This window comes from Equus quagga, chromosome 11 (assembly GCF_021613505.1).
Source record: "Equus quagga isolate Etosha38 chromosome 11, UCLA_HA_Equagga_1.0, whole genome shotgun sequence".
In the NCBI taxonomy this organism is placed as follows: Eukaryota; Metazoa; Chordata; class Mammalia; order Perissodactyla; family Equidae; genus Equus; species Equus quagga.
This window is the reverse complement of record NC_060277.1, coordinates 18,700,349-18,761,296: the sequence shown is the minus strand read 5'-3', so window position 1 is coordinate 18,761,296 and position 60,948 is coordinate 18,700,349. Positions and strand designations below refer to the sequence as shown.

General features: G+C 38.5%; 2 protein-coding genes across 8 annotated transcripts; both read left to right on the top strand.

Moving 5' to 3' along the window:
* Positions 1–1,399: 1,399 nt before the first annotated feature.
* On the top strand, positions 1,400–6,138 carry CALHM4 (calcium homeostasis modulator family member 4). Its single transcript, XM_046675823.1, has 2 exons — positions 1,400–2,065; positions 5,522–6,138. The coding sequence occupies exons 1-2, from the start codon at positions 1,439–1,441 to the stop codon at positions 5,909–5,911; spliced, it is 1,017 nt and encodes a 338-aa protein (XP_046531779.1). The 5' UTR covers positions 1,400–1,438; the 3' UTR covers positions 5,912–6,138.
* A 10,437-nt stretch (positions 6,139–16,575) lies between these two features.
* Positions 16,576–35,148, top strand: RWDD1 (RWD domain containing 1). 7 transcript variants are annotated; one of them, XM_046677071.1, is made up of 11 exons: positions 16,697–16,834; positions 18,076–18,203; positions 19,269–19,382; positions 23,815–23,964; positions 24,632–24,697; positions 27,048–27,081; positions 27,173–27,303; positions 30,981–31,124; positions 31,823–31,955; positions 32,463–32,525; positions 34,855–35,148. In XM_046677071.1, exons 5-11 carry the CDS (start codon positions 24,689–24,691, stop codon positions 34,974–34,976), a joined length of 636 nt encoding a protein of 211 aa, XP_046533027.1. In that variant the 5' UTR covers positions 16,697–16,834; positions 18,076–18,203; positions 19,269–19,382; positions 23,815–23,964; positions 24,632–24,688; the 3' UTR covers positions 34,977–35,148. The 7 variants fall into 7 exon arrangements, with proteins under 7 accessions (XP_046533025.1, XP_046533031.1, XP_046533027.1 ...); XM_046677075.1 differs by lacking the exon at positions 18,076–18,203 and having other exon boundaries at positions 16,696–16,834; XM_046677074.1 differs by lacking the exon at positions 19,269–19,382.
* The last annotated feature ends 25,800 nt before the right edge of the window (positions 35,149–60,948 follow it).

The following is a 60,948-nucleotide window of genomic DNA, read 5'->3' as shown; positions in this document are numbered from 1 at the left end:
CCTCCTTGCTGAAATATATCGTTTAATAATCCTCTTACTAAAGTTCTGTGGGTGGTAAATTTCCTTAGTCTTTATGTATCTTTATTTTGCTGTCTTCAGTGGTAATTTAGCTGGTACTAAGCACTTGGAAGATACTGTCTTCTGCTCTCTATTGTTACTGATAAATCTCCTGTCAGTCTATTGTCATTCTTTGTAGGCTATGTGTCTCTTCTTTCTGGTAGCTTTTAGGAATCTCTCTTTATTTTTCACACTTTGAGGTTTTTCTATGATGTATCTATATGTGGATTTATCTTTATTTACACTGCTCAGAACATCTAACACTCTTCTGATGGGAGAATTTTCTTTGATTCTGCAAAATTCTCAGTTATTTCTCTTCCAGTGTTGCTTCTCTGCCTATCCCTTCATTTTTTTCTTCTGAAACTCCTATTACACAGATCATGGAGTTGCTAAATCTGTCTTCTATTCCCTTTAATTGGTTTTTAAAATATATTATTTTATTCCTTTCTCTTTTTGTACTGCATTTTGGGTGAATTCCTCAACATTATGTTTCAATATACTAATTATGTATTTAACTATGTCTAGTTGAGAGTTTATTTGAGAAGAGACATTTATATCTCATTTACTTTTTATAAGCCCAACCAAGACTAGTCCCTTGCATTTTATATAGAAGTTTGACAATAAATATCTACTGATTAAATAAATATAGAAAACACCTTACATGGTTGATCATTTTATTTCTTGTTCATAGATGTATAACCATTAACCACCCAAATATCACATTTTCATATAAAATATTTTATATGAAATATATTTTAATTTTCATACAAAAAGATCCATATAAACAAATTTGCAACTTAAAAAGCAACACATTATTATTTTAAACTCTGTCAATACAAACAGATTTTTATGCAAAGTTACCATGTTTTTGTTGTGGTTTGTCTTTAGGGGTACCCAAGGCTGCTTTTGTCTTTTGGGAAAGCTGGTGGAATCTTCTGGCAGGAGTCTTAGGTTACGAACGTTCAAGACAGCCCTAAATTTTGGATCCCTCCAGTATTTGATAATTTCTACTCTTTTCTGTCATAATTTTATGGTAACCAAATCCCGGTCTAGTACAAAGGTAAGAATGTTCTCCATTTCGCTTCCAGCGCTCCGTTTGCTGGTGATGAGCATTTTGTGTCACACAAAGCAGCACAAGAAAAAGATGGCAGAGTTGGCTTGCAAGCAGCCATCCTCTCTTTAGTGGGAAGACAGACTGAAGAAGTTTTCCCCTTCACTCATCCCAGGTGAATCTCTCCTCAATTTCTTCCAGCTGTGATCTGAACTGCGTTTATTAGCTCAGGATTCACAAAGTACACAAGGAAAGATGCTAGGATCCTTTAAACATATAAGGATGTTGGGTCGCTTGACACAACCAGTTAAACCAGTAAGATCTCATAAAATGGTTATAGCTGCTGGAGTCCAGTGGTCAGAAGGGCTACAGACTGATTTGTTTAAGAGCTTCCTAAGGATGAGCCTAACTCTCAACAGCATCGTATCTTCTCTGCAGAGGAGTGGAACATTTATCAATTCTTTAATTGCTGCTTTGACTATTGGTGGGCAACAACTGTTCTCCTCTTTCACGTTCAGGTGTCCCTGTCAGGTCGGGAAAAATTTCTATTATGGTTCTGCTTTTCTGGTCATTCCTGCCTTGATCCTTCTGGTGGCTGGCTATGCTCTGAGAAGCCAGACGTGGACCATTTCCAGTGAATACTGCTGCAGCTGTACCCCTCCACACCGGCAAATCAGACCCCTGGAGCGCAAGCTGGCTTGCCTGAGGTTCTTCAGCATCACCGGGAGGGCCCTCGTAGCTCCATTAACGTGGCTGGCGGTGACCCTGCTGACAGGCACCTACTATGAATGTGCAGCAAGCGAATTCGCATCCGTGGACCATTACCCAGTGTTTGACAATGTCAGTGCCAGCAAACGGGAAGAGATCCTAGCTGGGTTTCCATGTTGCAAATCTGCTCCATCTGATGTGATTCTCGTAAGAGATGAGGTTGCTCTTCTGCACAGATACCAGTCACAAGTAAGTTCTTGATTTTTTTCTCCTATGCTCTCCCATATTAACGACAGTCACTGGACACATTTCACATTCTTGCTGATTCTCATATTGTCTAATTATGGAACACAAACTAGATGCCATTCATCAAAGTGATTTCTGAAGAATGGCTATAAAAATATAGTTGGGATCTGGGGCCTTGGAGTCAGCAGACCTGGATGGGACTCTTGCTTTGCTACTTATTAACCTGCGAAAACTTATACAAGTTATATAACTTATCCATGCTTCACTTTTCTCAGCTGTAAAATGGGGATATGAATAGGATCTACCACCTAGGATTGGAGTGAGTAACAAATGAGCTAATACATCTGAAGTGCTCAGTATTGTGTCCAGAATCCATATTGAAAACAATGAATTTTAAATATTATTATTAAAATTATTACTATATTACTAAATTTCATCTTTCTGCACATACATATTCTTAAATATGAATTCTTATATATTAAAATCTCATCTAACATTAGAGGAAGCTTAATTATGATTAACAATAAACGTCAGTAATGGTTCTAAATTTAGTATCCTTGGGAGGTTTGTGTGAGGGGGTGGGGTGAAGTTGCAGGAAGACCTGAACCTACTGCACTTTTGGTTAAATTTAAAAAGTGTGAAAGTGCATTTTTATCAGTAGAGAAAGAGTCATTGACTTTCATCAGTTTCTCTAAGGGATTCGGGGAAAAACGCTTTTTTGATCCATGGCAATACAATAAAAAAGCATTATTCTTTAAACTACTTATTGTAAAGGCATACTTTTTCGGTGCAGAAGATTGGCCCTGAGTTAATATCTGTTGCCAATCTTCCTCTTTTTTCTTGAGGAAGATTGTCCCTGAGCTAATGTCTGTGCCAGTCTTCCTCTATTTTGTATGTGGGATGCTGCCACAGCCTGGCTTGATGAGTGCTGTATAGCTCTGCACTTGGGATCTGAATCCACGAACCCTGGGCTGCCAAAGTGGAGCATGCAAACTTAATCACTATGCCACAGGGCAGGCCGGGCATACACATTTTTTGACCCATCACTTTTCAGTTAGTAAAATTTAGAAGTGCTAATGCTATTTAGTTGGAGAAAATTACTATCAATACACAGCACACTGAAGTGTTGCAATATGGCCTAGTTTAAGCAAAATTGGAAATCCCATTAAGACAGGCTTTGTCTCAACCTTTTTATACTAGCCCTAAAGCTCAGGCAGAGGAGCTATGTGAAGATAGGTGAAAACTCAAATAATCAATGGGGCAATTTTAATTTTAAAAAGTGTTCTTGCTTAAGAAAAACTAAGATCTAATACACATCAGTAAGATTTTCTCAAAGTCAAAATAAAATGTCTTACTTGATGCATACACAGACTTCTGTGAAAAGAGTTTTACTGTTCCGAGTGCCATCAGCCAGTGGGTTTTTTGGTTTAGTGACAACAAACCTAATATTTATCGAGATGTTTATCATATACTGTAAAAATATTTTATATCAACTAAAATCCTCATAATATGAAGAGACAGGTATAATCAACCCCATTTTACAGATACGGAAACTGAAGCTCAAAGAGTTTATGTAACTTTCATAAGTTCATGGAGCTAATAAATGATTGATCAAGATACTCGAGGATCATGCTGTTTCCATTTCACCAGGCTGCCTTTTGCAACCATCTCAAACTTCAGTCTCATTTGAGGAATATATATTAGTCTTTTAGTTGATTATTCTGAGTTGACCACAAGATTACATTAAGTTCAAATCCCTTCTCCGCCCATACCTCGTTCTACAATATCTTCTTGACTGGTTCCACCCCATTTTAATCTACCTTCTGTACCCATGCCAAAATTATCTTTCTAAATGCAAATTGGATGGGGAACCACCCCCCTCCATATAAAGTCCTTCAATGATTTTCCCCCAGCCTAAGCACAAATCCAAACTCTTGATATGACATACAAGGGCCTTCAGTAGCTGACCCCGCCCGCTTTTCCGCATAATTCCCATGACTCTGTGAATCCAAACTTCTTGAGGTTCTCCTACTCTTCACACTTTATTTTTCTGCCTTCTTCCCTTATTTGAACTCTCCTCAACTTCTGGCATCCGGTGAACTCCTCTTCAATAATTTAAGTCTGAGCATCATCTCCGCTGGGAATTGTTTCCTGATACTCCTCTGCCTTAAGTGAGTTCATTTCTCTTCCGTTGTGCTTCCTCGGGCCCCGTGTTTACTCATATCAAAAACTAGCACATTTTACCACATTTCTTGGCTTGCTATTTTGTCTCTTTCTTTAGGTTTAAAGATTGTGGAAAGAATGAACATATCAAATTATTCACACTGAGTTCCCATAACCAAGCGTCACTTACAGCACCTGGTGGGAGGTCAACCTAGGGCTCAATAAACGACAGCTGATGATTTAATGGGCACCTGAGATGGCCTTTCCTCTGCCATGCTGGCCTCTATTAAGTTAAATCACGATGAGCATCACTTTGTAGCTTTTTAACCTCCACAGAGTGCAGCTACCCCAGCAGGCACACGCTGGTAATTCCAGTCCCGTCGGTGAATCACAAGCTGTGGAAGAACCTTGACCTCCCAGACAGTGGCTGCCTACTGCTGACTCTCCTAAATGTGTGGAACTTGTCTCTCTCACTTTACACAACCACCACTAAATATTAAAAACAGAGAATAATGAAAGGAAAAAAAAGGACACTAAGAGTAGAGAACAGCCATTTATGTCAACCTTTAAAAGTGGACACTAAATAGTTACAAATAAAATCTAGTTCATATTCCTTTCAGAGCATATTTCAAAAATGAATCATAACACTGGTCAGCAAATGAGTATTTGAAGGAGGAGGGAAATGAAAAGGAAAATAATAAAGTGCTACTCATTTAGGGACGTAAAAGTCTGCTCACTTTCTTTTTTGGTCACAAGAAATAAAAGAAAGAGTGACTTAGGAAGAAATATCAATGAATACTTGTTGGCACCTTAGGAAGCCATTGAAAACACCTTAGGAAGCTACCATTATTAGCTATCATATCATCATTTTCATCACCATCATTATCAAATATTTATCAAGTCCCCAAAGACTGCCTGAGCCTGTAGCTGATGGTTGAAAAATAAAGTTGAGCTAAAAGCAAAGAATGTAGCTTATGTACCTTATGCAAGGGTAATTGGTGGGTTATAGCGTCTGCCACTTCAAGGACAGTATTTAGAATCCATTCCAAGTTACCTGGTCAATATCCTTTGTAATCCAAAAACCAAGTTGAAATGGTTGGGCCTCTGCCCTCCATCACACCTATATACATTTCAAATGACCAGTGCCTTGTTAATATGTTAAAGACTAGAAAAACAAATTTCTTACCCACAGTTTAGTTCTCAGTTTTGTAGGAAATCCTTCTTACTATGGCTTCTTACTACAGAATATTTGATGTATTGATGTTTTATGTTTTTCTTTTAAATAATTACGTGAAGATGCTGGGCTGGATTTTGATCACCTTGGCAACTATCGCTGTCCTAGTCTCCTGCTGTTTGGCGAGATGCTGCTCTCCCCTCACCTCTCTGCAGCATTACTACTGGACCAACCAGCTCCATAATGAGAGGGAGCTCTTTGAACAAGCTGCAGAGCAGCACTCCCGGCTCCTCATCATGCAGCGCATAAAGAAAATATTTGGTTTCATTCCTGGAAAGGAAGATATCAAACACATCCGTATTCCTTCGTGTCAGGACTGGAGGGAGATTTCAGCACCCAGTCTTCTCTGCATGGGTGATGACTTGCAAGGTCATCACTATAGCTTCCTTGGAGACAGGGTGGATGAGGATAATGAGGAAAGCAAATCAAGAGGTATTGAATTACAACCTTGATTATAGTATCTTTCACAATTCAGGTTGCTGAACAGGTACTTTATTTTTGTGATGATGGAATTTCAATGTAATCTGTTCATCTTTTTCTCTCCCTTCTGATACTTGTTTACATAAGTCTAGCCAAAATCAATTGATCTGATAATTGTGCCAACCTCTTTTTGAAATTTCCCTAATGGTCTGGTAATGCCTATGTCGGTCTGAATAAAACAACATGGAATTTGAAGTCATATCAAAATTTGAATCTTGATTCTGTTATTTAGTAGCTGTGTGATAATTAATCTTTTTGAGTGTCAGTTTGTTATCTGCACGCAGTAGCTACATCACAGAGATGTGATGGAGATTACATGTGATAATATAAGCAAAGTGCTAGCATAGTGCCTTTTATAAAGTAAGTGCTGATACATGTTACTTTCTCCCTTTCTCTTTGCATTCCATGTCTTCTATTTCACCTGTCTCTAATTTCTGGTTTTCCTTTTTTCTACCTCTATATAACATCCAGGAATTTTTCACTGCTTCCTCCTCTTTATTCAAGCTTAAATATCTGAACTTTTGGGAATCAGGATATAAAGCCCTTTCTAAACTGGCAGTATGTAAAGGAGAAGCCCATGCAAGACAGTCTTGAGTCATCCTGTCACAACCAGGGGAAGACGATGCATTATTGTATCATCATTAGTATCATGAATGTTACTTGGAGCACCGCCACACCAGGAACATTTGTTTTAGCCATGACGTGTAAAGTTTATTCTAGAAAGTTTCCCCTTGATGCTCCAACACAGAGACACCATCTGTGTCTTTTCATTACCAAATTACACCTTTGCTCTCAAAAATCCATTTGAGGAAGCAAGACTGCACCCTCTGTTTGTCTATCCATTATCTAGAACTCCAAAAGGGGATGCCTGCCTGACTTTTCTCTGCATGACTTTGCACTTCTAATATCTGACAACTTTCTAATTTATCTTGATTATTTCTGATATATGTAGTATTAAGCAACTGGTTCATTGGCCAAAATAAGCAAAATGAGGGCTTTTATTTTCTAAACCCAAACAATGGCTGCTCACTGGGCAATGGACCAACTCCCAATAGTCAGGCTGACTTTCAAGATCTACTTTCAAGAAGACCAGAGAACATGACTGTCTAAAACACAATCAATTACTTGGTAATCTACTTTTATGCATCATAGAAGAAAGAGTCTATTTTTTGTGAAATTATGGGTCTTTCAAACTTAATAGGAACAAACAGAAAATCAATTTTAAGGAAGCCATTTTTTTTTTAACCAGTAACAGATGCATAGAGTAGTACTTTGGTGGGGCAGGATATCTGTTCCTCCATCACCATTACTTATTGGGCAAGTCAGTCAGTCTCTCTGGGACTCAACTATTTCATCTATAAAATAGGGATAATGATACCTTTCCTGCTGGAAGGAAAGGAACTGAACCAAATGAATTCTTGAGATCCCTTCTAAATCTCATAAGATTTTTATGTTCATGTTTATAGGTATACAGGTCAATATGTACAATCTGCTGGAATGGTGGTAGGTCTGGGTTGTGTCTATTGGAAGGAAAATATCACCAAGTTTGATTCTGAGCTTTCTCTAAAGACATTTGCTGGCATTCCACTTTTAAAAGAATGTTAATGTATGGATCTTTTTCAAGTGGCCAAGGAAAGCTATTCCACTTTGTCACCTAACTTTATATACAGTATTGGTATGACATTACCAGAGGGAACTTTAAAAAAATAGAACCAAATTTGGAAAGTAACTAGGGTCCTAGTTTGGCTCTGATATAAATGAGCCATGTAAATATGGAAGGTCACATCCACTTTGTTCTCTATCATCTCTTCCAGCTCAAAAATTCTATTGCTCTAAGTATCTGAGAATTTTTGAAATTCCTCTGTATTGGGACATCCTAGTTAAATCAACACTTTACACCATGCTCAGACTTATTTCATTAATTTTCTTGGAATATACCAGAGTAAATACTCTTCAATAAGATTTTCAGTTAACAGCAAAATCAAAGAGTATACGAAGTTAAAACATTACATAATCAGAAACAAGATAGTAGTTATTTATACACTAACACCAGGAAACTTTCTTTCCACTAGATTCTGGAAGCCCTTTCTACATAAAACTTTTTCAGAGTATGACATACACAGTTTATATTTTGGACCACTTAATCATGATCTTCCATTATAGCTTTCTAGCAAAGGATTATAAGTATTCTCTGGCTCTTCCACATGGCTTCAAAGGGTTTTACAGCATCTATGTGAACATGTAAAGGGTAGTACACATCCTTGAGATTTCATTGTATATTATCCATTTCAAACTAAATAAATTAAATTCCCAGTCTTTTTTTTTTTTTGTCCAGAGTATTCTTTTGTTCCACAGCCATACAAAACTTTCCCATTAAGAACATGTATTTCCTCCCCTTTATGCTTAATGGATTTATATAATTTTAAAACATATAATTAAAATCAATTATATGCTAATACAACCTTATATTTTGCTACCAAATGCTCTTGGCTACTATATCAAATGCTGTGGCTTGGCATATATACAGACTTTCTCATTTCTTAACTTCAAACTTGTCAGCTGCCACATTCCTCTGCCACAATCTAAGTTGCCTCCTTTCTAGGAGACAAGTACAATCCCAATGTTTGGATGTGTTTTACTCAGTGTTTTTTATGTTTACCAAAGCAGAATTATACTTACACTCGTCATCTTCTTTGTCTCCTTTCTCTGTTCTCCATCTCCAATTCATTTTTTTAAAATTCTATTTTTTTGATTATAATAAGAAACAACAATTGTTACTTTATAAAGTGTTTTCTTGCATTCTGTTTGTAGCACAAAGGGAAATCACATTAACCTTAAAACTTTGAAATACGACAGCCAACCAAAGGCCTTTGAAATGCGAGACTAGGTAGCTATTTGCTGCCTCAAATATAAAGTGTAAAGATACAATTTTAGCTTGTAAATAAGTCTGCTAAAATTTAGCACTGGTCACCAAAAAACAGATATAGGCAGGCTATCCTTAAAGCACACAGCTACACAACTAGATCCTTGAGCTGTGGGGCACAAATCTATAAGTGTGAACCCTGGGCCAAAGAGCAATGGTGGTATTTCCAGACAGGCAAATTACATTATTCCTGACCCGAATTACTCTTCCGTACTAACCACCAGGTACATTCGACTGCTCCAGTCTCAGTACGTCATAAAGAAATGGATTTCAAGTTTCCTCTGCTGCCCCCCAGTGGTCAAGACAGGTGTCTACACCAATCTGTAGTGGTGACAGTATCAGTAGAAGTAAAAATAATATGTACTGTGCACTATATGCATGTACTTTAAACAAATTATCCCATTTACTCACTACAAAAAACCTGATAAACAGAGTCACATATTATAAAATGACTTGCTAAAATGACATTAAACAGCATAGACAATGTGAAGGAATTTTTTGCAGTGTGAAGTCCTGTACAAATGAAATGCTTTCTCAATGATTTAATTATTTTATTAGATAACTGGTGAATCATGGGTCATAATTGGAAGCCAGGCCTATCTGACTCCAATAACATAGTTCCTCCATTCTACTGATAAGGAAGCTGAGATACAGAGAAATCAAGCAATTTGCCAGAAGTCACATACCTATAAGCGATAGAGCCAGAATCCAGCCCAGAAGTCTGCCTTTTGACCCTGCACTCCACAGCACCATGTGGACTACAGCAACGGGAGGCAGCTTATCCACCTTCCAGGGCCCTGTAGGTGTTAGGAGGATTTTCCTCCTATTCCTGTTGATAAATAACTAAAACATCCTGAGCTCCAACAGTAAGGTGCTATATCACCGCTGAGCCCCCTCTTTGCACTTCCACTGCACTGGCATATAGAAGGGCATCCCCTTCAAGGCACTGTGCTTCTTAGAAAAGTGACTTGTCCACTCTCACTGGGGCATGACTTTGGACCTGAGCTACCCAATAGCCAGTGGCACTGCTTCTATGAGCCACAGTCTAGCTTCAAGCTTACCCAGGAGTGTCAGGTGTTCTTTCTCTTACGCAGGGAATGGACACAACACCGCTATAACTGGTCGATTTGTTTCCAGTAGACCATAGGTACAAAGAGTGAAAATGAAGGTCAGGAAAACATGGTCTTTCGTTAGTCATATGGTCCTGTACAAGTCAACGTCTCTGGGACTTTAATGTTCCCTTATAGAAGACAGGAGAGGGTGATAAAATTGTGGGAGCGAGTGATTAAACTATTTTAAGTCACAGAGCCCCTTGAAAAGCCATTCTGGGGAAAGCTATTTTGAGGAAATATCCAGAAAAACTGTGCGTACACACAGACACAGGCTCACATATCTCAGAGTTTACACACTGTGGAAAGCTGAATAATGGCCTCCCCAAGGATGCTCTTCACTAATCGCTGGAACTTGTCAGTTTTACTTTATACCTTATATGGCAAAAGAAACTTTGCAAATGTGATCAAGCTAAGGATCTTGAGACGGGAGGATTATCCCAGATTATCCAGGTGGACTGGATGTAATCACAAGGGTCTTTATAAGAGAGTTGCAGGAGGAAGCAGAGTCAGAGAAAAGGTAAAGTGGCAATGGAAGAGAGTGTCAAAGAGTGTCAGAGTGATGCCTGAGAAGTTAGCCTTCACCTGCTTTGAAGATGGAGGGGTTCATAAGCCAAGGAACGCAGGCAGCTTCTAGAAGTTAGAAAGGGCAAGGAAATGGATTCTCCTCAAGAGCCTATGGAAGGAACACAGTCCTGATGACATGATGACACCTTGACTCTAGCCCTCTGAGACTTGTGTCTCACATGTCAGAACAGTAAGAAATATATACTTTTCTTATAGTTACAGAACTATAAGATAGTAAACTTGCATTGTTTTAAGCCACTAAATTTGTGGTAGTTTGTTACTGTGGTAACAGGAAACTAATACACAAACCAACACATTTCAGGAGTTTATGAACCCACAAGCCTGTCATGAATGACATCCCCTGGATTAAGACCTCTTCAAGGTAATTTCTAGCACAAGCATCCTAAGATTCTGTATGCGCTGCTGCTCTGCCATAGGTGACACTGTTGCTCCTGAAAAATAAATAACTATATCTATAATATTTTATAAATATACAAAATACAATGTGTTCTAATATTTAAGGTGTTCTAAATACAGAAAGAACAGCTGAATATACATTTTATATGTATTTGTAAATGTTTCAGCCTAAACTACAAATAAAAAATTTTAAAATATATTTTCCTTCTGTAGTTGTGTTAGTGACATCAACAGAACAATGTATTGTAAACTATTTCATAACGTGGACATATTTCAGCATTTGAAATGCAGAAAAACAAATGCCAAAGGAAAAAAAAAACTAATCTGGATCGATGTGGTGCTTTTGTGATTATATAAATTTTATAAATCAAGAGTAATTGGCTTATTATTTAGTTTATACCTGCCATTCTTTCTCTTTGAGACAACCAGAATTTTAGAAAGCTGCCTACAAAATAAGTATCTTTACTCCAATAATGATTTAATTGATCCTTTGAGGTCCTGTGAGAAAGGTCTATATTTTGTGGAATACATAAAGCTAAAACGAAAAAATGTCCAGGTTATAACAGGCAGAGCTAGAATAATATAATTTAGTATGCAATTCAGTACCGCCTGCCTCAGGGCGCCAGGCGCTTTGTGCTCATCCTCCGAAATGTTCTGGGACCCGCCTGTCTGGGGCGCCCTGAGCCGGACCCAGCAGCGTGGACCTTTATCCGAGCGCTCTCGACCCTGTTCCCTTCGCGTGGCGAGCCCGGGGTGTTCCGAGCAGAAATGCCATTTCCCGTCGCCAGCACCCAAGCCGGCGGGGTGGGCAGGTCCTCTAGTCAGCGTCCGCACCGCCGGCTCCCGGGCGGCCACGGTGCAGGCGGCGCGCCTCTGATCCGGCAGTGCGCTGGGGCGGCGCGTCAAGTTCTCCGAGGCTCACAGCTGGCCCTTCCGATCGCTGTCCTCTGTGGTCTCTGATGGTGGTGTCCCGTACCCTCCCCGGTTGGTCAAGCGCATTCCATGCACAAGAGGCTGACCGAACGTCTAGCTCCGCCCACAGGCATCTATCTCGCTTGTCCTCCCACCTGGTGGCCATGTAAGGAAAGTAGAAAGAAATCCTATTCTGGGGATGCAGTGATTATGGCCTAAAAAAATCCAGAAAATACATTGTTGGAAGACGTGTTGTAAATTTAACATGACTAGGAAACAAATGATCATTGACATTTTCCTGCAAACTTTGGGTAAGACTTGAACGCGTGGACATTATCGAGAGGGCGCATTCTTCAAGAAAATCATTGGGAGCAGTATTCAGGAGCAGCATGATGGACGATGGAGCTAAAGGAGTAGCGATGTGACCAGCTTTACTTAAATGGTATTAGGATATTGCAGAAGTAAGAAGAGCTATAATGTTACAAAAGAAATTACAAAGAGCCATGGCGTTGCAGTAGTAACAGCACTGCTCCCTTTTTCATGCATCACTGTGGGAGATAAGAAATTAGACAGGAACAGTGAATTTGACAACAAATAACACAAATAGGTGGTTCTTCAACCTGCACAGGAAGAGAGGCTGCATGGACACTCAGGAGAATCTTCAGGCACACTGATTAAACAATAAACAAATGCATAAGTGCCTTCTTTATTCTTCTAAATCTTCACCAGTAAATCAATGTATCTTAGGTGAGCCCATAAATTTTTAAAATATATCTTTTAATAAAATTGCTCAGATAGACAGGATCCCCACAAAAAATGTTTGCGCAGGACTGCATACCCTTAGAGGCATCCCTGACTCGACCCTTCACTATATTTTCTCTCAGGAGGCTAAAAAAGTGATTTGACTTAAATTTTACTATTCCATTTTAACTCTCCAGTTCATTTTCCTTTTTCCTCCTATACATTTTAAGTAATTCATATTGCATTTCACTAAGCCTACCTTCTTCCATACCTCTTTTGCTCTTTCGTTTCTCTCTTCCTTTTCCACCTAGTCTCTTTCAAATCCAAAGCAAAGGTGCTTGTGCGTGTGTGTGTGTGTGTGAGAGAGAGAGAGAGAAAGAGAGCGAGACAGGGAGAGAGAGAGGGGTGGGGAGGAGGAAGAGAAAGGAAAAGTCAAAGAGAAGATCAAAATGATCAAAATGGTCATTGCTAGGGGTGGAAGAAAAGGAGCGTGTACAAACGCTATTTTTTGTCTGCTCACCTTAGACTTTGTCCTTACATGCAAGGTAATTGGAAGTGTAGCCTGCTGAAAACTCATGTTGTCCCAACTTTGTTGTTCTCCAGAACTGAGGCCTCATCTTTTTATATGGTTCAAGAACATTAGCATCAAGGTTGTTAGGACAGTGACAACTCCACCCACAGATACCACTCTTCTGGCATGACACCTTGGGTCAGAGATGTTAACTGCTAGCTTTGAAGTCTGGTTCTACACAACTCTCTCCAAAATAAGCATGATCTTGAAGAATCATAGACTTTTACATCTGGAAAGCATCTTGAAGATCATTCTGCCCAACTTCCTCATTTTTTAGATGGGGAAGCTGAGACCCAGAAAGGGTGTGTCATGTCCAAATACATATGGCAAATCAATTATAAAGAAATGCTATAAACTAGTCTTAGAATGCCCTGCTCCAGTGCTTTTAGAACCACATCACGTCACCACTCCATTGGATTCATTCACTCACTCTGAAAATATATAATTTGAGTGCCTACTCTGTCAGGCACTGCCCTATGTGCCAACATACAACAGTAAATAAAATCTCTGCCCTTGTGGAACTTACTTTCTAGTAGGGAGCAGAAAGAAAATAAACATAATAAATAAATCTGGTGTAATTTTAAACTGCCATGGGAAAAATCAATAGGGTAAAGGGTATAGGTAGGACAGAGAAGGGAGTGGTTGTAATTTTAAGTAGGGTGATTGAGGTAGCCTCACTGAAAAAGTGACATTTGAGGAAGGACTTGAAGGAGGTGAGGGAGCAAGCCACGTGGGCACGGGAGGAAAAGCATCTCAGGCAGAGTCAACAGCAAGTGCAGACTTTAGGAGAACCTACCTTGCATGTCTGAGGCACAGCAAGGAGGCTAGTGTGGCTGGAGCAGAGAATAGGAGGCAGAGTAACAGCAGACAAGGTCAGAGAGGTAACAAGAGCTGCAGGTAAGGGTCAGGGAGTCAGATTCTATAAGGCCTACACTGCAAAGACAGGGGCCTTTAATCTGAGATGGCGGGCAGTTATGAGCAAAGGACTGATGAATTTACATTGTAGCAGGATCACTGGCTGCCGTGCTGCGTCAGAGTAGACTGTAGGAGATAAGGAGGGAAGCAGGCATGTCAGTCAGACCAGAAGTGATACTGGGATTCACTATCTTTCAAGAGGACTCCTTAGAGTCTAAGAATTAGAATTCTAAATGACTGTTTGCATTTGTGACTGGTGACAAGCCTTTGAGACACCTGACAAAATAAACATTAGCCCCAAGAACTGTTGGAGAACTAAGATTAACCTTTAAATAGATAATTCTCAATTCCTCACTTCTGAGACTAGTGAGATTGCCAGAAAACTCACAAGGCACAGAAAAGTAAAAATAAACATCAAAACAATTTTTAAAGAGTGACAGTATTGGGAAATAGCAACCGTGAGTTTGCATTACCTGCAGAAGAAACTTAGATGAATACAAACAAGATGAATCTCTTAGGGACATTCTTCTTTAGCAATAAAGATGAGCAGAGAACAGCAACAGAAAACATACGTGCTTCAGAGGATTTATCAACTTTCTTGACAAACTCATTGCCTTCCTTACCTGTCATTTTGTTAAAGAGCTTCATCATTCCAGTTGTTCTAGCCCCAAATCATCCTTGACTCCTCTCTTACAATGGACACCAAATCCTGACAGCCCTACCTTCAAAGTATATCCAGAATTTGATCACTGCCTCATTACTTTCACTCCTACAGCTCTGGTCATCATCATTGTCTTTTGCTTAGATTACTGCCATAGCCTCCTAACTGGTCTCCATACTTTCATAATTTGTCCCCCTTACATATATTTACTCAGTCGCCAGAGTGGTCTTACTAAAGTAATAGCGTCAGATTGTCACTCTTCCATCTAAACCGTCCAGTGATCCTACACGAACTGCAAACTCCCCTCCACCCGGCAACCAGTTCACTGTGCCCTGGCCACAGTGGCTTCCAAAATACCAAGTGGGCCTTTGGACCTTTGCACTGGCTGTTCCCTCTGCTCAGAAGCTTTGTGGCCTCCCCGATAACAAATCACTGATTTATTTGAACTGAGAATTCCCAGAAAAATAAGCACCTTATATTTCCAAATCTACTTCATGTATTTTGATTCTATCATCAGGAGAGCAGCCACTTTTTTCCTGAAAGTTTAAAAGAATGCCCCAAATCAACTTTTAATACTTAAGACCTGGAGTCAGTAGGAAAGTGTACCCGAATATGTTTATTTTAATGTACTCCTCTGCTCTCAGTAAGCAATACTTCCCAATAAAAAAGTCAAGATGCGTTCCAGTCCATAGGACATCATCAATTTTAACAAGAGAAAATTTCAGAGCCTTTGCCACTAGGCAGCTTCTTATTTAAATACTGTTTCCTTCACTACACAAGTGAAACCAGCTTTAATACAGAAAACAAAGGAAAATACGAAAACTGTGAAAACTTTTTAATATGTTGAGGTATCTTCTTACATTTTTGACGATTTGTTTTTGATTTAACTCAACCATGTTCTTTTATTATAAACATAGATAGTTCTTTAGTATTCTTATAAAAGTTGCCATGCTTATCTAGCCATTTTCTTAGCTTTTGCTATTATGGCTCCTCGAAAATTTTCTTTTTTAACTGCTGCCATGAACTTGGAGATGACAGATGTACATATTTCAAGTATTACTGCCTTAGTTTTATTCTCCCAAATCAACCGTTCTGAACATTTTTCGGAGTACTGATACTTTTACAACGATTATCAAAACTGTTACTGAAACCTACATCCCCTTCATCAATTCACAGAAACACGCAGTCACAGCCACCTTTAGATCTACGTCCCAGCCGCGTTCACTGTACAAATTCAAAAGTGAAGCCTAGAGAGCTGAATCGAGAAGCCACATCTCCGCACTTCCAGTCGATTTCTCCCCGGGATGCACTCCGACTGGCTACTCAGCAGTTGGCCGACCCTTCGGACCCGCTGACGAACGAGCAGAGCTTCTGCTCCTCTGCCCACTGGACTCCACGCTGGTCTCGGACCCCCGTCCAACTCCCGCGGGACGCCAAGGAACGTGGAGATTCCAGGTGTAGAAATCACCTGGAGCCCACCATCAGCCGACACTAACACGACCGTCTGTCCTCACAGCCGGGACCACAAGCTCGGAAACCGGAAACGACGAAGTTCGCCGACGCCCCCCGCGTCCGGCCACCAGCTACACTGTCCCGCCCCGGCACGCGAGGCAGGTCTTCAGCCCAGACACATCGAGCGTGGATGCCGCGCTGAGGGGCTTCTCAGGCCCTGCAAAGCCCTAGAACCGGCCCTAGGTGTCCGTGGCGAATGCCAGACAGAACTCTGTCACTATCCCAGCAAATCCCGAGCGGGCGTGGGACAGGCGGCTACTCAGTGCCCCCCGGCCAGGCCCAACGAGTCGAACGCGGAACTAGGGAGCAGGCGGAGGCCGGCGAGGGCTGATTGCTCAGCAGGCCCGGCCTGGCTTTGGGCCCCGGGCCTCGCAGCCCGTGACTCTGCGCCTGCGCCCGCCCGGCCGCTGCCCGCTCTCCAGGCGCGGCCGCGGTCCCGGCTGCAGCACGCCGCGGGGTGTCTGCGTGATCCATGGGCAGCGGCGAGGGTCACGATGACAGATTACGGTGAGGAGCAGCGCAACGAGCTGGAGGCTCTGGAGTCCATCTACCCCGACTCCTTCACAGGTGACTTCCGCGGCCGCAGGCCCGCAGCTACCCTGGGGTGGAGTGGGATCGGCCGGAGCCGCCGCGGCCCTCGGCATTCCGGGCTGAGATGGAGAAGGGGACAGCAAGGCCGCGTGGCCACCTCGCCCTCCACTTTCTCCTCCAGTTCTTCTCCCAAATGGTCAGGCACTTACCTGTAAGTCCGAGGCTGTTTCCCCTTCTCCTCTGTTCTCTAACATCCAAAAGTCTGGGCGAGGCTGGCGAGGTCCCTGGAGAGTGTCAGGCCTGGAATTCATTCGGGGGCACTTTGCTTTCTGTGTCACTTACAGCAACCCGAGGTTTAGTGAAATACACGAAAACAGATACTCCGAGTGAGAGTAGTCTTTCCAGAGTCGCAAAGGTGTCAGTTTTCACATTTTTACCTTTATTCAGATAGAAGCTGATTTTCGTACGATGATGTTTTAAAGTTTGTGGGATTCAGAGTGCTGTTCTCAAAGTACCCCAGAGTCAGTTTTGAGAGGAGTATTGTCCCTGAAGTTTGTCGCGTTTTTTTCCGTTTTCCTTCTTTGTTTTTATATTCTGGCATTCTGCAGAATGCCCAATAAATGGTGTGGCCCAAATTTCAGTTCCCTTGGACATTCGCAGGTTCTTAAATTAGAAGGGATATTAGACATCATCTATTCTAGCCTCCCCTTGCTCCCAAGCAAGGTAATGGAGGCTCAGGAAGGGTGAGTGGCTTGCTCTGAGTGGACCAGCAAGGTAGTAGCCGGACTCTAAGAGTTAGGTTTGGACCTCTTTCCTGTTCCTTTACCTTCCAGACATGTGGGACTTGAGACCTAGCTCCTGCTGGGATGAGGGGGAGCAGAAGATTACTTGGTAGGTTGGGCTAATATAAAATATTTTTGAGAAGTTCGTTAGGTATATTTTAAAGGAAGAGAATTCTATATTAAGCTGTGCTTCTGATGATTCTGAAAATGCTGCAAGATAACCACATCGGTATGGCTTCTGTCACATTACACTCAGTTTTTGAGAAGTGATCAAATAGAGCCACTGTGAGCGCGTAGATTTGTGGGGTTTACATTCCCCATCCCTTACTTTGAGTAGTGTTCATCATTGATTGTTAGAATTCAGAGTGTAAGGAAGGTTATTTTAACTTGCAAACTCCAATCTCTCTCCCTTTCATGGTTCAGCTTAGTTTTCTTAGCTCCACCTTTTGATCACTGCTCGCAATGGTAGCAAATTTTGTTCTGCTTTGCCAACAGGCAGATGTCTCTCAGCTATCCCTGTATAGCTCCAGTCCTGTTCATGTTCTCTCTCACCAGCAGTACGGCTGTGCTGTGAGGATGTTAAGGGGATGAGTGAAGAGGGGTTTGAGAGTGTCATTAACTGGGTGAGTGTGTATGGAGTCTGGCTCCCTTCTCTATCCTTGTTTGTATGTCAATATCTAAATAAAATAAAATATAGGGTCAGTTTTTGGTTATATTCTTATGACGTTTGGTCATTTCTAGTACATTACAAATGTAACAGGCATGAACACTGTGTAGGCGGAGTTAAGAAAGCATAAGATGTGTTATTCTTTTCATTTCTTTGGACATAAAGTATCCCTCATTAAGTACTGTGCATATAAGCCTTTATAAAAGTGATACATTTTTTTAACCCTCAAACAATTGTGTGGTTCTTTCAAATCGTGCTAGGCTCTGATGTAAGTCACTATGTGAAATTCTTGTCAGATGCAAAAGGGCTTGAGGATTCTGAGCCAGGGTAATAAAGATAATTTATGAATCTTTGATGCATTCAAGTATTCAGCACTATCAGCTGAGCCCAACTGTGTCTAATTCCTATCACCATTCCTACGTGCTTTGCAATAAATATATTAAAATGAGATGTCTTGATTTATAGTTCTTCAGGAACTTTGCCTTACTCATGATCATGTTCTTTATGAAACCTCTCAGGGAAAAGGCAGAGGACTTTGGAATAAAATGTTTCTGTGTTTGATCTTTTGAAATCTTGAGGATTTGCAGGGTTTACTGTTTTATAGCCTTCTTTTGTGTTGATGATTTCATACTTCATATTTTTGTACTAGGTTTAAGAAAGAGAGCTTGTTTGTGTCACTTTGTGGAGGAACACTAATTGGTAGTTTTCCAACTTGACTTTGAATCACATTTAATATTAGATTTAGTAAATACTCAGTGCTGTTGATGGAGGAAGTGGATATACTTTTTTTTAATAGATGGCCAAGTGCTTGACGGAGAAGCCTGTGTTCAGCACATCACGACCCCCCTTGTGGATGCTGAAGAGGCACCATCCAACCAGCCCATACTCCTAGCCACATAGACTTAGTCTAACTTCAGAATTGATTGCTTGACTATCTGCAGAGAACTTTTGGTCCACTGTTGCATTTCTTGTGAATTATAACAAATCATAATTTGTTTCTTCTTTTTTGCCTATTCTGTAGCTTGATTGCACACTGATCCAATCCTCCTAACAAGTAGTCTTCCGAAATATAAGCAGACTCTTCTGATACCGCCTTCTCCTTCCGTAGTGCTTCACTTAATGAGGTCCTGCTAAGGTAGTAGAATTTGGTTATTTGCATTTCTGTATCCAAATCTCTGACTGTGTGCGCTCTTTTTGGAACAAATTGGTTGGCTTCAGGCTAACCAAAAGTTAAGTTCTTAGTTCTGTTTGGTCTTATACAGAGGTGTCCGTAATCCTGTATGTGTTTGCGTCAGTACCTCTAAGTAGCAGCCATGAGCATTTAACAGTTAGAATTGCATCTTAGAGATGGGGCAGAAGTCATCTTGTGAAAGGAGCTTTTCTAAGACAGACACTCCCTAAGAACCAGAGGGACTTATTTTAATGTGAGCTGTCTGGTTCTTTGTGAAAACCTTAATGTCATTTGTGTGTCCCTTTAGTGTAACTTTCCGCTACTACCTCCGTTATCTCTCTTCTTGACAAACTCCTTAATTCTGTCCAGTTTACCATCATCCGCCCCTATATCACCTCATACTTCTGCCCCTCCACTAGTTCCTTTCCTATGCCCAACAACCTGACTCTTTTTCTCAAAAGTATTTTGATCCACTCACAATGTTGGAAATCTGGTGTCTTTACTGAAGGCTTATCTTTCCTCTGCTTACCTCAACTCACAGTAATGCTTTGCAGTGGCATTATTCCTTCATCACAACTCAGGAATTGTTCATCTTTGCAAATCCAGTTAAGTAACTTTTCCATCCGTAGTTTTCGGTCTTCTCCAAGCTTTGCAATGTTATCTCCCTTTCCATAGTTTTTCTTTTTTTTTGGATTACGTTCAGCTGTGACAGAAACCCCCGAATAACAGTGGTTTTAAAAAGATAAAAGTTTATTACTCTTGCACATAAAAGATAGTTGTGTAGCTCTAGTTCAAGAATTCCTCAGGGACCCAGGCTTTTTTTTAGTTCTCTGTCATCCCTAAGAGGTCGTCTCACCCTCATGGTCAAGTGGGTGGTATTCCTTTTCCAAGTGGTAGGGTAGATAAAGGAATGAAGGAAAAAAAGAAGTGAAAGATAGCTGTTTCTTCAGGAAATTTCCTGGAAACTGTGAAAGGACTTATTTGCTTCCATCTCATCAGATGGAACTTAGTCACTGGGAGAGACCTAGTTAGAAGGGACGCTGGGAAATGTAGTCTTCATTCTGGGTGGTCAGTATGCTCAGTTGAAACTGGTATAACTGGAAGAAGGGAGGAGTGGACATTGGGGGATATTAGCAGTGTTCTCTGATATCTTTTTTTTTTCTTGTACCTGGTTCATAGTTTTTTCTCTGTAATGGCAGCCTGGTGTGGTGGGTGTTAGCTATGTGACCTTGGAGAAATCATATAAACTTTCCAAGCCTCAATTTCCATGTCTGTTTGAGGAATAATGTAAGTGTAAATACTTTAGAACTGTTAAACAAATATGAGATACTCTTTCATAGAAATTTGCCAGCTTAGTTGCTGATTCTTCTAATAATATGGCTACATGACTCTTCTTTATCAACAGTTTTGATTTCCATTTCCTTCAAGTGCATGGGGCCTAGCTATATCTTGGGAATGCCATCTTTAAAATTTTGGTCTATGACATTCTTCTTTCTGTCTCTGAACTTTGCAGCCCTGCAGTGTTTTCATTCCCATGCTTACTAAACACGCCTCTCATGATTGCTCATAGATTGATAGTTTATCAACTTCTTTCTTGTCCATCTTGCCTCCCTATTCTATCTGGCTCCCAAGGTCAGGCAGTTCAGTGGTGTTCTTGCTAGCATCCCCGTGTCCTCTTTTACCAAATAGTTCCTCATTTACCAAATATTTACTGTATGCATCGTTAGAAGCTCAGTCTGTGGGGAGAAAACACCAAATGAGTAATTTACAACACAGTGTGATGATTCTTTCATGGTTTGTATAGGATACAGCCAGAGCATAGGGGGAGGGGAGGGTCTGAGTCGTTTTGGAGGACTGAGGGGTGATGAGAAGTTAACAAATGAATGAAACCAGGGGAAGGGGCACAGTATGTGCAGAAGCATGACTCTGTGAGGGAGCAAAATGTTTTCAAAAGACAAGTGGCTAGGTATTCCTAGAAAATAAAATGAGAAGTGAGAGTTATGGGAAATGAGACCTGACAAATAAGCAGAGACCAGATGACAAAGGGCCTTGTTGGAGATTTAGATATGATCTTATGGGCCAACAGTTCATCACCCATTTACCCCCCACATAGCTACACAGACATGTACCCTGCACCTTTAGACACTGCCACGTCAGACCTGGATCTCGATACTTGGGGTGGCTTCACAATAATATAGGCTTCTCTTGAGTTTGTTGTTACCTTTCATGGCTGCTGCTTTTCTTTTAATCTCTGGCACTTTTTCCTTCTCTTACTTTTTTTCCCCAAAGCTTAAGATTCCTTACAGAGCTGGTGTTGGCCCTTATTTCTCTCTCTGGTGATCTCATTTACTCTAATGACTTTAGCTCTCACCTCTCTGTGGATGATCCCAAATTCAGTTCAAGCCCACCTGTTTTTAACCTCCACTTGCCCATGTCTGATTGCATGCTCATTACTTCCAACCAAAAGTACTGTGTGTCCTTCAAATATATCATATCTGATTTTTCTTTTGTATTTCTTGTTTTTGTTAGTGGCACCACCATCCTCTGCCTGCAAATTCAGAACGTCATCTATCACTGTCTTAGATTCCTCCCTGTTCTCTGCTATTCCCATAGCTGCCAACCTAGTTCAGAACCTCATTAACTTTGCTGCGACGATTTCAGCAGCTGTCTAGTTTCATCCTGCCTCTGCTCTTGTTTGTGTCCTTCTGTTTTATGCATTCTTGCTAGATTTATCTTCCTATGTTTAAAAATAAAATTCTCACCATACTGCTGCTGCTAAAGAAACTTTCACTGTCCACAACTAAACTTCTAATTGTATTTTCAACTAGTTTTCTTCACCCACACATACGCCTGCCAAGTGGAATAATTTCTGATTCCCTGTATATTCCTTAAGCTCTCCCACCATTATGCCCTTACTGCCCTGTCCCTGTCACCTACGTTCTGTTTCTCCCTCTCTCCTTACCAATACACCTTCATTCACAGCCTAGCTCAAATGACTTCCCTGGAATTTCTCTACTGGAAAACAATTTTTCATTTTTCTTTTTCGAGGAAGATTAACCCTGAGCCAACATCTGCTGCTAATCCTCCTCTTTTTGCCGAGGAAGATTGGCCCTGAGCTAACATCTGTGCCTATCTTCCTCTACTTTATATGAGGGGTGCTGCCACAGCGTGGCTTGACAGGTGGTGCGTAAGTCCTCACCCGGGATCTGAACCGGCGAACCCCAGGCCACCAAAGCAGAACGTGCGAACTTAACTGCTGAGCCACCAGGCTGGCCCCACAATTTTTCTTTTTGAAAGAAACTTTATACAGTTTATTCAGTTCCTCCAGTTACTAGCTGTATAACCTTGGGCACATTATTTCAAAGCTCTTTTATCTCAGTTTCTATATCTATAAAATTGGGATAGTACTATATTTAATTGATTCTAAGGCATAGTTTTACATTTTAGCATCTCTGAAATATGAATTTGTCTTACAGTCAATTACTTATCATAGTTTAATCGGCAGCTTCTTTTTTCTTTCTTAGTGGCACATAAAGTAGGGTACATCTCATACTTGATGGCATCTTAAATTGGGTAAAATATGGTAATAGTATAAAATCGTGGTCTTGGTGTGAAAATTAAAGGACCTTCATGTAAATGCATAGCACAACACAGGCATAAAGTAATGCTCAATAAATGTAAGCTGTTGTTATTAAGTATTGACGACCCCTAACTTACAGCCTCACGGAGTCCTAGAAAATGGTCATAAGTTGGAATGTCATTAGGTTGAACCTTTATTTCTATAGTTGCAGTGTTTACATTTCGTGACATGTAAATGCTAAAGTTGGTCATGAAATAGGCACGAAATACATAAAATATATTTTATACACATTTCTTTAAAAAAAGATAAGGCCAATCATATTATAAAAGCTTTATTATAATTACCTTTCAGGGACTTTTTCAGCATGGACTGGACTTCCTGAGGCCTGTTAAAATATGAATCCAGTGTCCAGTGACTCTTATCCTCCTGACAAACCCCTTCCTAGTAATCATAGATATTCATCATTGCTTCACGTACTTTCAGGCATCAGTTAAAATGAAGGCATGTGTCTCGAAAATTTTATTGATAATGAATATTTGATGAAGGCCTCAGAAGTTCTTGAGTAGGGGAAGCTGAGTAGTCTCCGTGGTGACTCCTTCAGAGATCCCCTTGCTGTTTCATTTCAGAAAGAGGCTGCTAAGCTGCTGCGAGCCTCACAGGAGCCGCTGCCTCCCTGGCCGGAGTGCGGCACCAGCTTTTCTTGTGTTCGGTAGCAGTCACAGGTGGCTCAAATGTTTTTTGTTTATTTGTTTACTTTTCTGATGGTTCTGAATACAACTTTTCTTTGTTTTCATTTTTCTTCTTTCATTCCATTAGTTTAGTTCTTTCATCGAGCCAGAATTTGTTGAGTTTCGAGATGCTGCCAGGCCCCAATCTAGGTGCTCTCACAAAGTTTCATGGTATTCTTGTGGAAGAATAGACAATAAGCAGGTATCTAGTATCCGGTAGACGTCAGGCTGTAAAAAGGTATATAATGCTTTCTTATTTATATAACTGTTGATTTATGTGTCTTGGGTAACAAATTGTAAGCAATTTGATGTTTGAATTCATGACTAATTTTGTAATTCCGTGAAAGATGATAGAGGGTCAATAGTTTGTGAAAGAATAAGGTTCGGTTCTAGGGATGATGTGGGAGGAAGAGATAGCTAGAAGACAAACTCTAACAAATTAATATTTACTGTTTGTTTGTCATGGAGATTGAGTTATACTTCGGAATATCTAAGTATAAAAATTGGTGATGAGACTGAATATCATTGGGTAGTTTCTGATGAGAAATGTCAAAGTTTTTTTTTGCTGTTCCATTTGGGAATTTTTTAGGATGTAATTTTCCATGTATAGGTGGACATTTTGAATTAAAAGGTAAATTACTTAATGTTTTAATTGATTTGATAAAACTCCAAGAGGGTATCTGCTATATGTATTTCTTTCCAGATTGCAGACAACATTAGAATTAAATAGAAAACTGATGGACGTTTTATCATTTGAATCTTCTGTTCAGTCTGTATTTGTGAAAATGGAAATACAGTCTAGGGATCACTTTCTGGGACTGAATAGTGGTATTTTGCTAATAAGGAAAAGCATCTGCCTTAGGAAGCATCTTAATAACTTAACCTCTGTGGATATTTTCTTGCAGTATTATCAGAAAATCCACCCAGCTTTACCATTACTGTGACCTCTGAGGCTGGAGAAAATGATGAAAGTAAGTCTGGGCAAAAGTGCTTGTAGTTTTTCTAAGCTTCTCTCTTAGGAATTTTACTCACTGTGCTAGGCATTGCAGATATGGAGGTGCTAAGGTGCTGTTAAAAATCTAGTATACTAGACATACTCACATAGTGCTGGTGGGAGTGTAAACTGGTGCAGCCACTATGAAAAACAGTATGGAGATTCCTCAAAAAATTAATAATGGATCTACCATATGATCCAGCTATTCCACTGCTCGGCATTTATCCAAAGAACATGAAAACACAAATGTGTAAAGATGTATGCACCCCTACATTCATTGCAGCATTATTCACAATAGCCAAGACTTGGAAGCAACCTAGATGCCCATCAAAGGACGAATGGATAAAGAAGATGTGGTATATATACACAATGGAATACTATTCAGCCATAAAAAGGGATGAAATCTGGCCATTTGTGACAACATGGATGGACCTTGAGGGTATTATGCTAAGCGAAATAGGTCAGAGGGAGAAAGTCAAATAGTGTATGATCTCACTCATAGGTAGAAGATAAAAACAAGGACAAACAATCACAGAGAGACAAAGATTGGATTGGTGGTTACCAAAGGGCAATGAGGGAGGGAGGAGGACGAAAGGGGTGATTAAGCACGTGTCTACGGGGATGGATTGTAATTAGTCTTTGAGTGGTGAACATGATGTAATCTTCACACAAATCAAAATATGATGTACAGGTGACATTTATATAATGTTATAAACCAGTGTTACCTCAATGAAAAAAGAAAGAAATTCTCTTTTAATTGATGCGAGGAAAACTTCTGAGAGCGTATGTAAATCTTTGAAAATCCAATACATTTAAGCATTAAAGTCAAACCTTGATTGCATTGTAATATGCTACTTATTCCTGAAAATACCCCCAGTGTGAGATATAGGGAAAGGACAAAGTAGGCTGCTGCATATCCTTTTAGTTAGAAAGAGATTTGAAAATTTTGTTTTGTGTGATTAACACTTTTGTAACTGTTAGTGTTTAAGGGAATTAAATCTTAGAATAGTTTCCTATGTATGAGTTAAAAAAAAAAGAATCTAGTATAAATGTGTGTTTCTAGTCAGTATTTACTATGTAAACATGGCTTGTAGAGAAATAGAGAGGAAGTCAATGAGATATATTCTGACACAGTAAGCTTAGTTTTAAAAAGTGAAACAGAATCATTAACCATACAGCAGATGGAGAAAAGGTAGGGGATTTTTGTCCAACACAAGACTTCACATGCACACATACTTCAGTGGTTTGTGGTATTCCATTGAGTGACTGTTATTTTTCTTCTTTGAATGTTTAGGTGGTTTATTGGACATTTGCTGTTATAAATTGGGCTGAGTAAACACCTATCTGGATGTTTTTGTCTCTCTCTTTAGGATGGATATTCCATCATTAGTTAAATACGTATGTACATAAAATCAGATAAAAACTGCTATTATATAATTATAAGACTAAGACAAATGTAAAAATTGAAATAAAATAGCTGTAAAACTAATACATTAAAATTAAGTAAACAAATTTGGCAGATTTGGAGGCCAAGTGTCTGAAGTTCATTTCCACCTTTAGTCTTTGGTGGCAGATGTTATCTCAGGGCTAATCTTCCTCAAAAAGAAAAAAAGCGTATATAGAGAATATTAGAGGGTAGTAGTAAAACAAACAGACAAAATTTTTTGTTGACATCCAACACAAAAATTAAAACAAAATATCAAACCAGCATATTTTAAGGTGTTTTTTTTCTTCCATGGAGAGAAATCTAGATTTGAGTTATAATCATCAAACTCAGGAGGTTTTAATAATTAAAATGTGAGTTATAAGGTAAAATCTAAACAAAAGATTACTATGACTTATAAGTTTTAACAGAAAATGTTTGGCACAGGCCAAAAGTGAATGAGAAGGTAGAGATGAGTCAGGTTAAAAGTTTCTCAGACAACCTCTCAAACTGTGCAGTTGAAAACCATTTCACCTAGCAGCCGCTTGGCACTGCCCCGCTGGCATTGTACAGATGGAAGTAGACCCCAGGGCTACAGCCAGAATTGCTCTGGGAACTGGCTCTGGGAGAACCCTGTAAATGAGCCTAAGGTAGTACTTTGTCTATGTGTTGTATTCAGTGCCTTTTGTTCATCTTAAGGAAGGTTTTAGAAAGAGTGACTTTTATCCATCCTCTTTCTCAGACATGCAATCTGGTAAAATACTAATAAGTTGTAAGTGTTTTTAATGTGTTAGAAGTGATTTTAGGTATTCCCATGATTTGTTTTCACTTATCTTTGTGGTATGTGTTGTTTGTATTAATGAGTATCTATCTGGTCTCATAGTAATCTTGTTTTTCTATGCAGAAAAATCTGTTGAGCTACTTTTCATTGACACATTGTAAGTTAATTACTGATTCCACAAAGATGTTGACCTCTCCATACTTTACATTTTAAGGTATTCATATCAAACTTTTATCTTGTGTCTTTAGCTGTCCAGACTACCCTCAAGTTTACATACAGTGAAAAATACCCAGACGAAGCCCCCCTTTATGAAATATTCTCCCAGGAAAATCTAGAAGATAATGATGTCTCAGACATTTTAAAATTACTAGCATTACAGGTAAGGAAATAACATTTTATGTTTTGTAATGGCATTATTTTACTGGCCTTAAATATTATACATAAATTTCAGGAGTTAGAAAATGCTATTAAATGTGTGTAAGCATTGAACAAGCAGAATTCATGATTTATATATATATATCACAAAGCATCTTTTTGTTTCTCACTCTGTACCTTTAAAATTTGAGTAAGCCAAGTTCCTAGACCTTTGTTTGAAACTCAGTCAGCCCTGTCATTTTGGATGATAAAAGTCCGATAGGTACTTTAAGTTATAAACATGGTTTCGATTTATTTCTCAGAATGTCCAGTTCCATGTGCAGTTAAAAATTCCAACTTTAAACAAAATTTAAACTCCCAACTCCTCTGACGTGTTGCAGGCTAGTTGCCTACAATCTGGGAAGAGGACTGGTGATTTTTTTTTTAATCCTAGCTCTCCTTCTCCCTAAGCTTACAAATAGCAACAATGGCTGCTATTTTAGAGGGGAGATTGTGTGGAAGAAAAAATGGCTATTGGAAAGCTCTTCTTGCCTAGTTCTGTGATGGGATGGGCCATCCACGGTCTGAGCTTGGCACGTATTTAAAGCTCTCTTGCTTGGGTAGAAAGGTTTCATGGGTTCTTCAGAGTAGGGAGTAGGGAGAGCAAGTAAAGTCTTTACTCCACCATCTTGAAATTAGAAGTCCTAGTTTTGTTTTTTTCTAGAAGAATTGACAGAAAATATGTCTCCACTGTAAATGTGACTTGTATATTTCAAGGACTGTTGGTCCTCTGAATGCTGATATTTTAAAAATATTTGGAGCTATTATGAAATGAAGAGTGAAAGAAGATATATCAAGCATGAATTTATGCTGTTCCTGGGCCCCGTTCACTCCGCTACCCAGTATGAAATTCTCTTAATTCTGTTATCATTTGGCTTAACATGCTTCAATTTAAAACATGCAAAGAACTTGGGATAGTGTGCTGTATTCAGTTAGTCATATATTAATATAAATTATTTGATCTGAGTGATTTTTTTCCTATGTGTTTTATATTTTATTTATACTCAAACTCCTTCCTTTCAAAAAAGAAGTTTTGGTTTCTTTCTGATACTTACGTGAGATCAGATGTATTGAGGGAGTATTTGTACTTTTTCTCCAAAAATAGTTGTATTAATTTTCAATTATCAAAATAATAAGTTCATATTATGAAAAACTGAGAAAATCATGAAGAGGAAAATAAAGATTACTCTTAATCTCACCAGTGAGGTACAACTGCCTATTAACCTTTTGGTGTGATATAGTTCCAGACTTTTTTTCTTATGCTATTATAGTCCCCCTCTCTTGCCCCAAGTTAGATCATTCTATACATAATGTTTTATCACATCCTTTTTCTCACATAACAATATATGTGGGCATCTTTCCATTTTAGTAAACATGTATATGAATCATTGTTTTTGATAACTGCATAGAATTTCACTGTATGTATAGTTATACATATCCTTTTTGAAACAATTTAGAATTATTTCTCATTTTGCCTGATTTAATATGTAATTCTTTGAACATTCTTATATATCACTGTTTATAAATTCTTAGAGCAGAGTCTCCATTGAATCCCTAGTACCTGGCACATAGTAGACTCAAATATTTTTGAATAAACAAAAAGAATGAATTAACAATGAGAATACTAATCCAGTGTTTTCTAGAAGTAGGATTGCTGGATTAAAGGGTATGTGTACTTAAGAATTTCATACACACTGCCCAATTGACTGTCAGAATGGTCGTGCCAAGTTATGATCTCACTGCAGCCAGTGAGGTGTCTGCCCACATTTGCTAACACTAGATATTTTCATTTAGGAAGAAAAAAATGATAAGAAGATGAAAATAGTATGCAATCGTAATTTGTAATTCTTTAATTACTAGTGATATTGAAATCTTTTCATATGACTTCTCGTTGTCTAGTTTCCATATGAATTTTTTTTTTTTTTCTGTTGGAATACTTTTTAAAAAGAGATCCTACTGGGATTTGTTATTGAAATGTATCAAGCATTAAGTGACCAAGACAGACACCATCCCCTCTTGTAGATTTTATACTCAGTGAGGAATATGGACTAGCATTATTCTGTGTAAAAAATGCTATGATGGGTGAAGTGCAGGATTGTATGAGTGGATATAGACTTGAGCCATTGGAGAAGCTTCCAAGAGGAAGCTGAGACCTGAAGGAAGACTGCCAGGCAATAAAGGGAGTAGAAGAGTTTCAGGGTAGAGGAACCAGCTTGTTAAGGGGCGTGGAAGTGAGAAAGAGAGAAAAGATCGTTATTTCCTTCCCCAGCGTCCAGTCATACTAATACTCTAGCTTAGAATTTGAGGTTGGTGGTAATATATGATGGAAGTAAAGAGATTAATTCCCCAAAGGTCTTCTAAACTATTTTAAAAAGTATGGCCTTGCTCCCATTTGGTTTGGGAAACTCTTGAGGGATGTTAAACAAGAGATTGACTAGATCAGTTTGTGTGTGTATTGAGTGGTCAGAGAAGTTGATGTCAGGGGTGACAAGACCAGAGGTTTTAAGAAGATCATTTAGGAGTTTCTTCTAATATTCTGGGCTGAAGATGATGGTGTCCTAGGTTAGGATAATAACAGTGTTGATAGAGAACGATACATGGATTTAAATGTTACATAAGAATATATAAGAGGCAGTGATAGAGCTTATGATGGTATGGGAATGTTTAGGCTGGGTGGATGGTGGTGTGATTCTCTGAGATGGAGAGCTTAGAAATAGGTTTTGTGGAGAAGATGATGATTTCAGTGTTGAGATGCCTGTGGTACATCTGAGTCACTGTCCAGTGGACAGTTTTAATATGGGTTTGGCACTCAGGGGAGAGATTTGTGTAGAGTCAGATTTAGGATGGTTAGCGTGGAGACACCAATGGAGAAGCCCCATTGGAAAGGATTACAGAAGGTAGGTTGAAGCCTTGTCTTCATGGAGGGTCCAGGAGATGATACCCACTAAGTGCTGCTGAGGCCGGCCCTGTCAGGGAGTGCTTGGAAATGTCGTCTTCTTCTAGGAGTGAAATTCTGGCTTGTGTATTTGGGGATTTTTTTTTTTTTTTTTTGGCCTGCTTTCTTGGAATCCTATCTTGTTTCTGTGGATAAACAGATATTTTATTTTATTCTGCCTTCAAATGACCAAATTCCAAATATCTTTTGAATTATATCCCTTTCATGAGTTGGAGATGCTTTTATATTTGATTTTAAACCATTCCAAATTGAAAGAAAAAAAAGTAAAGATAAATCACCTTGGCTACAAAATTCAGTTCATTGTCACAGCTCTTAAAATACCCAAAAAGAACTGAAATAATAAAAACATGCTGGAGAACTGATGTTACTGTTACTAGGAACTGTTGGAAAAGGTTTTCTGAGTTCTACCTTCCTTTATGATTGTTAAACAGAATTTACTGAAATATCTATTTTATGTTGGATATAGCAAATTACATGAATTTTTACATTTAAGACATTTATGTGAATGTTCAATTCTTAAATGATCATTTGTCCAAGTGTCTGAACTTACAGTGTAACTGAATTAGTAATCATATTAGTAATGTATCGAGTTTAGTGATTACGCCAAAACACTTTTTCATTGGTTAGCTTTAAATTTTCTGAGAAGTGTGTTTCTCACTGCAACTTTTTTTTTTTTGGTTACATAGGCAAAAGAAAACCTTGGTATGGTGATGATTTTTACTTTAGTGACAGCTGTGCAAGAAAAATTAAATGAAATAGTAGATCAGATAAAAACCAGAAGAGAAGAAGAAAAGAAACAGAAAGAAAAAGAAGCAGAAGAAGCTGAAAAGGTATATTTAAGAGCCATGTTTTGTTTCATTATTCTTTAAATCTGGTTTTTTTGGTTGTTTGGTTTTTTGCTTTTGGAAATTTCAGTAATTTTTTTGGAAATCACAAAAATAAATAAAAGTAAATTTTAACAAAGTTTTACTAAGTAAAATTTTAGAAATCCCTCATTTAGTTGGTGACATAGCACGAGTAATGATTAATAATTAGTCAGTAAAGCTCATACAGGTAAAATCAAGAAATATAAATTATTTCACTTATTGTATAGAGTTTAGACTTATAAAGCTCTTACCAGAGTGATTTAAATATTTACTAAATGTAAAGAAAATATCAAATTCTGAAATTGAATAAAAAAAGATAAGCTGTGATGTTAGTATTGTAAATTGACGTGTATTCAAAACATACTACCGACAGTAACAACTTTCTTCTTAACAGTGAATAGCAGCGAGGGTACATTCATTGCATATTATCTTTGTTGTTTGTAATAAAAATAAAAAATGGACTTTTCCAGAATAAATTGCCCAAACCAATGAGAGTAGCCACTGCAGGCGGAAATCAGATTAAATATTTCAAAACTTGAAAGATTGTTTTTCTCTTTTTCTTATAAGTGGCTGTATTCATTCATCTAGAAGATCATTAGGCTTTATTTTTTAAACCACTGTCTCATTTGTCTGGTGATGATATGTCTTCTTTATTTTCTAAGCAATTATTTCATGGCACTCCTGTTACAATTGAGAATTTCTTAAGTTGGAAGGCCAAGTTTGATGCAGAACTCTTGGAAATTAAAAAGAAACGAATGAAAGAAGAAGAACAAGCAGGAAAAAATAAATTAAGTGGTATGACCCCCCTCCCTACTCCTGTTCCCTGCAAACTCCTTTATCACTTCTTATATAGAAAGAGGATCATTTGGACAATTTCTGTAAGAAAATAATATACTTGGGCATCTAGGACAAAAAGAGAAAACATTCTCTCTACATGATGATATTTCTTCACACATAATTATAATTAATTTTTATGGCTTATCTTTGATCTCGATATTGCAATGGATAGATCCCAAGATACAGCTACCATGATTTTCAAGATCACAAGTCTTAGAAGTTGTAGGGTCAAACCCATTGTTTTTCTAGGACTCTAAGGCAGACTAGGTTTTCACGTGTTCCATTTTAATGCAAATAACATTTCATATGTCTCTTAGCTGTTTGTTGGGTTCATAAATTTATTGAAATTCACAGAAAAACAGGTTTTCAGACTGGTTTTCTTAGATTATTATACTTTTTAAAGGGCTGTAAGGGAAGATAGAGGACCACTATGTTGTTTGAATTAAACATATTTATTTCTTTTAGGGAAACAGCTGTTTGAAACAGATCATAATCTTGACACATCAGATATCCAGTTCTTGGAGGATGGTAAGATAATACTAGGATTCCACATGTACATGATGTGTTGTTTTTAATATTAAACCCTGAAAATCAGAGTGATAACTTATTGTAAAATTTTCCTTCCAAGGCTGTAAGGAAATAACATTTTGAATAATAAATAGTAATATTTGATTAATTTATACATTGAACTATAGTATTTTTTAAAGTTTCCTGATAACTTAAGCAACGAAAGGATAGCAGTGGATAAGCAATTATGGTCATATTAGCATCTAACAACTAGTAAAATGGGCCACTGTGACTCAGGTGACCTATTCTCTTCAAATTTCTAGTATCATAAATCTATGGAAATTATATTCCATGGTCTGTCACGGAGCTTTATAAAAACCTCAGATCTGGAACTCCTGGCATGCTCTCCAACCAGAAATCTTACATTTCATACTACTCTTGCTGTCTTCGGAGCATGGAGTCCCTTACGCCTTCCTTCTTCTCCTTTTTGTCCTGACCCTTACCCTTTTTCAGTCTTCTGTCTGTCCATCGTCCATCCATCCACTAATATTTATTGAATCCCTACTATATGCCAAGCACTGTCCTGGCTGCTGAGAATACAGCAGAGAACAGTCTAGACAAATTCCCTGCCCTCATGGAGCTTATGGCCAGGTGTGTTTATTAAACTGCTCCATCTGTCACACCTCCAGTAGCACACTTCGTTAGCTGTCTGTCATGCCCATCTTGCCAGTTGGAGATCCATCTGGCCTTTCACTTTGTTTCCTGGACTGTCTGGGAGAGGGTTAAGAATCCTTGTTGATGTGGCCCATTGCTAAATCATACTTAACCTGAGCTGGGCCCTTACTGACGCTCAGCATTCTATCTATCTATCTATCTATCTATCTCTATCTATCTATCTATCTATCTTAACACATTCTTGCTCCAAGATTTTTATAGTCTTAAAAAAACCAAAAAACAACAAAGATGTCCTTATGCTCATCTATCCCCCTCTCACTTTAGGAGCGTCTTTGACCTACTTTGTTGAGAAATTCTAGATCCAAAAAGCTTTGTCTGTCCTCTCTTGCACTTTAGAAGTTCTATATCTTCACTAATTCCCAACTCCTTTCCCTAGCTGATGAATCAAATGTCTCCTCATATCCAATAACTTACCAAAAGCTGTCTGTTGATTCTGCCTCTGAAATGTCTTTTTAGCTCTTTCCTCCTGATTTGAAGTCTATATCATTTTTCACCTGTACTTTTGTAGTGAAAGATGTGATAGCTTTTGTGGTAGCTCCTTAAATTATCTCCATGCTTCCATCTCTTCTTCCTTCTAGGGCTCTTAACTATCCTATAGTTACTGCCTCTGAGATGGTATTTCTAAAACCCATGTTTAATCATGACGTTGTTCTCCTTGAAATCCTTTGATGGTTCTCTACTGCCTAGAGGAAAGGGTTGACCTACACAGTCCTTCAGACTGGCCTTCGTCTATGTTATCTCCAGATATTTTCCCTCAAGAATCTTGTATTCCAGTTAGAAGTAGTCAAGGTCTTATCTTTTCTCTCTGCCTTTTTTGTATACATCTACCTAGAATTTTTCTACTTGGTGGATTCAAATTTATCATGAAGATATTTCAGATGTCATCCACTCTCTGAAGCCTTCACTACCTCTCCGACAGAGTCGGTTATTCTTTGACCTGAAGTTAGCAAATTGTATTTTATTACTGAGCTACTCATAGGCATGAAGCAAAACTCATTCTCATTGAATTGAATGTCACTGGGCTAGAGTCTGAGAGGGAAGGAATAAACAAGTTTTGGTGATTTAAGAGTACTGTAATATCGTACCTTTATGTACTTCAGACAAATTGAAGAGTGAAGACGTTTAATGCAAAGCCTGGGTATTGCTTCCTGTAGGGCTTAGATATTGGAATCTTGGAAAGGCATACCAATGGTTACAAGGGGAACTGGATGAGAGTGAAGATCAACTTTATTAATTGAATAAGTTTAGTTGAGCTGTAATGTACATATCTGCCACTATTGGAAGAGTATGGTCAGTGTTCATCAACTCTGTATAACCAGGACATCATCATTGTCTTCATCTTGTAGTATGCTACATCATAAATAATTCATTCTAGGAAGGCTTTTTTTGTAACTAGATTTTTTAGTCTATGAACTGGAAGCATGAAGTTGCTCTTAAAATGTGTGTGTCTCTGCTGACCAATACAGATCATTGTTGTTGTGATTTGCGGTAATAGCTCAGGATTTCATCTTGAGCTTCACGTGCACGTTTAGAAGTTTCTGTTTCATATTGCCAGTGAATTGTATCTGTTATTCCTGAGTGTAATACTGAGGGTGAAAACTTTTGTCTTTTGCAGCTGGAAACAATGTGGAGGTAGATGAGTCTTTGTTCCAGGAAATGGATGACTTGGAGCTGGAAGATGATGAGGATGATCCAGACTACAATCCTGCCGACCCAGAGAGTGACTTGACTGACTAACGGACCATCCCCATCTGCAGAGGCTTGACTGCCACAGCATCTGTGGCTATGCTGAGAGGGTGTGGATTTTCCTTTCTTTTTTTCTAAGAAAAAATAATTTTCAGGAGAATATTCTTCTGATAGCTTTCATCATTGAACTAAATAAACTGACCTTAAAATTTTAAATATAAAATGTTCAATTCCTCTTTTTGGTGGGAAGAAGGTCACATATTTAAAATCATTTAGTGTTGGAGAGAGATCCTGCTTATAGCACTGAGACTTGAAGCTAGGCTGCTGATGTGCACAGTTGTGAGTATCTATACAGCAGAATTGGAATAAGTCAGAGTTTCTATGCTGGAGACAGTGGTGCCTTTTGGATTCTAAGTGTTGTCATTCATATAAAATATTAGAAGGCTGAGATGAATAGAACACTGACCCTTCTGAAGTCTCACCTTCAGGCATGATAAATTCAAGTCTTAAAACCAGAAGCCCATAATATAGTCAGGAATAAAATGAACTTTAGTCCTATAGTAGTATTTTAATGAGAATCCTTTGTGGAGTTATTAACAGTTGTGCACTCTAGGCCCTTCTCAGTTTACATTAATAAACACTGAGCCTCAATCTGAATTTTAAAATAGTGAAATCTCATGCAGTGACATATGCGATTCTGATGCACACTCCTGATTAAGAACACTCTCCTACAGTTATGGAGACTATATATTGTGATGTTCCCCTAATTTCCTAATTAACCAGTCTGAAGGGTTCTGAATTTGTGGGGCCGTACACACCATCTGCAAGAAAACCACACATCCACATCCACGCACATGTGACTGTCTTCATACTAATTTGGGATGATTGATTTGGGGACTCCAGGTAGGAGAGCCAGGCTTTATGCAAGTTATCCAGTCACTGCAGTTTCGGAGGATTGGATCTTAACTCCAATAGTAAATTACTTGTGCTATTGCAAATGGCTGCCTTCATTCAAAAATACATAGACCACATACCCACAAGCACAGCAATATCAACCTCACATTTGTCTTTGGAGTCAGAACTTATGATTAAAATCAAATTATTTCAGACAAAACTATCATTGAGGAGTTTGATGCTTCTCACCAGCCTTGATCCCAGACCACTAAAAGGGAATAGCAGCATTGTTCAGCATTTTCATGCAGAGAGTAGTCCAAAAGTCTGTGTGGTGTGAGATTTTGCTTTTCCTAAGGAGAGATCCTTTTTGAAATTGACCAGCTGATGCCTAAGAACCGGAAAGAGCAGTTCAGTTAAAGTTAAGAAAAGCAGTGGTGAGGAGTGATGTCCACATCATGGCAGAGTGAGTTCTTTTTGTCAGTCACCTATAAGTTGCAACCAGTAGGACATCCATAGTCCAACAAAGGGCTCTGCACAGCACATGGAATGCCTGAGAGACCCATACATCTATACATCTAAAGATGGGGGGGAATGGACCTTCTGGAGGTGGTGGAACCAGGGGAGCAGTGACAGAAAGTCCAGAGACCAGAGGCCCTGGGAACTCAGGTTACATCCATGAATGGAGGCCCCAGGAATCCAGGCAACCCATGCTCCCAGAGGCACCAGGAATCACTGCAGGGCCTGTGACCAGATGCTCTCAGAACTATGATGACTTGTGACCTATGCCTTCCCCCAGTGGTGGTACCTTCAACCCTGGTCCTCCCAGCAGTGAGGGCTGCATCCAAGACCCTGACACCCCTGGAAGTGGCAGTGGCGCCTGTGACCAGAGGTTCCAAGAATTGCACGGGTGCCAGACACCAGAGGGTGTAGGAACTGCAGTGGCACTTGCGAGCAGCCCCTCTCCCTCCCCCAGTGGTGGCAGGTGGCACCTGTGACTTGAGGCTTCAGGAATGCAGTGGTACTCGCAACCCAGCCCCCAGTGGTGGTACCTCCAACTCCAGACCCTGGCAGTAGTCGCATTGCCTGTGACCTGAGGTTACAGGAACCACACAGGTGCTGGAGAGCAGAGATTTGAGGAAACCTGGTGGTGCTTGCGACCTAGGTATCCCAACCCCTGTGGCAGTGATGGTGATACCCACAACCCATGACCCTAGCTCACCTGGCAGTGGTGGTGACACTCGCAAACACAGCACTCCTGGCAGCAGTGTTGCCAGCACTCCAAGATAACCTGGGAGCAGCAGGGTAGGAAGTGCATGTGGCAGCAGAACCTGAGCTTGTGGAGAGCCCACAGAGCCAGGTAACAGTGACAGTGGAGCCTACAACTCCGGTCTCCCTCAGCTGCAGGGGCGCCTGCAGCTTTGGCCCCCCTGCCCATAGCAGTGATGCCTGCAGAGCCGACAAACTTGGACATGCCAGAGGTTCCTGTGACCCCAGCTCCTGCCCCACTCTCCCCTTCCTCCCCATTGCAGTGGGGGAACATGTGACCCAGGCAACCCCAGAATTAGCAGAAGTGCTCTGACCCCAGTGGCAACACTCGTGACTGCAGCACTAGTGTGAGCAGCAAGGCACCAGCAATCTCAGAGGCACAAGCAGCACATGGGGCAGTGATGACACCTCTGGCAGAGGCAGTGGAGGCTGGAAAGTGCAGACTCTCAAATACAGTCAGAAGCAGCTCAGAATCAAAGTAACCAAAGCCTTACCCAAATGAGAATGGTGCTTGCTACCACAAATGTGCTGGCAGAGATAATTTAAGTACTATGATGTGCTACAGTAACAGTATCACACAAAGAAAATGATAACTCTCCAGACACCAAACTCAAAGTCATGGAGTATTGTGACCTAACTGACAGAGAATTCAAAATATCTTTAATGAAGAAACTCAGTGAGTTACAAGAAAACTCAGACACTTCAATGAGCTCAGGAATGAAATTAATGAACAGAAGGAGTACTACGTCAAACAGATTGAAATTCTAAAAAAGAACCAAACAGAAATTCTGGAGCTGAAGAAAGTAGAAAGCATTGGAAATAGAGCAGACCAAATGGAGGAGATAATAAGTGAGCTTGAAGATAGAAACCTAGAAATGATTCAGGTGGAAGAGGAGAGAGAATTAACATTTTTAAAAAACACAGACATATTGACTCAATTAGGAAAAGCCATATAAGGATGATAAGTGTCCAAGAAGAGAGAGGGAGAAGAGAGGAGAGAGCTTGTTTAAAGAAATAATAGCTGAGAAGTTCCCAAACTTGGGGAAGGAACTGGACATGCAAGTACGTGAAGCTAATAGAGCACCTAATTATCTCAACATAAAAAGACTTTCTCCAAGGTACATTTATATTAAAACTATCAAAAGTCAATGACAGAGAAAGAATATTAAGGGTGGCCAGAGAGAAGAAAATAACCTACAAATGAACCCCCAATAGGCTATCAGTGGATTTCTCAGTAGAAACTCTAAAGGCCAGGAGAGAGTGAAATACATTCAAAATATTGTAAGATAAAAAGTGTTAGTGAAGAATACTCTATTCAGCAAAGGGATCTTTCAAATATGAAGGAGAAATAAAGGTTTCTCTAGACAAACAGAAGTTGAAGGAGTTCATTGCCTCTAGGCCTACCTTACAAGAAATTTTGAAAAGAGCTCTTCTACCTGAAAGGAAAAGGCAAACGTATACAAAGCTGTAGGCAAGGTGATAGAATCAGAAAATTGCTACTGTATATGAGAACAGGTTAGTAAACAATTAATTATAATATAAAGGCTAAAGGGAAAAAAAGCGTTAAAAATAACTACTTCAATTTGGTAACAAAATCACAATACAAAAAAGGATAATTTGTGACAAAACATAGATGGGAAAGAGGTAAAGGATGGAATCTGCATAGGCAAATGGAGATAGGATGCTATCAACAGAAAAAGGACTGTCTCATCTATGAAATCTTTTATACAGACCTCATGGTTATCACAAAACAAAAAATCAGAGCAGAGTCACAAAACATAAAAAAAGGAGAAACTGAGAAACACATCACAGAAAATGACCAAACTGAAATAGCAGACAGAAACACAAAGAAAAAGAAACAATGGAAATACAGAACAACCAGAAGACAGAAGATAAAATGGCAGTATTAAGTTTTCATATATCAGTAATCACCCTAAATTTAAATGGATTGAATTCACCAATCAAAAGACACTGAGTGGCTGGATGGATTAAAAAATAATAGCCAACAATATTCTGCCTCCAGTATACCCAGCTCAGGTCTAAAGAGAAACATAGGCTCAGACTGAGGGGATCAAAGATGATATTCCAAGCAAATGACAACCAACAGAAAGTGGATGTGCCTATACTTAGATAAAGTAGATTCCAAGCCAAAAAAGAGAACAAGAGAGAAAGACAAACATTACATAATGATAAAGCCTACAATCCACCAAGAAGATATAACATTTGTTAATATATATGTACCTAACAGAGGAGCACCAAAATATATAAAGCAACTGTTAGTAGATCTAAAGGGAGAAATTCACAGAAAAATAATAACAGTAGGGGACTTTAATACCCCACTTACATCAATGGATAGATCATCTAGGCAGAAAGCCAACAAGAAAACATCAGCGTTAAATGAAACGTTAGACCAGATGGACTTAATAGATATATACAGAACATTCCATCCAAAAACTGCTGAATACACATTCTTTTCAAATGCACATGGAACATTCTCCAGGATAGATCACATATGAGGCCACAAAACAAGTCTCAATAAATTTAAGAAGATTAAAATTATATCAAGCATCCTTTCAGACCACAATGTTATGAAAGTAGAAATCAACTACAAGAAGATCACTGGAGAAGTCAAAAATATGTGGAGATTAAACAAAATGCTGCTGAACAACTATTGGACCAATGAAGAAATCAAAAGAGAAATTAAAAAATACTGGAGACAAATGCAAATGAAAATAAGAAATACTAAAATCCATGATATACAGCAAAATCAGTACTAAGAGGAAAGTTTATAGCAATACAGGCCTACCTCAAGTAACAAGAAATATCCCAAATAAACAATCTAACAATACACCTAAAATAACCAGAAAAAGAAGAACAAATGAAGCACAAAATCAGTAGAAGGAAGGAAAGAATAAAAATCAGAGTGGAAATAAATGAAACAGAGACTAAGAAGACAATAGAAAAGACCAATGAAACTTACAGCTAGTTCTTTGAAAAGATAAACAAAATTTTATCTAGACTCACTAAGAAAGAAAGAGAGAAGCCTCAAATAAATAAAATCAGAAATGAAAGTGGAAACATTATAAGGGACACCACAGAAATAAAAAGGATTATAAGAGAATACTATGAAAAGCTATATGCCAACAAACTGGATACCTAGAAGAAATGGATAAATTCTTAGATCATACAACTTCCCAAATCTGAATCATGAAGAAATGGAGAATCTGAATCACTAGTAAAGAGATTGAAACAGTAATCAAAAATCTCCTCCAAAGCAAAAGTCCAGGACCCAGATGTCCTCTCTGATGAATTCTCCCAAACATTCAAAGAAGATTTAAAAATGTGTCCTTCTCAAACTCTTCCAAAATATTGAAGAGGATGGGATGGCCCATGTTATGAGGCCAACATTACCTTGTTACCAAAACCAAAAAAGGAAAATTACAGGACAATATTGCTAAAGAAGATAGGTGCAAAAATCCTCTCAACAAAATATTAGAAAATCAAATACAACAATACATTAAAAGGATTATACACCATGATCCAGTGCCATCCATTCCAGGAACACAGGGATGGTTCAACATCCACAAATCAATCAATGTGCTACACTGCAGTAATAAAATGAAGAATAAAAATCACATGATCATTTCAATTGATGCAGAGAAAGTGTTTGACAAGATCCAAAATCCATTTATGACAAAAACTCTGAATAAAATGGGTATAGAAAGAAAGTACTTCAGCATATTAAAGGCCATATATGACAAACCCACAGCCAACATCATACTCAATGGTGAAAGACTTAAAGCTACTCCTCTAAGAACAGAAATAAGACAAGGATATTCACTTTTGCTACTCTTATTCAACATAGTATTGGACGTGCTGGAGCAATACGCAAGAAAAAGAAATAAAATGTATCCAAATAGAAAGGAAGAAGTAAAATTGTCACTATCTGTGGATAACTGATTCTCTCTCTATAAAATCATAATGAATCCACCAAAAAACTGTCAGAAATAAGTAATGAATGCAGTAAAGTTGTGGGATACAAAATCAATATACAAAAATCAGTTGTGTTTCTATACACTAACAATAAACTAACAGAAAGAGAAATCAAGACTATAATCCAATTTACAATCACAGGAAAAAGAATAAAATACCCAGGAATAAATTTAACCAATGAATTGGAAGACCTATACACTGAAAACTATAAGACATTGTTGAAAGAAATCACAGAATACATAAAGAAATGGAAAGATATTTTGTGCTCATGGAAGAATTGGCATTGTTAAAATGTCCATTTTATCTAAAGCAATCTACAGAGTCAATGCAACCCCAATCAGAATCCTAATGATCTTTTTCACAGAAATAGAATAAAGAATTGTGAAATTTACGTGAAACCACAAAAGACCCTGCATAGCCATAGCACTCCTGAGAAAAAAGAACAAAGCTGGAGATACCACACTCCTTAATTTCAAAATCTACTACAAAGCTATAGTAATCAAAATAGCATGGTACTGGCAGAAAAATAGACCCACAGATCAATGGAACAGAGTTGAGAGCCCAGAAATAAAACCACACATTGATGGACAGCTAATCTTTGACAAACAAACCAAGAACATATGATCTGGAGAATAAATTAAATATAATTTACATATTCACTACTACAAGCAGTCTGAGGAATACAGCCTGTGCTTAGCAAAAGGAACTCTGTTATGAACAAAACATTTCTTCCAAAATGTAATAATGTGTTTGGATCATATGGTATTCAGAATGAAATTCACCTAAATCTCATTTCTCCCATTTACAAATATGTCAGGTAAACTTGGACATGTGTTTATTTTTGCTTATTTTTTCATCATACAAATATGGAACAATAGAAAGAAAGAAATTCTTCTCACTTTCTCTAAGACAAGCACTACTGTCTTTTTGGTATAGATAACACAATATTCTTAAGGTATAACCGCAGGACCTACATGATTTTCGTATACACAGGTATTTTAATAGAGTATCCTCTAGGCTTATGCATCAGTTAAGGGATTTGCTCCATAGAAGCCACCTGCTACCACTGACGAAAATTCAAGCCAAGGCTTTAATTACATTATCTCATTTAATTCTCCTACAATCCAGTAAAGGGGTTACATTCTATCACTCAGGGGTATGTGCAAAAAAATAAATTATTTTTCTATTTTCTATACCCAGCCTCATCCTATTTTTCAATCCTCCTTCCCATGTCAAAAAGAAAAATAAGCCTATAGATTAAAGATAACATATCTCCTCCAGTGTTGAACAGTGAATTGAGGTAAATTTTGACGATTTAAGCTCCCTTTCAGGGATGTTTCCTCCTCTCAAAGACCTTCTCTCCCATTCTCCTTCCCAAAGGACATAAACATGGAAGTAGGTTGGGGTCCATATGTTGGTGGAAGGAGGCTCTTCTAGTCTGGCCTTCATCTCCTTCAGCTCGGCTGACCTCCACTGTAATGTTTCTCATTCCACTTGAGTATCCAGCACAGGTGTCTGTTCTGTGAAGCTGTCAACCACTGCTGGTGACCATGCTTTACCTAAGGTCTCAAGTTCCTCCTACACAGGAGCCTGCTTATCCCTACCCTAGGTCTCTGGTCAGCCAATTCTCTTAGCCCTTCTTCGTCCTTTACAGGAGCTTGGTGGAACATCTTTATATCCTACAACAACAGTTCTCAACCCTATTGTACCCCCACCTCTTTTTTTCCCTTTTTTCCCCCAACACTCTTTGTTTACATTGAGGTATAGCTTACATACTATAACATTCATGAATATTACATGCGTGAATTCATAATTGTAATCTGGGTGGCAGACATTCAGGAAGACCATGATCGTAGCTGTGATACTGGCTGGTACAAGCACCAGATCAGTCAGAGATATAACCTAGAAATCCAGAGAATGAGAGACCCACAGTGGACTTTGATAAGCAACCAGATACTCCTGGGAGTCTGGAAGTCTACACACTTGCACAGAGGTGCATGCACACACAGGAGAAATTGAAGTGGTCTCCAGTTGTCAACTTTTCCTTGGCTAAATGTGAAGTCTTGTACAAGAATAAAATAAAAACCATGGAGGACTTGTAAATTGCCTGAAATTGAAATACGCACAGAAATCTATACACATATACCTCCGCAAAAAGGTGGAAACCTTACTAGCTCGAGGTGGTCACACTTAGGACAATAACTGGCTGATCATTAAGTTATGTTGACCCAGGGTTGACACCTAGGAAGTCAAGCTTAAAAACCAAAATGAGAAGAAAAAAACACAAGCAGAGACATCAGTGATCATTGCAGGTAAGAAAACTATAGAATTAGTCAAGGGAGGTCATCAAACAAACAAACAAGAAACAGCAACAATAACAACAATAACCAAACAATAAAAACAGGGCAGAGGGAGAAAGTGGAGGAAACAGAATCAAGACATTGAACAAATAAAAAAACTGAATTAGTAGTTACACATCTTTTTCCTCAAAAAAAAAAAAAAAAATCCCAGTCTCATATGGCTTCACTAGTGAATTCTATCAGACATTTAAAAAAGAATTTCCACATTCTTTCAGAAAATAAAGAAGATGGAACATTGCCCAACTCTCTTTATGAGGCCCTATTGCCCTGATACCAAGGCCAGACCAAGACGATAAAAGAAAAAAAAGTTAAAAACCAATTTCCCCAGTGAATAAAGACACAAAATCCTCAATCCATTATTAGCCAAATGAATCCAGTAACATATAAAAAGAATAATAAATTAAAACTCAGTGGAATTTATCCCAGGAATGTAATGTTGGTTTAACATCTGAAAATCAACTAATAGAATTCATCATACTAATAGAATGAAAGGACAAAAACCACCCAAGCATCTCAATTGATGCAGAGAAAGCATTTGATAAACTCCAACGTCATTCATGATTAAAGCAAATAAACAAAACTCGACGAATTGGAAATAGAAAGGAACTTTCTCAACCTGATAAAAAGCATCTACGAAAAGCTACTGCTGTGTTTCATGATGGAAAACTAAATGCTTTCTGCCTAAGTTGAGGAACAAGTTTAGGATGTCCACTCTGGTAACTTCTATTCAATATAATACTCGAGGTTCTCACCAGAGAGCAAGATCATCACTCAAAGATCAACAGCATGTCTACATACTAGCAACAAGCAATCTGATGAAAACAACTACATTCACAATAACAGCAAAAATAAAGTACTCAAGAACAAATTTTTAAAAAGAAGTGTAAGACTTATACACTCAAAACTTCAAAGCATTGCTGAAGGAAATTAAAGATCTAAATAAAGGAAGAAACATTCCATGTTCATGGGACTGAAAAAAACAACAATTGTTACTAATATAGATCCTAAAATTTTTATGGAAATGCTTGGAACCCAGAATAGCCAAAAAAACCTTTTAAAACTGACAACAAATCCAGAGGACTTACTCTTCCTGATTCAAAACTGTATAAAGGTACAGTAATCAAGACAGTAGAGTGCTGGTTTTAAGGGGGACATATATGTAAATAGTATAGAATTGAGACTGTGGAAATAATCTTTTAAATTTATGGTCAATTTATTTTCCACAAAGGTGCCGATGCAATTCACTGGGGGAAACGACAGCCTTTTCAACAACTGATGCCAGGATACTCAGATACCCACATCAGGCACATGAACTTTGACCTCTCTCACAAACACAAGAATTACCTCAGAATAGATCATAGACCCTAATTCAAGAGCTCAAATGATAAAACTAGTAAAATAAACCTTGGAAAAAATTTTCTTGACCTTTTGTTAGGCAAGGCTTTTTTAGATAAGACAGAAGAAAAGCAAGGTCTATAAAATAAAAAAATTAATATCTGCACTTCATCAAATTTCAAAATTTTGGCACTTCGTAAGACACCATGAAGAAAATGGGAAGATGAGATGCAAATTAAGAAAATTTCAAGTCAAGTCTCTGGTATAAAATACTTGTATACAAACTATGCCGAGAACACTCGACACTTAACAGTAAGAAGATAAGCAACTCAATTAAAAAACGGGCAAAAGCTTTCAATACACATTTTGCCAAGATATACAAATGGCTAATAAATATATGAAAAGACGATCTACATCATTTTGTAATTAGAGAAATGAAAAGTAAAACCACAATGATATACCACTCCATACCCCTACAACGGCTATCATCAAAAAGACTGACAGTAGCAAGCCTTAGCAAGGACATGGAGAAATGGGAACCCTCACACATGGTGGGGGATGTAAATGGTATAGTCTCCTTGGAAAGCAGTTTGGCATTTCCACCTCTAGGAATCTACCCCCCAAAAATAAAACATGTATCCTCCCAAAGACTTGTCTGTGAATGTTCATAGCAGCATTATTCATAATAACCCCAAGTGGAAACAATTCAGATGTCTATCAACTGGTGAATAAACTAAAGGTGGTATATCTGTACAATGGAATACTATGCAGGAATAAAAATGAACAAAATATGAATACATACTGAAATGTGATTGACTCATTGGGGACTTCAATGTCCGTAAAAGACAAATCAACAGAGGCAGAAAGTAGCTTAGTATGTGCCTGGGCCTGCAGCATGGGATTGGGGATGAACTGACTGTCAAGGACACAGGGACTTTGGGGAATTGATGGAATTATTATAAAACTGAATTGTGATGTTGGTTGCACAACTTCATAAGTTACTAAAAATCATTGAATCATACACTAAAAAAATGGATGAAATTTGTGGTATATAATCCCTGAATAAAATTGTTTTAAAAAGAGCCCTGAGAGCATTTATTTGATGTACAGCTCAGAATATAACAACTATTTTTCACTGTTAAGATGGTCCTTATATGAGCTCTAAATTTGGAGGTCAATTACTTAACCCCTTCTGTTTCACCCCCAAAATGAGATATAGTAGAATGATGGGAGACACTTTTGTAGTTCAGCTCAGGATTCACACTAACTCTGAAATTTTAGCATCATAGGTGTTAGTTCTGTCACAAACCTTTTGTGTTCTTAATACATGCTCTTTTTATTACACCTCAAAAGGAGGGAAAACTAATTGATTCCAGTGATGAAGAATAAGTAACAGTCTCACACACACAAAAATATGTTAATTAGCTATACTCTCATGTATATTGGCAATGTCCAACTACTCACCAAATGTCAATGGAAAGTTCAGAACATTTCTTGTTAAAGCGCAAAGACAAATACAATTAGAGCTGTCTTACATACTAGATGCAGGTGAAGATTTGAAATTTCATAGAGAAAATCCCTATGAATAAACTTGTTTTTGATTTCCACAATCAAAGGGATTCAGTTGATGATAATTTACTGAAGAAATCATTGCAGGCATTTTGGACTTTACAATTCATCAGAAAGACTAACATAAAATATGACTGTAACCATTGAACAAATTGCAGGGAAGTTATGGATTAAGATACAAGAAGAACAAACCACTTTGAGAAGAAGTCGTGCTTGGGCCCAGCAAATATTGACTATGTAGCTGGAATGGGCTCTCCAATGATTCATATGTTTAAAGAAGTAAATTTTAAAGAGAATTAGTATCACTGTAATTTTCTAATGATGTGATAAGAAGTTGTTGAGAGAGAGGATGTAGCACTGCAAAAGCTAACAAATGAGAGAGTTATTAATTAACTCTTGGTAAAGATCAAGGACAAGGCACACAGGACAAAAGGTATCAGTAATGACGAATTGGCCAGTTACCACTGTACTCAGATGATCTGATCTTGTCAGGAGGAAAGAACGGAATCCTTTGTTTATTCATATTCCCTACGTGTAGGCACTATCTAGACTCCGTAAATTCTCTGCATCCTTATTTAAGCGTATATGATGCTTGATTCCCCATCACATTCTCTCCAGGACCCAAGTTCCACTTGTCACACAGTGGAACTCATCACAGAGGACAGTGGGGCGTAGATTTCCTTCTTTTCCTGAAAGGCAGCAGGAAGCCCTGGCAGATACATGTTGGAGATTCCTGGCAGCATAGGTTCAGAACGAATCCTCAGGGTTTTACTGCTGAGCCTCGGATTTGTGAAGAAACCAGCCTTTCTTACTTGCCCCGTGTTATTTCTCTTTCTGTTAAAAAAATTATGTTAATAATCAAATAAAATAAATTTGTGTGCTCCAGGTGTCTTATTACCATAAATAACACTTTACCTGTCATGTTATTGAGCTATAATAAACCATAAAGGTATAAAATGAACACCCATGCAACCCATCATTCAAGTCAAAAATTAGTAATAATTGGCACTTTGTGTCTGCAATGTTGATTTATTTCACTTAGACAGTGACTTCGGTTTATGTTCTTAAACTGTATAAATTTAAATGCTCTTCAGATAGTAAGATGCACTTTTTGCAACAATTTTCAGCAGCAGTGTGGGACTTTTTGGCCAAAAACCTAACTCATTCTGGAAATCACTATCAACATAGTGAACACACAGGCTGAAAAAAACCAATCCATAAATTAAAGCTTCTAACAATCCTCCACTACCTGGAACCAGCAAAAGCTATTTCAGAGTATTCAAGATAAAGTTGTTGTTAGTGCCATTGAGTCAGTTCTGACTCCTAGGGACCCTGCGTACAGCAGAGCGGAACCCTACCTGGTCTTTTTGCACCATCCTCTCACTTTCCGGTGCTTTATCAGACAATATTTCTCTGCTCTTCATAGAGTTTCATGGCCAATTTTTTTGGAAGTGGGTGGCCATGTCCTTCTTCTTCGTCTGTCTTAGTCTGCAAGGCCTGCAGAAACCTGTCCACCACAGGTGACCCTGCTGGTATTTGAAATACCAGTGGCATAGCTTTCAGCATTACAGCGATACACAGCTGCCATAGTATGACAACCGACAAACTGACAAGCAGATAGCGTAGTTCCCTGAAAGGGAAATGAACCTGGGCCACAGCGGTAACAGCACCCAATCTTAATCAGTAGACCACCAGGCCTGGCTTCAGGATTAAATTTTTAAAAATAAACAATGTGGAATTGTTTCATAGAAAGATACACACGCAAAACACACATGCACTTCAGATAACTACTCCGATAAATACAAGGAAGCCCCAGATTAATATCACTTAAAGTGTGGCTGCAGACAACACACAAATCTCAGATTTCTAGACTTTACCCAAAGTCTGTGAAATCAGAAGATCTGTGGACTGGGGCCTTGAAATCAGTATTTTAACACAGAAACCAAGAAATTTCGATTTATTTTAAGTTTCAGAAATCGGTGTCAAAGTAAATGTGTATCTTGGTTGGAATAAAGTCTTTGCCTCACCTTGGGAAAGGTCATTACAGGAAGGTAAATTTTGTGACAGATTTATGTAAAAATCTGTAAGAAATATATTTTTCATGTAGTTAGGAACATCTGTATATATTGTGAAATAATTTAACCTAGTCAATCAACCGAGCTACAATAAAAGATTTTTCCAGATTACATATCAGATCTTGGTTTTTCACAGATGAATTTAGGTTCATCAGTTTATCTCTCTTCCTAGAAGACATGATAGCTCAATAACATGACAGGTAAAGTGTTATTTAGGGTAATAAGACAACTGGAGCACACTCAGGGAACATGATCAGAGGAATGATTTTATATGACAAAGTATGTCACAGTTTGGGAATCATTGGTACAAAACTCATGCCATCAATAGCATCATGCACTTGGACTATCTAACATACTTATAGGCTGTGACTCTCCCTTAAGACCCATGCTGTGCTGCAAATATATTTGAGGGTTAAAAGTATCAAGAGTGAAATTACTACCACAAAGTGTCAAGTGGCTTTTATTGCTACAACCAAAAGACTAGACAAACTGAGCTCTTCAGAATTGAAGGGTGGCCACCATAATTATTAACGACAGCAACTAGATGGGTAGTTATGATGATAAACATTAACGCAAATAATTAAAAATCTTGTTAAGACTTCATCTCCTGAGTAGGAATGACATACTAGGTCATGAGAGGTCAATGCTCCCATGGAAAAAAACAGTAAAAAACAAATAAAGTATAAAAATTATATTTTACAAAACCTTAGATCTCTGGAAACAATGTATACTAGATTAACTGAAATTCCAGAGAGGAAGGAGCACTTTTTTAGGTGAACTATACTTGGTTTTCTTTCCTGGGTGTATTTTCCAATTCTGGGCTTAGGCTACACTTTTGAAAGTTTAGGGCAGGAAACTAAAGAACTGTAATCAGCAGCTCTGAAGAAAAGAACTAAATACTCTCATTTTTAAGGGCTAAGGAAAAAGAGACACCCAGGCTCTCAGTGGAGCATGGATGAACCAGAGGTAGACTTGAGTGATATTAAAATGACAACTCAGTCCCAAGCCAACTCAATTCCCAACTGGGAACTAATAACTAAAAGAAGAGTATTAAAGACTTTTCAGTTCCAGTTAGTCAGAGCAGGTTTTGAACCATAGCACTAACACTTACTAAACATTAGCCCTTGGAAAATTCAGTTTACCTCTCTACACCACTTGTTTTCTCATTTATGACATAGCACCTACCTCAGAGGTTTTTGTTAATAATAAAGGAGATAATTCATATATAATTCTAAACTCAATACCTTGTATACAGAACATAATATTTGTTTTTTTAAAGCGCAAGATTTCCTTCCCGCTACAAGCCAAAACCTTGTTTGAGAAGAAAAAAGGAGACAGGAGAAAGAAGGAGAAAAGGAATGTTTGCCTCAAGACATATGTCCCCGCCTACGCCCATGCCTGTGGAAGTGAAGAGCCCTGGAAACAAAGGAGCTCAGAAAGGCAGGAGGTGATGTACCAGGAGGGGACAAAAAATGAGAAATTTTCTCCCAATGAAGAATCAGGGCCCTTTGTATCTTTATTTAAAGCAGCAGCTTATGAAAGAAATTGTGTGTGTTTCTTAGGAAAGATGAACATGGTGATGAGCAAATTGACATGAAAGCGGGTGAGGCAGCAGCAAGCCTAAATTAGGCACGAATAAGCAGAGATACGCCAGTGGGCCTGCAGAATCTCATGGTCGGTGGTAGCAGCATCTGCACTACTGCAGGCCTCAGACTATCTGCATTGCTTCCCACTCAGCCAAACTCCATACCAGGAACCCATTTATGGACGAGAGAGCAAAGTCCGTGAGCAGCAATACGCACATGGAAAATGTAACTGAAAAAATATCCTACTCTCAACAGCTACAATTACTGTCTATACCTGCAGTAACTGTAGGAATAAACTTAACAAGAAATGAGCAAGGTTGTTGTAAGGACCACGTGTCTTTACCAAATGACCCGAAAGAAAACACAAGTAAATGTGAGAGTGCAATATTTCTGGGTGGGAGGACTCAATTTGTAATGATGTCAGTTTTTAAATTACTTTTTAAATATAGAGCTATACTTAAAATTTCCACATGATTCTTTATGATAGTTTATGAATTTATTTTGGAAATTATAATGTCGTAGTCTTGACAAAAGAAAAGGTAATTATATCAGCAGAATAAATCATTATACATGAGACTACGTATGTCTGTATAATTATTTAGAACATATAATGTCTATTTTAATTAGTAAGAAAATGATAGATTATTCAATAAATGATGTAGGGTCAATTTGTTATCTATTTTAAAAAATAGCTTCCTTAAAAAATAAGAATAATATGCAAATTAAATAAAGATATGTTCTATGAATAAATGAAAATATTTGGGATAATGACCTTCTTATGAAAGCACAAAACCTAGAAGCCATTAAATAAAAGGTTAACTCATTATGTAGGAATGAAAATATTAAATATGAAAAAAGAATACTAGCAGTTTTTAAAAATCGCTAAGGCTTCCATTTCAAGATAGGAAATTGATTACATGTCATGGCTGCCTTTTGGTCAAGAATTTAGGAATTATCAAAAGTAAAATAAAAATCGTTCCATAATTACATGCAAAACAATAAGAAGAATCCTCTTTTGATCAGCAACTGAGGTTTCCCTGGAAATAGAAAACAGTCTACAGATGGCAAATGATGTAAAGACTACTACATTAATATTTATTAATCACTGAGGTTTTTCAATAATGATCCAATTATAGTCAAAGATTAAAGTGTGTAATTAAATATATTTGTTTTCTGAAAGTGTTTTCTTAGGACTTTTTGTGCTAAGCTTAGAATTCTATTCTTCATTTATATCCCAGATGAATGACAAAGGAAAATCTTTCATCTTCCTTTGGAAAATCTTGTCAAACCTTTCATTATACTCCACAGTCATGCGATTTTTCCAGTCTCCAGTGATACCTGGAGGAAAGACAAAGAAATTGCTTCAGTGAAGTTTGGGGGGGCACAGGGGGTATGATAACTTAGTGTTGGGAGAAACATTGTTTTCCCCCTTTATTTTTCTCCCCACTCGGTTCCTAGTTCCTCCTCCACGTGGCTATGACTCTTCACCCTCCCACTTTATGGGAAGCAGGTAAACAAATTTATCATTGCAATTATGGTATACGTAGATATAATCAGCCCACCTTCTCAGCTGTCAGCCACCCAGGAAAGATGGAAATTACCACAACTTGATCACTAGTTTGTTCCAGGTTAACACTGGTTATTTTATTTTACAGAAGTCTTTTAAAAATTCCACAGGATCAGATGTCATTGAACTTATACTTACTGATGACATAGCACGCGGTCAGCTATCATTGAGCTAATATTTACTGAAGAGGACATGGATGCTCAGAAGATTTTTTTAAATTAGCCCAAGATCATACAGTTTATAATGGCAGAGCTGAAATTACTCCATCTTTGTGCAATTTAGGTATCAGACAGCCTTAAAGTAAGCTTACAGAGATACAAAGTTGTGGTGACAAGTAGCAGCTGATAGAAGCAGAAGCAAATAAAGAAACACAGATTTTAAAAACACACTAAACTGAAAACAAACAACTGAAACAAACTAAAATCCTGAACAAAAAGGCTGAAAACACAAACAAAAACTCAGTGCAGGAGTCAAGAGCCAATGCAAACGATGCTCAGGTAGGTAACATCAAAGAGAGAAGTGTTTTTGTATCTGCAAAATAAACATACGGGAATTGCTTCACTTCCACAAAGAAATTTTGCTGACTCCTGTTATTCTTATTGGCCATATCAGTATCTCATTTTCAGGTGTGTTAAAGACATCGGAACATACAAAATTCTCTTTTTTCAAAAAAACCCAAAATGCAAGTGCAACAATACTGGCAGTTGACGATGACCTTGGCATCTAGAACACAATAGAGTGTGCTGGGGTTAATGGTAAAGGGCATGTCCCCTCTTCAGGTTGGTTTAGTGTTACCATGCTTCATATTTTTCAAGAGAGAGGAAAGATAGACGTAAGAGATGAAGGCAAAGAAATACCAACTTCGAGAAATACAAAGCCAGTATTTGTTGCTATTTCACATAGAGGGACATAACCATATAATTTCTACATCTGTAATTTTGTATTACACATTTTCCATGTACTAAATTTAAAAAATCATAAAATATAATTAAGAAGTACTGCATAAAATAATAAAAATATTACAATATTCAAATTTATCAGTTGTATGAAGAATTCCTTCATTCTAAAAATGCAATCACCAGAGGCCAGATAAATGAGACATTACTATACATTTTTATGATGTGAGATTCTGTTTTCACAAAAGAGATGTTATATTCCCTCCCAATAAGAAAAGAAGACCAAATTTGTGCTGTTAATTCTCCACTGAGGGAGATTTAGGATAAATCACAGAGATGTAAGAGGGGCCAGTGAAATCCAACAGACCCATCATTGCCTCATCATCAACGCTGAGTCCATGTTAATGAGGGGAAAGAGTCTTACACTAAATGAAGATCCATTTTGTGGGAGGCACTGTGCTAGGCACTGGTAGATTCTCAGGGGCCATATAAAGACCTTGTGATTTTAGATTACTTATCAGATACCTTCAGGATCCAAATAACATAGTCTCAGGGAGAGCACCAAGCAGAGACCATGGGAAATCAACTCTCTGGAGAAGGGAAGACGACCGTGAAGGCTTCATTTTGGAGACTCCGCCAAGAACCCCAGAGGCTACACTTTGGTCCATTTGCACCACAATCCAACACAACCATTCACTGCTGACCTTCATTATTGTGAGAAAAATAGCTTTCTTGTCTTTTGTCCTCAGGTTGCCTGCTTAGTATATTTCCATAATTTGCTAATGGGTCATACTTCATGTTCTGAAAAGTGACCTGTCTTACAACAGCATCCATGGCCTCCTCATTCAGATCTTTCTCCAGAAATTTACAGACTTTTGACACAGAATTTCTGAGATAAACAGAGTATGAAAATTATGCAAATTATAAGAAAGAAGACTCATACAAACGTTAAAGCTAATATCATTATGGGAGTGAAAAATATAGGTGCTTAGGCTGGTTGTAAATTTGGAGTTGGACAATGAGAAGTGACTTCATATTCCTCTTTGTAAATTGATCTTCCATTTGTCTGCTGTTTTAGTGTTGTTTAGTTTCATTTCAGGAGCACCCGTATTTCGTTTTATCTGTTCACAGACATTTTGGGAATAACTACCAAATGTCAGACATTTCCCTGGGTGGTGGTGCAAGTGAACAGAGGGGTAATAATGCAATCAGAGCTGGAGGTTGAGTACGAGGACCTATGGGGAGAGACTAACTGTGTAACAGAATTCAGAGAAACTTTCAAGAAAGAAGAAAACTTTGTTCTGGGTCTTATAGGGAAAAGAGGAATTTTCTGTAGAGACAAAACTGGAGATACATAGTCTAGAAAAAAAGAAGCAGGGGGCTGGCCCCGTGGCCGAGTGGTTAAGTTCATGTGCTCTGCTGCAGGTGGCCCAGTGTTTCATTGGTTTGAATCCTGGGCACGGACATGGCACTGCTCATCGAACCACGCTGAGACAGCGTCCCACATGCCACAACTAGAAGGACCCACAACGAAGAATATACAACTATGTACCGAGGGGCTTTGGGGAGAAAAAGGGAAAAAATAAAAAATCTTTAGAAAAAAAGAAGCAGCCTATGCAACACTATAATTGCATGGAATGTGTGAGATATCAGGTCATTGAAATATTAGAAGGTAAATATCCCCGAAGCTTGATGGGGACAGGCCCGGGATAAGAAAGTCAGGAGCCGTGTCTGGAGACGCAGGACGGGGTCATATGGTGAGGAGGTGGCAACAGAGTAAGGAAAAAAAGCCCTTTTTGTCCCAGTTTCCTCTCTTTCTGCTTTAGATGCTATAATATGAAGACATGAATTTGGAACAGTGACAACCATTTGCAACTATGAGAAGAGACATCGTTGTCACACCAAAGGTGATAAAAAGGAAAAATAGAAAATGCATAGGACATTCATGACATCCTTGAGTTGCCAGCCTTGGGATAGCCTATCTCTGGATTTCAGTCAATAAACAATAGCTATTCCTATGTTTTAAGCCACTTATAGCTGCCTGTTACTAGGAGCTGGATTCTTCCTGATGATACAGAGACATTCTCATTTAATTTGTCATAAAGTGCTTAAATGAAAACAGCACAGAAAAAGTTGAAGTTCACAAGAAATGCATCCCAGGTTGAAGAGCATAAAATCTAGAATGTTAGAAGGATGAATAATGCAGAAAATGAAATTAATAATCCATGAGACACCAATAGCCTGGTTCAAAAAGATCAAACATGCAGGACCACGTACGCACACAGACAATCCCTCACACATATATGATTTTTTTTAAAGAAACTTTATGTCATTAACTGTAAATGGAAACCTGGTAAATGAAATTCAGAAGCGATACAGGAAATAAGTCTCATGCTACACTTAATCTTGGATCTCGAATTTAATATTGTTCTTTTGGTTCTGGACATGGACAATTCAATAGGCCAGGTTGGGTTACAGCTTAGGTTAAATCAGAAATGTAATCTCATCTCACCTTCTTCATCTCCTCATATATCGTGAAGTGAATATTGAAGTGGCTTCTGTGCTCATACCAACCTTTGATATGGTAAAACTAAAGGCTTCCTACCACTGTGGGAAGAACAGATAAGTAATTGGGTAAAAATGTCGAACAGGTTGAAATGTAAGCCATAGTCGTCTTATGGGGTACAGAAATCTTTAGTACGAAAAGAAGGCAAAGGAAGTCTGTTTCTAGATTCAAGATTTTCCCTGTCACATGATTCTAGGAGAATCCTAGAGCTGCCACTAGGAAACAACTGCATGAATTCAAGGAGAAAACCATCCCTTACAAGTGTGTTTTGTATAAACAGAAAAGCAGCTTAAAGTGGGGTTAGGAAGAACCCAAAATGAAGATCAGTCAGAGGAACAAATCCACTCTTTCCCACTCCCCCCACTGTCCCCAAACACACATACAGCTCTTTCCCCACTCCATGGACCACTGTGGGCTCCCTGATGAGTCACTTCAGCTCTGCACAGTGGATTAGAGCCTACGCTTAGTTCTCCTGTGTGAGACCATCGTCTATCTCAGCAGGCCTTGGTCCTACTCAACCAGCTACACTGGCTTCTCAGAAGAGAACGTGGAAGAGAATTTAGTCAAGTAGAAGCTGCTGGGAGGCACCACATGTGACATGTAGTACCAAAGCACCAAATGTACTGTGATCTAAACTGAGCTCCCTTCTCAGCTGAGCTGAACAGAAACATCTGAGCTAGTGAAACACTCATCTATTCACATTCCTTTCACAGATTGATCTAAATCTGCCCTGGTAATAGGACTTTGTAATCTAGACATCACCTGGGAGTGGGTGAGCATGAGCAGAATTTGTATGAATGGCAGGACCTGGTCATCCAAGACAACGCTGCCAACTGGCTTCAGAAACTGACCACTGACCCCTGTTTGCCTCTATTTTATGATCCATTTTTCCCTCTGTCAAATTCATTAAACTTAAAACTCACCACAGGAGAGCAAACTTAGTGCTTAATTTGTGAGTTCAATTACCTTTTCCTTCTAGAAATAGTTCCATGAATTCCTCAATGGTAGCTGTAGCTTTATATTCTGTCAACTTATATGAAAAATTAAAATATGAGCAGATAACATCCTGAAAGTTTCTGTATGTGTAAATAACCTTATAAGAAAGAAAGGAATCATTGTTTCTGAGGCTTTCATTCTGTTGTATTTTCACCTGAATACATTTCAGTTGGGTGAAGCCTGTTATTTTGAGCTTTCACAATTTCCTAACCATGTCATGTACATGCTCTGCCCTCTCCTTTGAATTTCAGGTTTACCCTTCTCTGCAATGCCTCTCGTTCCTAGCTTCATCTATTGACTATCAATTACTCTCCAAGACACATCTCAGAAGTTCCCTCTCCTTATCTCTCCCAGACAGGGGGAGCAACTTCATTCTGTTGCTCCTACACCAACTAGATAATACATGTGAAAATGTTTCATAAACTATAAAATTATATGAGAATACAAATAAAGGACTAAAAGATTTTCAATCATACTATAAAATTTGGAATGTATTTTTCTCATCCTTCAGTATCTAATTTACATATTCCTTATGTTTTTATCCTCATAGAATAAAACACAAGCTTTTAGCACACAGAAATTACTTCTTACATAGTTTATACATTGAAGGAATAGAGGATTAATTTTAAAACTTGGTTATTATAATCAACCAGAAGAAATAATTTTGTAATAACAATTAAGCAACTCAATCATATTGGGATACAAAATAGCATCAATATCTGTCCCAACCCTTGGTTAAGTGGCTTATTAAGTGTCTGTACAGAATATTCAGGGGCTCTGGACAAAACCCAGGTCCTGCATTCATTGTGAAATGGCATGTACATCTTTTGTTACGTCTCTTGGGAAACATCCAAGTTGGGTACAGGGAAGTTTTCGTCTACCTGTCACCTCCCTGCACACTGGAGCCAACCCTGACTGCTGGGGGATGAATTGATGGATTCTGGGTGTATCTGAGGCTCTCCTTATCCCTCAGTGAACCCCCACTGCACTGAAAGAGAGTCCTTCAGCCATGAGACTTGGTTGATATCAACAAAGTGGGTGATAATATCAAACAGACATCTACAATGGTTAATAGTTCTTTAAAGGAATGAATAACTCCCCTGCACATGAAGGAAGGGAGTCCCTTTCAGTCTCTTCCTATGATTCTTCATGGCTCTAGCTTTGGGTTTGAGAATGGCTGCTTGTCATACAACCATTGCTTATGTAAAAGTGACAGTGGTATCACTGAGTAACTTACGTCATGCATCCTGGTCCTGCCCCTCTAAGGCAGACAATAATACCAGTTATTAATATAGGAAAGCTGGGAAGGGGAGTCAAAAGTTCCATTTGGATATTTGAAATTTGAAATCTCTGTTAGATGTAGAATGGGAGACATCAAATAGATAGTTTATATGACTCTAGAATCAAGGGGAGAAGTAAATTACGTAGAGATTGTACTTAAAGTTATGTGATTGGATAATATTACCTAGGGATTAACTGCAGAGCAGGAAGAGGAGAAGACCAAGCCAAATACATGGGAATCATCATCACTTGGAGGTTGGACAGAGATGGAGAAGCCAGGAAAGAGGAAGGAGCAGTGTCTCAGAATGACATTGCATAAATTAGAGAAAACCCCAGATAACATTTCCTCAACAGCAGAGGGATTGAGTTTTTCTCACAAACCATGCAGGCCCAAGATCAGAATGAACAAGTCACATGGACTTCTCATCTCAAAGCTGTCATCAAGGACTTGTAGTCTTCACACTTTTCTACTCTGACATGATAATCCACCTCCATGTCCCAGACGGCTACCAATTTTGCTTTCCCAGGGTCTCTTTAAAAGAGTGAAGGAATCTTTTCCCAGAAGACACTCAATAAACTTCTTCTCCTGTGTCGCTGGCCAGAACTATATCACGTATCTGTGGCAAATCAATCACTGCCAGGAGACTGGGACCAATATGATTGGCTTGGACCAGCCCAATTGTACTCCTTCAACTGGTGATTAAACTGTTTGTCCTGAAACACATAAAGGAAAGATTTCCAAACTAAGTGGGAGCTCTGTTGATATGAAAGAAAAGAAGAGGGAATAGTTGTTGGATAGTATAAGTATCCCTTGAGGTAGACTGAAAGCCGGGGATCTAGGGTTTGGTTAGGTAGGAAAAGAAATTGTTTAGAGAAGGAGAAAGTGACCAACTGTCAGATGCACTGATAGACTGAGGAAGATGATAGAGAATTGATCCGTTGATTTGGAAACTTATAAGAAATGTGACATTGACATTGAGGGTTCAATGAAAGAGTGGGGACAGAAGCTCAATACTGTTAAGAAGTTTAGCTCAAAGGAGGCCCAGAAAAGGAGTCAAAGAGAATGATCTAATAAAGAAGAGATAATTAGTGATGAATGGAAAGAAGGAAATAATTTCTCAAGCAAAATGATTAAGGACAGAACAAGGTTTCTCAATAGTAGCACTATTGACATTTTGGGACACATAATTCTTTGTTATGAGGGGCTGCCCTGTGCACTGTAGGGTATTTAACAGCATCCTTGACCCCACCCTAGTCAAAAATGCCTCCAGACAGTTCTGAATATCCTCTGGAGAACACGATCATTCCAACTTGAGAACCAGTAGGGTAAATGAAAGGGGATCTTAACCACGAGCGGAAGGGCCGACCTCTAATAAGAGCAAAAGACAGTTTACACATTTCACTTTCTCTTCTTAAAGAAGGAAGGCAGTGAGTAGACACCAATAAGGATAGATATTCTGATTTGCAAGTCATTAACTGAGGGTAGTAGATAGGTGGAGCAGAATGTTATTGAGATTTGTGAAGAGAAAAGAAAGTATCAGAAAAAAAAAGTGAGAAAGCAGAAATTTTAGAGAAGTAGAATATGAGAATTGTGGCTCTAAATTTAAAGACCAGGCATAACTTTTAAGTATTTGTCTTTTTTTTTTTTTTTTGGTGAGGAAGATTGGCCCTGAGCTAACATCTGTTGCTGATCTTCCCCTATTCCACATGTGGGACTCCACCACAGCATGGCTTGATGAGCTGTGTTTAGGGCTGCATGTGGGATTTGAGCCCGTGAACCCCAGACCACCAAAGTGAAACATACAAACTTAACCACTACACCACCAGGCTGGACCCTGTATTTGTCGTTTTTTCCCTAATCACTATCAGATTCTTGAACATAGATATGGATACATAGCAATTGTGTATAAACAGAGTTAGAGTTTGCCAGCTCATTATAGTAGAGATGAATGGAGCAAGAGAATTTAAACAAAAGGGATTACAGTGTTAAAATATGAAGTCTATGGTGGGCAATGAGAAAAGTGAGGGTACATGAGGGTGATGAGAGAGAGTGAAGAAATGTAGGATGAGGAGACCGGAGATCTGAATGATGCTGACACATCACTGGAATAGGAACACCAGAAAAGGACTAAGAAGGATAGGAGGCAGCAGTCAGATAACAACGTGCTTGAAATCACAATTTAAGTTAGGGCAATGCCTGGTGATTTCTTTACTCAGTCATTCAAAGTTCTACTTGCCAGGCACTGTTCTAAGCACTGCAAACACAGCAGTGAACGAACTTCTACCCCCTCGTGGTTTTACGTTCTAGTTAGAACGATAGAAAATGAAGAAACAAATAAATATATATTACATCAGTGGTCAATAAGTGCTATAAATAAAGGCAAGCTTGTAATAACTGGGTTAAAAAGACGGTAACTGAGGTTGTTTGAGGAGAAGTTGAAGAAATCAACCTGAGAGGCCTGCAGGGCTAGGACAAGAGAAAGTAAGGGCAGAGCCTGAGGAGTAAACTAGAAGGAGGCCAATCCTGCACTCGCACAACCCGGAGACCTAGTCCCTTCTTCAAGTGTGTGCCCAGGGGCCTTGTTTGCCTCACCCTTCCTGGCCCTGCTGGAAGACCATCCACATGAACTTTGAAATAATCCCATGAGTGACAGGAGTCAAGGTAGAAAGGAAGGTAATGAGCCACGAACTGACATTCTCAATGGATGGAGGTGACTGATCCAGGGAGGGATGGGAGAGGGGAAGAGAGAGTCACTCCATAGAGAAGAGTGATTTGCTCTGAAATTCCTTTAAACTTCAAAGGAACTAGGCACTTTGAGGGAGAAAGAGGACAAAATCAACTGGAAGTGTCAAAGGGAAGCAGGGAGGGCACTAAGAGCAAAGAAGGTAAGGAATAGCCCATGGCTGAATTAGTAATACACCTAGTTAAAAGAGTATAAATATTAAAGAGTTAACATATTATATATGATATGTATTCTAATATTCTCTTTAATGTAAATTATTCATATATACTCTTTAATTTTTAAATTAGCTGTATTACACATATATCCAAAAAAAAAAAAAAAGACAAGGTGAGAAATAAAAGTCTAATGTTAGAAAATAAGAATTCAAATGGCTATTGAAAATTAAAGTCTGTAAAATGCCGCATTTGCGAACAGCTGGATGAATGTAGCATTAGTGCAATGAGAGGAAATAATGAAAAGGGCAGTTAGCTTTCAGCAGTCACAGGCTTTCTGTTTCCTACTTTGGCTTTTTTGTTCTTCAGTTCTCTTGGAACCAAGTAGTGTGGCAGGTGGGTAGAGAATAGATAAGGAGATGGTCTTTCACCAAAATCTATCTTTTGAAAGTTGTGCTCAGGAAAGGGTACGTGATCAACTGTTTCCAGATTTTCGGTTCTTTTGCGATGTTCTTCAAAATAAATCTAGCACAATAAATGCAGAAAACAGACGATTCCAGTAAGATATTATTTTTTTTTTGTTTTCAATAGCACAGGAATTTTCCAAAATTGTCAATAGATATGCCATCAGTTCTTAAATCATGTAAAATTTGTTATTATGCTTGGTATAATGATAATTTCGTCTGGATGGGATTTTTTTTGTTTAAAGCGTAGTTTGGGTAGAAGACAGCAAATATTGCTGT

Bases quoted from the DNA above. Each gene is read 5' to 3' on its own strand.
- CALHM4 (XM_046675823.1), top strand. From the start codon at position 1,439: ATGGTTATAGCTGCTGGAGTCCAGTGGTCAGAAGGGCTACAGACTGAT. The intron at 2,066-5,521 runs GTAAGTTCTTGA...AATTACGTGAAG, and splicing joins TGCACAGATACCAGTCACAA to ATGCTGGGCTGGATTTTGAT.
- RWDD1 (XM_046677069.1), top strand. From the start codon at position 16,762: ATGACAGATTACGGTGAGGAGCAGCGCAACGAGCTGGAGGCTCTGGAG. The intron at 16,835-24,631 runs GTGACTTCCGCG...ATTTTCTTGCAG, and splicing joins CTACCCCGACTCCTTCACAG to TATTATCAGAAAATCCACCC. The intron at 31,956-32,462 runs GTATGACCCCCC...TATTTCTTTTAG, and splicing joins AGGAAAAAATAAATTAAGTG to GGAAACAGCTGTTTGAAACA.